The sequence below is a fragment of the Pistacia vera genome, unplaced genomic scaffold, assembly GCF_008641045.1.
Source record: "Pistacia vera cultivar Batoury unplaced genomic scaffold, PisVer_v2 Contig278, whole genome shotgun sequence".
NCBI lineage: Eukaryota > Viridiplantae > Streptophyta > Magnoliopsida > Sapindales > Anacardiaceae > Pistacia > Pistacia vera.
In genome coordinates this window covers 141,905-213,993 of record NW_022196088.1, presented here as the reverse complement: position 1 = coordinate 213,993, position 72,089 = coordinate 141,905, and the positions used below count along the sequence as shown (strand labels likewise).

At 35.1% G+C, this 72,089-nt stretch overlaps 1 protein-coding gene and 1 non-coding gene across 2 annotated transcripts; one reads left to right on the top strand and one right to left on the bottom strand.

Annotated features, from left to right (window-relative positions):
- The first annotated feature begins 27,244 nt into the window (after window positions 1–27,244).
- LOC116133980 lies at window positions 27,245–27,351 on the top strand. Its single transcript, XR_004128632.1, has one exon. It is a non-coding gene; the product is annotated as a small nucleolar RNA R71 (small nucleolar RNA).
- Window positions 27,352–27,390: 39 nt separating this feature from the next.
- On the bottom strand, window positions 27,391–37,794 carry LOC116133973 (glycosyltransferase BC10-like). The gene is given in 10 exon segments (XM_031419634.1): window positions 27,391–27,840; window positions 35,100–35,138; window positions 35,221–35,343; window positions 35,424–35,483; window positions 35,596–35,676; window positions 35,860–35,950; window positions 36,057–36,128; window positions 36,217–36,317; window positions 36,994–37,092; window positions 37,477–37,794. Coding segments are annotated over 10 exon segments (1,434 nt in total).
- Between the last annotated feature and the right edge of the window lie 34,295 nt (window positions 37,795–72,089).

The window sequence follows — 72,089 nt, the reverse complement described above, 5'->3', positions numbered from 1 at the left end:
ATTAAAATCCCTACTACTATGTCGGTGTCTCTGTTTGCCATTTTTGTTGATTCCATTGTTGTTTGCACCCACTTAACACTACCATTGGCATCATCTTCACCTCCACGACAAAACCCATACCATGTCAGGCCAAGTACACCCACAGATTGTTGATCATCGATTGTTGTCCACCTGCTGGTTCACACGATTGCCTGTCTTCAATCCTATTTTTGACCGCTGCTTTCTACAATCACTCCGCCTGACACCACCATCAGCACCACCTCCTTCTCCACACAAAACCCCTTTCATCACGGCTTGAGTTTGCTTGCTGACCACCTTCAATTGCTTATTGCACCGATCGACTACGTGACACTTTGTTCCTTCTCAACTACGCGGGAACATGCCTTTTCATCTTCCCCGAGCCATCATCTCGTCGCACTATCGTTCCCAAGTTGATGCTAATTGAATTTGGTTATGTTTTTTATTGATTTTCTAATTGATTGATCATGGATCTATTTTGATTCTAAAGTGGAGTTTGATGTCGCACGTAAGGGTTGTGTTTGCTGGATTTTAAACCTGTAAGGGCTGATGAAATTTCGTAGGGGTACATTTGTTAAGTTCCATATTAGGGCTTTATGCTGATGTCATCGATCCAACCCGCTGGTCAAACCGCCCAACCAAGGAACCGGCCCCTTGACCGAGTTAGGCTCGGGTCGGGTTTAAAAACATTGGTTTTTTGGGAAGACCTATCACTCTAGGCTACGTATGGTTAAGGCCCTAAGAAGATTACTTCGGTAATTTATCTTTAATCCAATCTACATACACACACACACACAAATATAAATAAATAAATAAATATATATATATATATATAGACACACACAAGTCTGTTGTCCTATAGTTTCTCTTGTGATGTCAATTGTGTATGTATTCCATTTTTGAAATTGAATTCTAGAGATTTTATTAATAAATGATTCTTCGGTTTCTTCAATAATTTGTAATTCTGATTTTGAGGTTGATGGTTGTCCTATAGTTTCTTTAGATGTTTTTAAACATAATAAATTTGTCTTAATTTCAAAATTATCTTTTTGTAATTCTTTAACTTGATTTTTTAGACTATTGATTTCTTCTTGCAAGTCATTTAAGAGTAACTTGTATGGGTTTGTCAAATCTTTTTAATATGTCTTTTAAATTATAAGAATCTATATCTTCTTTTTTTCTTCAGATAAAATTAATTCCTTAAGTTTTAATAAATATTCTCTTTTAATATCTTCATCCTGAATTTTATCAATAATATCTAATAGAATTTCTTTTGATTTAGTGATAACATTTATTGACTTAGGTCTAGAGGTTGATATCATATTTATTGATTTCATTGCACAGTAGCAAGGCCTACACGGATCACTACTATCACAGTTTTGTAGAGATTTACTCTTAATAGCTAGAGAGTTTTCTACGAATGAATTATTGAATTCCTTATCAAAATTATCTTGAATTATGCTTAATGATTGTCGGGTAATAGGTTGTTTTTGTTTTTTAGTTGGACACATGAGAGCATTATGTCCTTCTTTTTTGCATTTTCAGCATTTTATTCGTTTATTTTTATTATTGTAATAAGAACGTTTTCTTTTCCTATAATTTTGTTCTTTATTTGGGGTTAGTTTTGCAAGGACATTAATGTTTGATTTTGAAGGTGCTAATTCATTAAGTTTTTTACTAATAGTGTCTAAAATAGTATTGTGATTATTAAATTTAACAATTTCTTCTTTTGGTATATCAAAGGGTTCAAAAAATGGTTTTACATATTTTTGTGAATAAAGAGGTGTTGAATTAGATGTTGAATTTCCTACAGTACAAAGCCAAGATTGACATTTGAGTTGAGATAATGGAACAGTTCACTTACCTACCTCTACCTACCCTCAAAGAGAAAGTGGATAATTAAGCTTTGGCAAATGTCTATCATTTTCTTTTCATTAACTATCGGAACATGCTTATATAATCTGAAATAAAAATTCCAGATCAGGAGAGAATCCTGACCATTTGAATTGACATATTGATTGTGTTATTTGTTTTTCGTGTGTCAAATGACGTAAACATTTGTTAGTAAACAAGACAACAAAAGCCACAAAAACAACTGGATTCAGGTTGAAACCTGAGAAATTAAAGCTGTAGACATTCACTCCCTACAATGAATTGGAGGCACCAGACTTAACGCCACTTATTGCTATGTTCTCATTAAAGTTAAAAACCACAAAAACTTAGTAAACATTTATAACTTCCAAAAAAACGAAGAAAATACTAAAATCAAAATAAATGTTAAGAGGTTTGCTAGGCAGATTAGTGACGAAGATTTAAAGGAGTTAATGACAATTATCACCAATTGTGCTGTCCTCCAACGTTGCCAAATTGGGCCAATTTGGCCAGAAACGACGGTGGCGCTAGCGGTTGCAAGGGCGGAGGGAAAACGGCGGATTAAGACAGAAATTTCGTTGATTGGTGCTGAACAAAGGATTACAGCAAGCAAAGGAAGAATTTCATGTCAAGATTTGCAAAAGTCCGCAAGAAACAACCAAAATGGCGGCAAAGGCTGGGGCGGGTGATGATTATTTCAAGCAGATGGAGAAGTGAAAGAATTATTTAAGTGGAGAAGAAAGAGAGAGTTGGATGTTGACAGAGAGATAAGAAAGGAAAGGAAGAGGAGGTTGAGAATGAGACTGAAAAGAAGATGGAGATTAAGATTGATGGTCGGTGAGAAGTGGCTGGCGGCTGGTGAGGGGATTAAAATGGTGATAAGTAAGATTAAGAATTACGGTAATTTTTTTTTTTTTTGCTACGGGTACGCGGGTATTGGCCCCTAAATAACGTGAGCGGGTACGAAATTTAAAGGTACTTGGTATTTTTTTTGTTCGGACGGTACGGGTCTTGTGGGTGAGACTATTAAACATAGGTAATATACTTACAAAGGGTATGACAAGTAATTAACCTTAAAACGTACTCTTCTTTTTCTTTTCATTCTTTCAGGGTTTGGATGACTTTATATGCCTTTTGTAGCTAGGATTATTAAAACATAATGGAAAATAGGATTATCACTAACTGGCTTAGTTAGAGCTGTGACATTAGAGGTCTTGTTACAACAACTATAAATGTTATAGACGACTTGGACATAAATTCACGTACATATAGTTACGTACTGTACTGGAATGACATTTCAATACTAAACAGAAGATAATATTTAGAAGTATATACTCTGGAGTTTTCCCAGTGAATTTAAAGTACATGCCGCCAACTCATTGACATTTTCTTTCAGCATGTCAAACTCGGATTGAATTGTATTTAGGACATTCGCTCCACATATTTCATCTTCAGTTGGCATTCAAAATGAACAGTACATGCACACTCGATTTGCGTAGAGAAAAAAAAAAAAAAAAACAAACATTGTTGTTACACTTTTGCCTTCCTTCCGCACCTATAAACTCTGTTTCGAAACTTTATAAATCCACCATTAACAAGAAATTCTAAAGTAGACATTGCTTATTTAGGGACTATTGGAAATGATAGTTTTTCACTTCTTCAATAATAGGGAAAACAAATTGTACGAAGAAATAGACTGCAAGTAGTGTAAATTTTGGCATGAATTTGTATAACTGGCTGTTTATATAGTAATTTGAAAAGCTTGCAATCTTTCTTAAGATTTAGCTTCCAACGGTCAAAAATCAAATTCTTTTTAAAAGTTAAAAAAGTGACATGACTATTGGTTTACTTTAGGCATAGAGACATTTTGCCCTTCTGTCCATTTTCTCGTTAGGAAACGGAATGGAAGCAGTAGTGTGAGAAATTGGGAGGTTTGGGGATTTTTTATACCTTAGGGAGTTTTTTGCAATATTTGAAAACTGACGGAACGGAGGACCGATTCACCAGTCTGATCGTCTGATCACGCCCTCTCCGTCTAGGGACACACTAAACCCAGTTTCAGCATTAACGGAATTGACCAGCATTGAACAAGTAGAACAATGTCAAACTTTCGTTCACGACCGGTGGCTAAATCGGGTTACTAACATCCCTAAAATTAAAATCCTACATACATGTCGGTGTCCTGTTGCCATTTTTGTTGATTCCATGTTGTTTGCACCCACTAAACTACCATTGGCATCAACTTCACCTCCACGACAAAACCCATACATGCAGGCCAAGTACACCAACGATTGTGATCATCGATTGTTGTCCACCTGTGTTCACACGATTGCTGTCTTCAAAGCCATTTTGACGCTGAACAATCACTCCCCTGACACCACCATCAGCACCACCTCCTTCTCCACACAAAACCCCTTTCATCAGGTGAGTTTGCTGACCCCTCATGCTTATTGCACCGATCGACTACGTGACACTTGTTCCTCTCAATGCGACGAACATGCCTTTCATCTTCCCGAGCCATCATCTCGCACTATGTGTCCCAAGTTGATGATTGAATTTGGTTATGTTTTATTGATTTCTAATTGATTGATCATGGATCTATTTTGATTATAGTGGAGTTTATGTCCACGTAAGGGTTGTGTTTGCTGGATTTAAACCTGTAAGGGGCTGATGAAATTTCCTAGGGGTACATTGTTAAGTTTCATATAGGGTTTATGCTGACATCGATCCAACCGCTGGTCAAACCGCCCAACCAGGAACCGGCCCCTTACCGAGTTAGCTCGGGTCGGGTTTAAAAACATTGGTTTTTTGGGAAGACCTATCACTCTAGAGCATATGGTTAAGGCCCTAGAAGATTAATTCGGAATTTATCTTTATCGATCATTTACCTTTTGATTATAGTAATAAAAACTATCTGGTAATATTTTATTACTCAGGTAATATGAAAGTGACATAAGGGTGTGGTTTTGGAATGTTGATTATTGTGAATGTTATATTAATGGAAAGATGGATTTTGGGAAATGTTAGGAAAACAGTGTTGATTGGAAGGAATAAATTGGTGGGTATGTTATATAAATTAGTAAATTGTCCCCTTTTTAAATATTAATAAATATATGTTTTTATTATTATATTTGAATCATTTTATTTAACCCCTAATTTGAAATTTTGCTAAAACACCCCAGCTTATATAAAACTTATTTGTAACAAAATCCCAAGCCACTGTCGACTGCCAGCCACCACCACTGGCCATATCCGACAGTTGCCAAAATGGCACACTGACCAACCGGATATGGAAGGTCGTGCGCCGATATATGAACGTTTCCGACCATATCAATGGCCAGAAACGGCCATATGGTCGTGGATCTGGCCAAAAACAGCCAGATATATTCCGACATCCCAGGCCATGGATCTGGCGTTAATGGCTAGATCTACGGCCATATGGCACCACGATGGCGACTTCCGATGACTCGATGATGGCTAGTAAAGGTGGTTGACGAGCGACAGTGATTCTAGGTGGCCTGCAATTGTTTTAAATATAAGGGACATTATTGTCCAAAAAATAAATTAAATAGGGTAAAAATTGTAATGACAGAGATATATATATATGTGTGTGTGTGTGTGTGTGTGGTATATATATACATACACATATGTGTGTATATATAATATATAGAAATATATAACTAATACATATATATAAAGATATATATATATACATTATATAAAATTATAATTACATCTTATATATCATATAGTATACATATATATATATATAATATAACTTATATATATTATATATACTATATATATATATATATAATATTAATATAATATATATAATATGTATTACTATATATATATATATATATGATATACAATATATATAAACTAATGATACATACTACTATATATACACATATATAACTACATAAATATATATATATATATTATATAATGTATGATAATGGTATGTATATATATGTTATATATATGTATCATATATATTTATATATTATATATAATAATTATATAGATGTGTAGGTATGTATACAACACACACACACACCACCGCACAACATACAACAACATACATACATACATACAATATTATACATACACACACAAGTCTGGTGTCTATAATTTCGGTGTGTGTAAATGTGTATGTATTCCATTTTTTAAATTGAATTTAGAGATTGATAATAATGATTCTTCGGTTTCTTCAATAATTTGTAATTTAAATTTGAGTGATGGTGGTTTTCCCACCCTGTTTTTTTTATATTTTTATTTATTATTTTTTGGATTTATATTTATATTATTTATTATTTTTTATTGTTTTTTTTTATTCATCCTAGTTTCTTAGAATACATACATACATACATACATACTACAATCGCGCAAATAATATATAATGATAAATAAAGTATCTCTCCCACGAGGAAAGTAGCCTATTAAGCACTGAATTGTCTAGTTTAACATTAATTGAAGGACCAAATATTGAATGGTTGAATGCTAAAAATATAAATTAAATACTAACAAACCTTAAGGACCTAATAACACTTAAAAAAAACTGAGAATTTGAATTGAATTAATCAAAAGAACAACACTAGAGCATCCGATTTCACCTAGTTATTTCAATACAACTTATGAGCTTTATTACTCTAATTCTATTACCTTGATTGACAACCGAATTCCCTAAATTGTTCGATACTCCTTCTCAGGTTATATTGCTCCACCCTTTCCTATTAACCTTTCGAACCAAGAAATTGAAGTTTTATGAGTCTAGGTCTATTAAACTGTATGCAATTCTTTCCTAGATCATATAAATTGCGTTTATCTATCTCTAGTTTTCGCTCAATCTATGATATTTATCACAAGAGGCTAACTTCATAAATTACTTCTCAGCCTCACTATAAACAACATGTCAATCAAATGGTCATCAAACATTCAATAGCATTATGCACAATAATAAATACTCAGTCAAGAAAAATATAACACAAAATAACTCAATTTAAACAAATCGTATCTTCATAACATAGGCTACATCGTAGCCCTAGCAAAGTGAATTACTTCATGATAGATAATTTAACAAACATAAAAGAATCTGAAATCATCTTGAACAAAAACAACAAAGGAAGCAAAAATCTTCTCTAGTCGAATTGGTTGATTTGCTCTCCAAGTAATGGCTTCCAAGAATGTGTTTTTCAAAACCCTAAGAACTCCCTTTTTTCTCCTAATTTATACTCCCTTTTTTACAATCACGAAGCCCTAGCCAAATAAATGCCAAGTCAACAAAAATTTATGCAACTTTATATTTTGCCATAACCGTGCCGTCAGCGAAGCTCAAGTGCCCAAAATTTTAGAGAGCACTTCGCCATGGCAGAGTTTCTTCTTTGCCGTGGAAAAGACTCTTTGCCTTCAGTCAACTCTTCTTCTTCTTCATGAAACACCTAGCTACATTTTCACCATCTTCCCAGCATAATAAAGCCAAGTCCTCAAGACTAAAGTTGTAGCTCTAGTTCTTAGCTTTTTGTAGCTTCCAAATTCAAGTCACTCTGAGTTGTCCAGATCAAGTTATGCTATTTACGCTCAAAACAACTATTTAAACCTACAAAACAAAATCAATCCATAAGATAGCATATCCGAACCAAATTGAATGAAAATTATCCTAAATTCTATAAAAATCCATGTAAAAACTAGACCTAACAAAACGCTCGGATGGGTCGGGTCCAAACGGGTATAGACCCAAAACGGGTCGATCTAAATGGGTCTAAAATATTGGACCTGCACCCTATCCTATGCGGGTATGGGTGGACCCGTAGTTTTCAATTCTTACAATTACACCCCCAAAAATTTTGCAATTTTAATATTTTACAGTTACATCCCCACAATCCAATACTCAAAATTCAATTAAATTCACCACAAAAATTCACAACCAACTCAATTTCTCATCAATCTAAACTACTACCCAATTCTAATTCAATCTTTATAATTTAAGGGATAGATTAATTTATTCATTGCATTTATACTATAATGTAAAAAATTAAATGCATAATTTATAAATAACCCAAGAATAAAATTGAACATCATGGTTGGAACACCTGCCTTTCCTCACCGTGTTATTGTTGAGTTAGGTAAAATACATACTTAAAAAACCAGCCTGGAATTATTTATTATCCGGTATGCATTCAATATAGACACCGATTTAAACATATGTCAAAGTCAAAGTCAAACATTATAAACAACAAAAGAAATATGTATATACATATATTTTTTTAATTTCAATAAATCTAAAGACAGATTAGCAAATGAAGGCCTAGCAGATTTCTAAATCAACCATTATCTTTTCTCTGGGTGTGAAATATTCAACAAACTTGAATAGCAAAGTATAGGGGTGAGCGGTTCCGGGTACCCTACATTTTTTGGGGGAATCGGAATCGGAACCGCATAGTGCAGGTTCCCAGAAAAAGGAACCGGAACCGGAACCGCACAGTGTAGGTTCTTCAATTCAAGGAACCGAAACCTAAAATGCAGGTTTCGGTTCCTTTCCGGGGTACCCTATAAAAAATCAATTACCCCCCTATTAGTTTAAAAAATAACAAAAACACCTTATAAGTTTACAAAGACACCCCTACAAATTTTCATTATCATTCATTTGTGTCCAATGTAACTCATAACCTGTAATCTCTAAGCAACACGAATTGTTAATCATTTAATTAAGTATTGTAATATTGTTTATAATAGAATGTATAATAATTAAATAATCATATCATAAATTATTAATATAGTGTATAATATTTGATTAAGTAGTGTAAATTAGTAAATTACTAATGTTTAATATAATGTCATATCAATTAAGTAATCATAATTATGTAATGTATATTAATTATATGATTATAATAATAGTATAATGTAATGTTTAATGAATTAAGTAATCATACTATAAATCTATAATTAAATATTATAATTAATTAAATTTCAAATCATTTAATTAATATATTAATGTTTAAATGGAATATTATAATTGATTAAGTCATATTACAAATATATAAAGTAATGTTATAATTAATTAAATTTTAATCGTTTAATTAAATAATGTAATAGTATAGTAAATTACACTAATGTTTATAATGTATGTTATAAATTCATAATATTAAGTAATTAGCAATCATTTAACTATATAATGCATAATAGTAAGGTGACAATATATAATGTAAAATAAAATATTATTAATTGAGTAATTATTTAACTATAATGTAATAATTAATAATATTTATAATGATGTTATAGGTAATGTTATATAATTAATTTTTATTTAATAAATATTGTACAATGTTTATAAAGTAAATTAGTAATTAAATATTTAAAACATAATATCATAACTCATAATCAATTAAGTAATCATTTAATTATGTAATGTTTTATTATTATATGATCACTTAATATAGTATAATGTATTATAATGAATTAATAATCATATTAAATCTAATTTAATTTTAATTAATAAATTTCTAAATCATTGATTAATATCTAATGTTTAAATAGAATGTTATAAATGATAAGTAATATATTATAATATATAAAGGTAATGTATAATAATTAAATTTTAATCGTTTAATTAAGTAATGTAATAATATAGTAATTAGTAAATTACTAATGGTTATAAGTAATGTATTAAATCATAACTAATATGTAATTAGTAATCATTAAGTGTAATGCTATAATTAAGTAAGTGATCATAATATATAATGTAATATAATAATATTTATTTAATTGTATATATTTAACTATAATGTATTGCTAATTAATGTTATAAGTAATGTTATATTAATAATTTTTACTTTAATTAAAAGTGTGCTAATTTATGTAGTAAATTAGTAATTACTAATGTTTAAACATAATATCAAACTCATAATCAATTAGTACATTTATTATGTAGTTATACTAATTTTATGATCATACAATAGTATAAGTTAATGTTTAATGAATTAAGTAATCATACTATAAATCTATAATTAATATTACAATTAATTAAATTTCAAATCATTGATTAAATACTAAGTTATTATAGAATGTTATATTGATAAGTTTAATTTTTAACTATAATCTATAAGGTAATGTTATAATTATATTAAATTTTAATCGTTAATAAGTAATGTAATAATATAGTAAATTAGTAAATTAAAGGTATAATGTAATGTTATAAATTCAAACTAATATGTAATTATGTAATCTTTAATTTAACTATGTAATGCTATTAATAGTAAGTGATCATAATATATAATGAATAAATTATTATAATTAATTGAGTAATTATTTAACTAATGAATGGCTTAATTAATGTGTTTAAAGGTAAGTGTATAATTAATTAATTTCTTATCATTTAATATAGTACTGTTGATAATGGTTATGTAGTAAATTAGTTAATACTAATGTTAAAATAATATCATAACTATTATTTAATTAAGTATCATTAAATGTAATGTTATTTAATATATCGATTTTACTTTTTATCTATATAATTGAAATTAATTTGTAATCATAATTATAAAATATATTAAAGTTATAATATTATAATATCAAAATATTTGATAATTATTTTGTCTTTTATATTAATGTTTATAATGGAAATGTTAATTGATTAAGTATTTATTTATAAATATAAGGAATTTATAATTAATTAATTTTAATCGTTTAATAAGGAGTGTATAATATGTAAATTACTTAATTGTTTAGATTGTAATGATAAATTCATAATTAATAAGTAATGTAATCATTTAACTATGTAATGTGTATTAATTAAGAAGTGAATATTAATGATATAATGTAATATTAATGTAATATTTAATTTAATTTTGTCATTATTATTAAGTATAATGTAATGTTTCTATTACTATGTTTTAAATGTGTAAATGTTTATAAGGTAATGTTATAATTAATTAAATATTTGTATCATTTAATTAAAATATTGTGCTAAGTTATGTAGTAAATTAGAATTACTAATGTTTTAAACATAATCATAATCATAAATCAATTAATATTATTAATTGTAATGTATATTAATATTGATCATTACTTATATAGTATAATGTAATGTTATAATGAAATGTTTAAAAGGTAATGTTAGATTAATTAAATTTCTTATCATTTAATTAAGTATATGATAATATATGTAGTAAATTAGTAATTGCTAATATTATAATATAATGACATAAATAAAGTAATTATTTAATATGTAATGTTATAATTAATTATATAATCTACTAAATGTAATGTTATAATGAATTAACTATTAAGTAATCATACTATAAATTTTTAATAATATAATAATTAATAATTATTTTTAATATTTACATTAAGATTGTATAATGTTTATAATAAATATTGTAATGATTAAGAATTATACTATAAATCTATAACGTAATGCTATAATTAATTAAATTTCTAATTATAGTCAATTAATTAACATTCATATGTATAACTTATAAGTCAATTAATTAATAGTAATCAATAATATAATGCTATAATTATATTATATATAAATAATTAGTAATGTTATAAAATTAATTAATTAAGTAATCATTTAACTATAATATAATGTATAATTGATTAAGAATGATATTTACATAGTAATTAAATTTATTTAATGTGTTATCAATTTTCATATATAATATTAATTACTAATATTATAGATATACTTAGAACTTGATAATTGAAAGAAATAACTAAAATATTGATTACTCAATCAAATATATATTTTATTCAAAAAATAACTTTTTAACGTTAAAAATGTAAAACACTTTTAATTGGATCATATTTCAATTATTCACTTAATTGATCAAAACTTAATTATTATTGTATTTAATATATTAAAGCTTTATATGGTGTAATTTGTATGTAATAAGTATAATTGTATTTAATTTATTAATAGGTTATCTAAAAATTTAACTTTTTCTATTTTAAATTTTTTTATATGTAAAATAATAGAAACTCCCCCATATTTACATTTCACAAATATTTCATTATAGTCCGGTTCCAAAATAGGTTTAAACAGGTTCTAAAAAACAGGTTCCAAAACAGGTTCCAAAGCAGGTTCCACATAGGTTCCAAAACAGGTTCCAAACAGGTTTCAAAACAGGTTCCAAATAGGTTCCAAAAGCAGGTTCCAAAACAGGTTCCAAATAGGTTCCGAAATAGGTTCCAAAACAGGTTCCAAAACAGGTTCCAAACCGGGTACCCCTACAGGTTCCAAACAGGGTACCCTTTTTACAGGTTCCGGTTCCTCCACATGCAAGAACCGGAACCGGAACGCACAGTAGCGGTTCTAAAAAATTGGAACCGGAACCTACCCGCACAGTGCAGGTTCTGGGTAGGTTCTGGTTCGGTTCGGTTCTTACCTCGGTTCCGGTTCTACCCGCTACCCGTGCTCACCCCTAGCAAAGTACAGTACAAAGCCAGAATTGACATTTGAGTTGAATAATGGAAACAGTTCACTTACCTACCCTCAAAGAGAAGTGGATACATATAAGCTTTGGAAATGTCTATCATTTTCTTTTCATAACTATCGGACACATGCTTATATAATCTGAAATAAAAATTCCAGATCAGGAGAGAATCCTGACCCATTTGAATTGACATATTGATTGTGGTATTTGTTTTCTGTAGTCAAATGACGTAAACATTTGTGAGTAAACAAGACAACAAACGCCACAAAAACAACTCTGGATTCAGGTTGAAACCTGAGAAATTAAAGCTGTAGACATTCACTCCTACAATGAATTGGAGATGAACCCAGGACTTAACGCCACTTTATTGCTATGTTCTCATTAAAGTTAAAACACCCAAAAACTTAGTAAACATTTATAACTTCCAAAAAAAACGAAGAAAATACTAAAATCAAAATAAATGTTAAGAGGTTTGCTAGGCAGATTAGTTGACGAAGATTTAAAGGAGTTAATGACAATTATCACCCAATTGTGCTGTCCTCCAACGTTGCCGAAATTGGGCCAATTTGGCCAGAAACGACGGTGGCGCTAGCGGTTGCAAGGCGGAGGAAAACGGCGGATTAAGACAGAAATTTCGTTGATTGGTGCTGAACAAAGGATTACAGCAAGCAAAGGAAGAATTTCATGTCAAGATTTGCAAAAGTCCGTCAAGAAATCAACCAAAATGGCCGGCAATGGCTGGCGGGGGTGATGATTATTTCAAGCAGATGGAGAAGTGAAAGAATTATTTAAAGTGGGAGAAGAAAGAGAGAGTTGGGATGTGACAGAGAGATAAGAAAGGAGAAGGAGAGAGGTTGAGAATGAGACTGAAAAAGAAGATGGAGATTAAGATTGATGGTCGGGTGAGAAGTGGTGGCGGCTGGTGATGGGAATTACAAATGGTGATAGAATATAAGATTTAAGATTACGGTAATTTTTTTTTTTTTTTTCCTACGGGGGTACCCGCGGGTGTGCTTGGCCCACCCATAAATAAACGGGTGAGGCTGGGTACGAATAAAATTAAAACGTTCCTATATTCTTTGGATGGGCACGGGTCCACTGCGGCTATAGACTGGTTTTGCCAGATCTAGTTAAAAACATAATGGAAAATAGGATTATCACTTAACTGGCATTAGAGGTCTTGTTCAACAAATATATTGTTATAGACGACTTGTTAATAATTCAACAGTACATATAGTTACGTACTGTACTGGAATGACATATATCAATACTAAACAGAAGATAATATTTAGAAGTATAGTACTCTTGGATGTTTTCCTCAGTGAATTTAAAGTACATGCCGCCAAACTATTGACATTTTCTTTCAGCATGAAACTCGGATTGAATTGTATTTAGGACATTCGCCTCACATATTTCATCTTCAGTGGCATTCAAAATGAACAGTACATGCACACTCGATTGTGGCGTTAGAGAAAAAAAAAAAAAAAAAAAAAAAAACTTGTTACACTTTTGCCTTCCTTCCGCACCTATAAACTCTGTTTCGAAAATTTATAAATCCACCATTAACGAAATTCTAAAGTAGACATTGCTTATTTAGGGACTATTGGAAATGATAGTTTTTCACTTCTTAATAATGGGAAAACAAAATGTACGAAGAAATAGACTGCAAGTAGTGTAAATTTTGGCATGAAGTATGTATAACCGGCTGTTATATAGTAATTTGAAAAGCTTGCAATCTTTCTTAAGACTGTTAGCTTCCAACGGTCAAAAATCAATCTTTTTAAAAGTTAAAAAAAGTGACATGACTATTGGTTTACTTTAGGCATTAGAGACATTTTGCCCTTCTGTCCAATTTCTCGTTAGAAAACGGAATGGAGCGAGGTAGTTGAGATTAATTGATATCAAGGAGGTTTAGGGGGATTTTTATACCTTAGGGAGTTTTTTGCAATATTTTGAAACTGGAAGGACCGACACGATTCAACCAGTCTGATCGTCGATCACGCCCATCTCCGGTCTAGGGACACACTAAACCCAGTTTCAGCCATTAACCGGATTGACCAGCATTTGAACAAGTAGAACAATGTCCAACTTCGGTTCAATCGACCTGGTGGCTAAATAGGGTTACTAACATCCCTAAAATTAAAATCCCTACTACTATGTCGGTGTCGCTGTTGGCCATTTTTGTTGATTCCAATGTTGTTTGCACCCCACCTAACACTACCATTGGCATCAACTTCACCTCCACGACAAAACCCATACATGCCAGGCCAAGTACACCCACAGATTGTTGATCATCGATTTGTCCACCTGCTGGTTCACCGATTGCCTGTCTTCAAACCGATTTTGACCGCTGCCTACACAATCACTCCGCCTGACACCACCATCAGCACCACCTCCTTCTCCACACAAAACCCTTTCATCACGGCTTGAGTTTGCTTGCTGACCACCTTCAATTGCTTATTGCACCGATCGACTACGTGACACTTGTTCCTTCTCAACTACGCGGGAACATGCCTTTTATCTCCCCGAGCCATCATCTCGTCGCACTATCGTTCCCAAGTTGATGCTAATTGAATTTGGTTATGTTTTTTATTGATTTTCTAAGATTGATCATGGATCTATTTGATTCTAAAGTGGAGTTTGATGTCGCACGTAAGGGTTGTGTTTGCTGGATTTTAAACCTGTAAGGGCTGATGAAATTTCGTAGGGGGACATTTGTAAGTTCCATATTAGGGCTTTATGCTGATGTCATCGATCCAACCCGCTGGTCAAAACGCCCAACCAAGGAACCGGCCCTTGACCGAGTTAGGCTCGGGTGGGTTTAAAAAACATTGGTTTTTGGGAAGACCTATCACTCTAGGAAGTATGGTTAAGGCCCTAAGAAGATTACTTCGGTAATTTATCTTTAATCCAATACTACACACACACACACAAATATAAATAAATAAATAAATATATATATATATATATAGACACACACAAGTCTGTTGTCCTATAGTTTCTCTTGTGATGTCAATTGTGTATGTATTCCATTTTTGAAATTGAAATAGAGATTTTATAATAAATGATTCTTCGGTTTCTTCAATAATTTGTAAATCTGATTTTGAGGTTGTGGTTGTCATAGTTTCTTTAGATGTTTTTAAAAATAATAAATTTGTCTTAATTTCAAAAATATCTTTTTGTAATTCTTAACTTGATTTTTAGACTATGATTCTCTTGCAAGTCATTTAGAGTAACTTGTATGGGTTTGTCAAATCTTTTTAATATGTCTTTAATTATAAGAATCTATATCTCTTTTTTCTTCAGATAAAATTAATTCCTTAAGTTTTAATAAATATTCTCTTTTAATATCTTCATCCTGAATTTTTCAATAATCTAATAGAATTTCTTTTGATTTAGTGATAACATTTATTGACTTAGGTCTAGAGGTTGATATCATATTTATTGATTTCATTGCACAGTAGCAAGGCCTACACGGATCACTACTATCACAGTTTTGTAGGATTTACTCTTAATAGCTAGAGATTTCTACGAATGAATTATTGAATTCCTTATCAAAATATCTTGAATTATGCTAATGATGTCGGGTAATAGGTTTGTTTGTTTTTTAGTTGGACACATGAGAGCATTATGTCCTTCTTTTTTGCATTTTCAGCATTTTATTCGTTTTTTTATTATTGTAATAAGAACGTTTTCTTTTCCTATAATTTTGTTCTTTATTTGGGGTTAGTTTTGCAAGGACATTAATGTTTGTTTGAAGGTGTAATTCATTAAGTTTTTACTAATAGTGTCTAAAATAGTATTGTGATTATTAAATTTAACAATTTCTTCTTTTGGTATATCAAAGGGTTCAAAAAATGGTTTTACACTATTTTGTGAGATAAAGAGGTGTTGAATTAGATGTTGAATTTCCTATTCTATTATCTCCTCCGGGGACTTTTGAAATTTTTGTGATTATGTGTGTAGTATTATCTCTATCTATTCATGTGTGACTAATAGTGGGAGAATTTGATGAGTAATTGTTTTGATGTTGAATATTTTTAATGTCTCTTAAAGTGGGTTGTTTTTATCATCATCAATTTCATTAATTTTTTTAAAGGGTGATGCTATTATTTCTAATTGTTGATGTTCTATTTTAATTTCTTCTAAAGGTGGATGTACAGATGTAATAGTTTTATTTGTTGATGGTGCCAAATTTTGTTGTATATGTTTAAAAATAATTTTCTTCTCACTAAATTTTGATAAATATTTCATTTTTCTAACCAATTGAAGAATAAATTTTTGTTTCAATTTTTCTTGGTATGTGACCATCAGATCTAAGGGATTTTGTTCTTCTGGGTTAAATGTTTGAAGAAAATTTGTCTTTTTTCTTATTATAGTTTTGCAAGAATTCTTGTTTAATAATCTTTGTTAATTTCAAAGGGTTTAGTTATTGTGTAATTTGACTATAATTTCCTAATACTTCTGATTGTGTTGGTGAACTAGGTGGAATGATGTGTTCATATGCAGGTTTGGACAAGAGGGGAGTAATTTACTCTACTAATTTACTTGTTGAACTTGCTGATGAAGGCTAGGTGTAGTAATTTCTTCAATCCTAGGGTTGTGATGATTTTGTTAGTAATTATGGGTGTATTCTGTTAAGGAGTTTCTTTAAATTTTAATCTTATTGTACATTAATGCTTGTAATTGTTGTATTTCAATTCATTTTGATCATGTAAAGGTTTTGGAGGGCATAATTTTTCTAATTTCCAATCTGTTTGTTAATAATTTCATCCCAAGCTAATCTTTGGTGTAAAAGTTTTTGTGTTTTTATCGGCTTCCATTAATACTGTGTGTCCGGTGGGGACATCCTAATGGCTCTTGGACTAATTGTGAATTCATAACTTTGTAATAAATCCTATATATTAATGCTACTGGTTGGGCTTTATCTTGATAAGTAAGATTAGAAGCTTTTAAGTTAATTGTTAATGTAGACAGTATTATTGGATCATATAATCCTACGGTGAAGTTTGGATAACAATCAAAATAAATTGGAGCACTTTCCAAATTAGAATTTAATACTGCTAATAAAGAATTATTGAAGTTTAAATTTCTTGCATCTCTGAACATTACTAATATTGGAATATTTTGTCCTAATCTAAATAATGGTTTTACTGCTACTTGTACTAATCCTATGTGTAAAAATTTATAATTGTTTTGTTTGTGTTTATGTATTGCTTCTTCAGAAAGAAGTTGAATTTCTTCAACCCTTTCTTTGGTTATCATTATTGTGTCTTTTGTTGTTTTAATAGAGTAATCTGACATAAATTCAAAATTACCTATTTGATATATTGTGTCTTTTTTAACTGGTGGTATGTTCCAATTATGTAAGTGTTGATCAATTTTTACCATATTAATTTCTTGAGTGTTAATAGATTTCATTAATTCTTGATTATTGTTTGTATTTTAGTGTTTATTGTTAATTCTAATAGCGTTACTACTACTACTATTATCTCGCCTGCTGATACTTCCTAATCTCATTAAGAAATTAGACATTTCTAAAACAATTCTAGCCCAAAAATTCCAGTTTCTCTCCTAGATCACGAGACCTCTAAGGTACGGGACCACCTTCGGGACCACCTAACACGGCTGACCAACGTTACAGGCTGACCAAGCGCAGCCTCTAGGCTAACCAAGCGCAACCTAGAATCAATTCTAGAGTTCTTCTAGATTAAAACTTTCTAGATTTATCTAACCCTTAATTCAACCAAGAAGTGAACACGGCTACGGATGAACAACAATGAACAGTAAACTGCTACAGTAATGGTGAACAGTGATGAATAGTGACTATGAACCGTAATTTTGAACAGTGTTGCTACAGTACTACGGTAATGGATGTTAATCTATGCAGTTTTTAGTTCCTAATTCCTCTCTTCTAATGACTCTTGTTAGCTCTGATACCATATGAAGCAAGATTGTTAAAATCTTGAGGGATGTAATATAAATCAAGTATTTTTAAAGTCAATGAAAGATATATATTGACAATGAATAGTAAATGCTTTTTGAAATAATAAATGTGAATAGAAATGTAATAATGTAAAAGACTGAAAAGAAATCAAATAATGAATGATAACTTACAGGAAGAAATTTGATGAAGAAAGAAACGTGTTATTGTTTGATGACTTTTGTGCAAAGTAATTTCAAAGGACACTAAAATTTTGCTCTCTCACTTTTGAACTCTTGTTTTCTCTCTATTTTTGCATTCTATTTTTCATTCTAAGTGATGCATATTTATACTAGAAAAGAGCGGCTTTCAAATACATTTGAATCCGTCTTCATTATTACAATACATAATCAAAGATAAAGTAGTTGATAAGTTGATGAGCTGTCTTGGATACATGTCTTGAATTATTGAGGATTTGTCTTGATATTGGCTAACAAAATGATTTTGTTGATAAAGGAATCTTGAAAATCTTGATTTCTGCAGAAGGTATGTGATAAAGTAAATAAAGGGAATCTTGAAAATCTTGAATTCTACCAAAAGTTTTGAACATCTGGTAAAGTTGGTGCTGAGTCATTGTCCTTTATTGAAATCATAATTGATTTGATTTTGGAACATCGCAAAATAGTCATCCTCGTCCTGATCACTGGTGTCTCGGTATTGTTCGAATTTGCTTTTTGAGATGAGGAAGATCCAATGGCCATAATTATTTTGTCCATATCTTGAGGGGTTTGGCATTGAGCCAACTCAGCCAAAAGTTTTGATTTTTACGTCAGAAATGTTGATTGTTTTTGAGGTTGACATAAATGAGGGTGTTGAGAAATCCATATCTGCACGGCTGGTGGGCTAACATTTTGGATGGAAAAGCTAGGCCACCATTTAATAAAGAATTTTCTTTGTAACTCTCTGAATTTTGGAGGAGGAGGTGTAGTGATATAAAATTGCCAACTCATTATCTAAGCAATTAAGAAATTGCTAGAAAATGCTAGCAATGTTTCTTCACTGTTATTGAAATTTTTGGCGAATAATTGATAACCTTCCCAAACCGAAGGTGAGAGAATTTTTTCATTTAAACCGTAAAAATTGAACCATTGTTGAAACCATTTTGGAAAAGTTTTTGGACAAGTTTTGTCAAATATAAAAATCCAAGAATGTGCTATATGTGATAAGCAGAAAGCATGAAACCAGACTTTTTGATAATCTTTATATGAAAATTCTTGAGGAATAAAGGTTTGAGAAAATGGGCGTTTTCTATAAATGCCAATACGCTAATCTTGTGGTCTCAAAACTTTTTTGATTTTGCATTTTGAAAAAGCAATTTTATTAGGATCATTTTTATTTGGATTATGGGTAATTTCAATTGAATCGGTATCAACTAAAATAAATTCATAGAAGGTTCTTGTTTTTAATAGATTATCAAGAATAAAATAAAAATCTGGAAGGAAATTTTTTGATAAGGTTTCTTGAAAAGTTTGTCCCTAGAATTTGGGTTCAATAATACAAATTGATTGGGTTGTTTCTTTTTCAATGTATTGAAAGGTTCGATTAATGCTAATTGGTTTCGATGGAGAAAGTGAATAAGATGTTGGTATTATAAGGGCTTGTTGGTAATTTTTTGATGGTGATGAAGAAACAGATTCTTCATCTAGAAGAGTGAACCAATTTGATTGGGTAATAATGATTTTCTGTTTACCAGGTTTTGAAGGCTTTGATTGCGGGGTAATAGGTTGTTGAGGTGGTAGCATTGCATACGATGCTTTTGATTTTGGATTATTTTGGGGTTTGATGGGAGTGCCCATCTTTTCCTCACTTTCTCTCAAAAAATTCTTTGTCCTGAAAGTTATTATGAGAGAGACTATTATAATAAAAAAAATTTGACTCTTGCATTTCATTGAAAACATGATTTTGAAAAGTTTTAAATTTTAATGCAAAAAGTTTAAAACACGTTTTTGTAATGCAAGCATTCAAGATTTTTCTAGTATCAAGCCATTCTCTTGTAGGAACAATTTCTAGACTCTCTAGTTTAGCAATAGCATTTATCCTAGATATTGAAATATTTTTTAAATTACTAATGTCTTTTAATAATGGCGGATTAAAAAATTCAAATGTTACATCTTGTCCTAAAATATTATTTGTAATTCCTTTATTGTTTACTGTAAAAGGGTAAATTTGAGTAATAAAGGGGGTACCTAATATAACATTGATGCTTGTTTTCGTAAACATGCAAATGTGTAGCAAGTGCACTAGTCGCAACAAGTAATAGAATGATGAGTAAAGTATCATTCCCACAAGGATTGCGTGTCAAGTATTAATTTTCCTAATTTGTATCAAGTTAGAGAAAACGTAAAATGGTTGGATTTGTGGGAGACAATAAAGCTGAAGTTAAAATAAAATCAACAACGTAATTTAAAATATAACTAATTAAGGCAATATCGATTCAAGAAAATATCAATTCAAGACAAAGAGGTTAGGGTTTTGACTTCACTAGGATTTTCTGGTTTAGTCTACGATTTTTGTTGCTTCTCAGTTCACATGCAATGATTATAAATCAGAGACACCCTAATATGTAGAATATACCTTCTCAGGCTATATTCTGCTACTTATCTCTACTAAGCAATATTCTGCTACTTATCCCTACTAAGCTTTCGCACCCTACAAATTGAAGGTTAACAGTTCCAAGTCCATTAAGCTAAGTGAAATCCTAAATTGATTTCATGGATCTCCAAACCTATCTCTAGCATTCAATCAATCAATGGTATTTACTCTAAGAGGCCAATACATGAATCACTTCTCAGTCTCATCATGCTCAACAATTAATTGCAATTAGAACAAGAATAAATACATAATCCAAGCAATAAAATGTGAAAGCAACATCAATTTATAGATTAGACATTAAAATCCCAATTACATCAAAACCCTAACCCAAAAGTGAGTTAGTTCATACTCAAAATAAAGCAAATCATAAGAAAAATTGTAAAAACAGAGTTCAACATGCTGGAAAAACGGAAAAAGATTAAAATCTTCCTTATTTGATGAACCCAAAGGCTTCCAATCTCCAATTTCTCTCTTCTCCCCTCCAAACAGTGTTGAACCCCTTTTAAAATGAACAATTCACTCTTAAATAGTCAACCACAAAACCCTTAGATTCATCCAATACAATTAAAACACACAGTTTTAACAAACTGAAAAATTGCAGTTTTCGCCGCGGTGAAGAATAAACTTCGCCGCGGCATCGAGTTGGATTTTATTGAACTTTCTCACCGTGGCAAATTTTCTGAACTTTTTTAAAATTACGAAACTGCCCTCCGCTTGCTTCTTTGCTTGAATCTTCAATCTTAGTGATCCCCAATAGGAACAACTTCATAGTGCTTCCAATTCAAATCGGGATCAGAATTTTCCCGATTCCTAAAATTTGCTTGATTCTGGGTCCACAAACTCAATTTCACTCGGTTTTGCTCTAACTGCATGTTTTGGCTTGAAATGTAAAATATATGAAATTAAGTTGCAATTCAGGCACAAATTTAAGAAGAAGTATTCAAAATCTAGCTAAAAAGCATAGATAAAATAGTATAATCCTAGGATTATCAAATATCCCCAAACTTAAGGTATGCTTATCCTTGATCATCAGGCACAAGATTCGACTAAAGAAGAACAACTAACAAACAGGAAAAAAAAAAAAAAAAAAAAAAACAAATTGAAAATGATAAAGGAAAATTTAGAATCAAAATCAAACACAAAGATATGCCTAGAATTGATGCAAGTCTCAAAAATTGTTGAAACATTATTACGAGAAAATGCTTAACGCTCCAAGAAGTTATAAGTTGATTGACTATCTTTTCTATCGGCCCCCTAAGTAGGTGATCCCCACTTCAATCTACTTTCCGACTTCCCGGATTATTTTATGTAGAAATGTGAAGTTCATCAAATGGTGGTAGACTCCATAAGCCTAAGTATCGAACTACTCTCCACTAATGAGGACTAGACATCACTAAGGATCAAAAGGTCTTTGTTGGCTTGTAACGTTAGGCTTGAGTGAGTGGCAAGAAAGAAAGGATAGGAAAAGCAAAGTAAGAGAGCTTCGTTTTCTCATGTAAACACAAAGAGCAAAATCCACACCACATTCATTTAATTATCCAAACAAACTTCAACAATCCTTTTTTTTTTTTTTTTTGACAACCCCCAGACTTATGCATTTCTTATTTTTGTGCCAGAAATGCAGAAGGAAATCAGCAATTTTAATGACAATTATATAAATAGTTTTTTTTTTTTATGAACTTTTTAATTCAACACTTCTTCACACGCCTCTCAACACAAAACACACCACATACTAAACAAATAACAATTAAAGAACTTAAAATAAGAAGAAACACATAAACAAACTAAACACAAAATTTTTCAAATTTTCCTACCCCCAAACTTAAAATGACATTGTCCCCAATGTCACATCATGCACATCTCAAGAATAGAAAAACAGAAGTAAAGAGTACAATATACTCCCCTGATTAATCCGTGAAGGTTGATTTTCGTTCAACATTCGGATATTCGTTACTTGGCTTCCTCCTCCTCATCATCATCATCATCATCATCATCTGTAAAACAAATGAAAATCTATGGTGCCATTGTGTTAGATATCTTCACTGATTAATACGAAAAACTTACAACCTGATCTCAACCTTATCAAACTAAACCAGAAAATCCAAGCAACAACAATTAACGATCTAACAAAAGAAACTCGGTTCTGATTTACAAAACAAAAAGAAATGAAAACAGAAACTACAAATAAAAGTGTTTCAGGCTTCATTTGTCATCTTCCTCTTCCTCTTAGATGTCATCATCTTCTTCCATGGCATCATCTTCTCCCTCCTCTTGCCAATCTTGCCATTGGAAATTTGACACATCAATGCCTAGATTGGTGCAGTAGTTGTATTGCATCTCATACAGCATTCGGGTTTGACCTGCCATCCAATCTTGACATTGTTCCATTCTGTTCACTTTTTCCAAGATTTGTTGCAACAGCTTCCTTGTCGTGGATGTTGAAATAGGTGTGGTGGTTGTTGTTGTGGTTCTTGGTCTTTTCGAGCTGAAGCTAGTTCCTCCACTGGCAGGACGCTCTAGGAGCTTGAAATAATAGGCTTGGTCTAGGACTGAGGCAGGATGAAGAAGTGGTCATCTGCCTTCTTGACTCCATCTTTAATGCAAATCTCAGTGATGAGATATGGGAAGGCAAAACTCGCTCTCCCTGGTTTGGCTGCATGCCTTATATTCTCCATTATGATATTCCCCACAACCATCTTCTTTTCAGTGGCAATGGCATAAAGTAAGAGTGCTCACTCAAAAGCCACTAAACTATAGTGTGTTTCTGGAACCATCCTCGCACAGACAAAGTATTACCAAATTCTAGCCATGGGGATCAAATTAGTCCCTTTTATGCTTCTCCTTCCCTTCTTCAAAATTTCCCAAGAGGTGTCCGGCTTTGCAATAACCTTAAGAATCTCATCATAGTTAATCTCCTTAGCGTTGAATTCTACATACTTATCACGGTTAGTTGGATCAATTTGGTAGTATTCATTGATGATTTCTGCACTAAACGGCACCTTAATACCCCTCACATATACATGCCTGGGCTCACACTCAGAGAAGTTCGCATAAAACTCTCTTACAATTGGCTCTATGGCTAAATGCTTCGATTCATGCAGAAAGATGTCCCAACCTCTCCCTTCGCTCTTCGTGTTTGCATTGACAGTGGTCAATCCTCTCTCGGCAATAAAACCTTTGTCTTTTCTTCGAATTGCTACTTCATAACGCTGCCTAGCATTCTCATTCACAAATCTATTATCGACCTGTTTGCCCTTACCCTTGAGCACAACTTTGAGTGGCATTTCGTTTTTCAATAATGTTCACTAAAATCTAACCCCAAACTCAGCGATTCAATTAAAAAATTCAACACTAATGCACAATTTCTACAACCCAAAATCGCTTCCTCACTTCACCCTAAGTTTTCAAAATTGACACTTACACCCCAAAATCACCAATCTTCCAAACGCAATCCACTAACTTCAAAATTACAAACCGATACTTCCTCAACACACACAACTCAAACTCCACAATTTTCAACCCAAATTCACCTCACAATTCGCACAAATTCAAACTCAAGCACTTCAATCAATTCTTAAATATAAAGCAAGTACAAACTGAAATTGATTGAATATCAAAGCTAGATACACCAATTCGTACCTTGTCCACCTCGGATTCACCTTCGAATTCGTCAATTTCTGCCCAAATTGAAAGATCCCCAAATTTTACTCAACCTAGGGTTTCCGCAAATTCTTGCACAATCCTTGAAAAATTGAGATGATTTAGTGTTTAGAGGGTTAAGGAGTGGAGTAGTGGGAAGAATTTTTACTGGAAACGATCCGGATTGAAGGTGGAAGTGTTTAGTTCTTGGAGTCTTTTTGCTTGCTTGTGAAAAAAAATGGGAGAGTAATGTGAGTTTATATAGAATTTGGACTTTGCCGCGGTGAAGTTCTCGATTTTGCTTGATGCCGCGACGAAGTTTTTTTCTCGTCGCGGCAAAATCTAGAAAATTTTAAAACTTCGATCATCAAGAGTTTATTGCCGCAGCGAAAGCTTGAGAACTCAAAATACAAATATGGCAGTGAGTTTATAGCCATGGCAAAGTTTTTTTCTCGCCGCAGCAAAATCTAGGAAAATTTTGCTTCAATCCAATTTTTGATCAGACACTTGAAACACAAAAGGAAAATGAAATTAAGCTATTTCCTAAGTCAATTAATCATAAAAACAAATGAAAAACACTAAAAATCAGAATGCTTGGGTTGCCTCCCAAGAAGCGCTTGTTTATAGTCGGAAGCTCGACTTTCTCAAGTCCTTCGTCAATCTAGACTATCCAGATGCATCTCTTCCCAAACAGTTTCCCTGGACTGAGGCTTCAATTGTTGATGATTCTTGTCACATCGGGTCTTTGTTGAGAGCTTAACCACCCATTTCCATCCCTTGGTCGTTCCTTTTAGGATTCGAGCATTCTCATCGACAACTTTCCAATTTTTTAACTTTCCATCAGCATTCTTGAACTGAGAAGTTCATCCCTTGTGAAGACATTTTCTCGATTGTGGCCCATTTAGGTATGTTGTGTAAACTTCTGGTTTATGGCCTTCATCTTCGATTTGCCTTGACTTGACCATGCATCCCTTAATTGGCGATTTAGGATCATCAATCTTGGAAGTTTTAATTGCTGATTGATCCACCAAGTCAATTTCAAAACATGAATCTTGCTTCAATGGAACTTTTAGAGTCTCAAGGACATTGAATGTCACTTCTTCCTCTTACACCCTCATGATCAACTTCCTCTCTTATACATCAATTAAGGCTCTTCCGGTAGCAAGAAATGGTCGTCCCAAGATGAGAGGAATCTCCTTGTCTTCTTCCATATCCAACACAAAAAAGTCTGCCAAAAAAATGAATTTATCCACCTTAACTAGTACATCTTCAATAATGCCCCTTGGATGCTTGATGGATCTATCTGCAAGCTGCAAGGATATGGTTATAGGCTTCACTTCACCAATCCTTATTTCCTAAAAGCGGAAAAAGGCATTAGATTTATACTTGCACCCAGGTCACACAAAATTTTATTAAATGTAATATCTCCTATGATACAAGAGATAGTGAAACTCCCTGAATCTTTGACTTTTGGTGGTAGCTTCTTCTATAGAATGGCATTGCACTCCTCGGTAAGCATCACTATTTCCTCCTCTTCCAACTTTCTTTTGTTTGCTAGAATTTCCTTGAGGAACTTGGCATAGCTCAGCATTTGCAAAAGGAATGTTAATGTGCAGTTTTTTAAATACATCAAGGAATTTCGTGAACTGCTTATCATAATTTTGCTTTTTGAGCCTTTAAGGAAAAGGCACAGGACGGGTATGATGTGCTAACTCTAGTGGTATCTCAAGAAATGACAATTTTTCCTTCTTTTGCTTTGGCCTCTCTTCCCTCTTTGGTTCTTCTTCTCTGGGAATCGTTGGCTTCTCTTCAACCATGACTTCTTCCTCGATTTCTTCATCGGATTCTTCCTTAGCTTTACTTGGTGGGTTCTTATCCTTCCCTTTTTGTTCAACATCTTCCAAGACTGTTCCACTTCTTAAAGTTATTGCATTTACTTGTTCATGTGGATTTGTCACCGTGTTACTTGGTAGGGAACCTTGAGGTCGCTCATTCAATTTTTCGGCTATTTGACCCATCTATACTTCCAAGTTTCGAATGGACGCCCCTTAGTTTCTGAAATTTTCCATCGTCTCACTCATGAAACTTGTGGTCTCTTGCATGAACTTCCTGAACATATCCTCTAATTTCAATAATCTTTGATCCCCTGGTTGATGGTTCACCCCAACTTGATTGTTTGGTGCATTTCTTTGGTTCAATTAATTATTCTGATTGCCCCAAGATAGATTTGGATGATTTCTCTAACCAAGATTGTACGTGTTGGAGAAAGGATTGTTCTGTTGTCTCTGATTCCCTGCCAAATATTTGACTTGTTCTAATGATGATGAAGTTGAAGCAAAGGTGTTCCCCACTTGGCATTCATTGCTCGCATGGTTACCTACACAAAAATCACATGTCATTTGAGGTGTTTGAATAGAATTTACCTACATACCTCCTAATTGCCTTTGAAGTGCTATAAGTTGGGCTGAAATGGCCATGTAAGCATCATGAATAAGCATCAACTTCATGAATACCCATAGACTTCTTTGGATGCATTCTCTCATTCGGTCTCTGATAGTTGTTATTTGCCAGGACTTCAAGTAACTCATAAGCTTCTTTAGGTGTCTTGTTTTGCAATCCTCTTCCAGATGTTGCATCCACCATTGTTTGCACATCTATCATCAACCCATTATAGAAAGTTTAGACTTGCATCCAAACCGGTAAACCATGGTGTGGACACTTTCTTAGCAGTTCCTTATATATTTCCCAAGCTTCATAAAGTGACTCATTCTCTTCCTGCAGAAATGATGTGATGTCGTTTCTCATCCTCGCAGATTTTGCTGGTGGGAAATATTTAGTTAGGAACCTTTATGCCAATTCATTCCAGGTGGTGATTGTTCCTGCTGGTAATGCCATTAACCATCCATTTGCTTTATCTCTTAATGAGAATGGAAACAGTCTTAACCTGATGGCATCATCCGACACTACATTTGCCTTAAATGTGTCGCAAATCTCTAAGAAGTTCGTAATGTGTGAATTTGGGTCTTGCTTTGGATCTCCCCCAAATTGTACTAACTGTTGGATCATTTGGATGATTGCTGGCTTTATTTCAAAGTGTTTGGCTTGCACCGGTGGCCTAGTTATACTTGGATCACTACCATCAACCGAGGGCATTGAGAATTCCCTCAATGTTCTGTTTTTTGCCATCTTAATGACTATCGCCTCTCGTTCTCTTCTCTCTCTGTTAAGTTTTCTTGCGATTCTTTCAATCTCTAGATCAATAGGAACCACTGGATGACGTCTACCTCTTCGCATAAACTACACAGACAGAAAGAGAGCGTGAGATCACAAGCAAATAGAAAAGAAACAACAAAATTAAACTAGAAAATAATTAAAACTAAAATTAAACTCCAATCTAGCTAAAACCAAAAAAATTCAATATTAACACAAAATCAATCCCCGACAATGATGCCAAAAACTTGATGCTTGTTTTCGTAAACATGCAAATATGTAGCAAGTGCACTAGTCGCAACAAGCAATAGAATGATGGGTAAAGTATCGTTCCCATGAGGGTTGCATGTCAAGTACTAATTTTCCTAGTTTGTATCAAGTTGGAGTAAATGTAAAATGGTTGGATTTGTGGGAGACAATAAAGCTGAAGTTAAAACAAAATCAACAACATAATTTAAAATATAACTAATGAAGGCAATATCGATTCAAGAACTTCACTAGGATTTTCTGGTTTAGTCTACGATTTCTGTTGCTTCTAAGTTCACATGCAAGGATTATAAATCGGAGACACCCTAATCTGCAAAATATACCTTCTCAGGCTATATTCTGCTACTTATCCCTACTAAGCTTCCGCACCCTACAAATTGAAGGTTAATAGTTCTAAGTCTATTAAGCTAAGTGGAATCCTAAATTGATTTCATGGATCTCCGAACCTATCTCTAGCATTCAATCAATCAATGCTATTTACTCTAAGAGGCCAATACATGAATCACTTCTCAGTCTCATCATGCTCAACAATTAATTGCAATTAGAACAAGAATAAATACATAATCCAAGCAATAAAATATGAAAGCAACATCAATTTATAGATTAGACATTAAAATCCCAATTACATCAAAATCCTAACCCAAAAGTGAGTTAGTTCATACTCAAAATAAAGCAAATCATAAGAAAAACTGTAAAAATAGAGTTCAACATGCTGAAAAAAGGGAAAAAGAATAAAATCTTCCCTATTTGATGAACTCAAAGGCTTCTAATCTCCAATTTCTCTCTTCTCCCCTCCAAATAGTGTCGAACCCCTTTTAAAATGAACAAGTCGCTCTTAGATAGTCGACCCCAAAACCCACAGACTCATCCAATATAATTAAAACGCACAGTTTTAACACACTGAAAGATTGCAGTTTTTGCCGCGGCGAAGAATAAACTTTGCCGCGACATCGAGTTGGGTTTTATTAAATTATCTGACCCGAGACTTTCTCGCTGTCGCAAGGAATAAACTTCACCGCGGGGAACTTTTATGAAATTATGAAACTGCCCTCTGCTTGCTTCTTTGCTTGAATCTTCAATCTTAGTGATCCACAATAAGAACAAGTTTCATAGTGCTTCTAATTCAAATCAGAATTTTCCCGATTCTTGAAATTCGCTTGATTCTGGGTCCAGAAACTCAATTTTGCTCAGTTTTTCTCTAACTACATGTTTTGGCCTAAAACGTAAAATATATGAAATTAAGTTGCAATTCAAGCACAAATTTAAGAAGTATCGAAAATCCAGCTAAAAAGCATAAATAAAACAGTATAATCCTAGGATTATCAATCATCTTGATCTAAATCTTTTGATAGAATAAAAGTATTTTTAATACAAAAAATTTGTATACATACATGAGCATTAGATAATTTATAATTAATGTTTAATTGTTGACCATTAGCTCCATGTAATCTTTCTTTTGTTTTTTCATAATATTTTGTTGGAATTAATCTTTCTCTCATACAATTTTGATTTGCTCCTGTGTCTACTAAGGCTTGTGTAATAATATCTAATTCATGATTAATATTAATCCTAATATAAACATGCCATTTTTGAAATTGAATTCTAGAGATTTCATTAATAAAAGATTCTTCAGTTTCTTCAACAATTTTTAATTCTAATTTTGATGTTGATGGTTGTCCTATAGTTTCTTTAAAGGCTTTTAAGCATAATAAATCTATCTTATTTTCAAAATTATCTTTTTGTAATTCCTTAACTTGATTTTTTAGAATATTGATTTCTTCTTGCAAGACACTTAGAGTAACTTGTGTGGGTTTGTCAAATCTTTTTAATATGTCTTTTAAATTATAAGAATCTATATTTAGATAAAATTAATTCTTTAGGTTTTAATAAATATTCTCTTTTAATATATTCATCCTGAATTTTATCAATAATATCTAATAAAAATTCTTTTAATTTAGTGATAACATTTATCGACTTAGGTCTAGAAGTTGATATCATATTTATTGATTTCATTGCACAATAGCAAGGCCCCATGCACTTACAGTCATCAGAGTCTTGTGAAGACTCACTCATTGTTTCAAAAGAGTTTTCTTGAATTTGATAAATCATATCTTCAATATATGTATTATAACTAGATTCTTCTTCAAAGTTTGTTTAAATAATATTTAATAATTGTTGTTTTAATTCTGACTCTATTTCTAATTTTTTAATTTGATTTTTCATAGGACACTTAGTTGCATAATGACCTTGTTGTTTACATTTCTAACATGTGGTAGGTTTTTTAGATATTTTAGAAGATTTTTTCTTTTTATAAGGCTTATCGTAAGATTTTTTTTTCATATTTATAATCTTTTTTGTAATAAGGTTTTCTATGTTGTTTTTGTTTTTTATCTTTTTTTTGTACTTAAAAGAGAGACGTAATATTTTTTCATAACCATATTGACTACAAAATCTACTTAATTCTGTCTTCTTATGTTTTAATTTATTTTTGTAATTTAGCTTTTAATTTTAAATCAGTGCGAATTATTAAAGCTTCATTGTTAATAAAACTAATCAAATCTCCATATGTTAATTCTTCATAAGGTATATTTCCATCATATTTTCCATATAATGCATTTTTAAAAGTTTGACTAAATAATCTAGGTAGACCGTCTAGGAACCTTTCTTTCCAATAAGGTTTCCTACAGTTTGTTCTTGTGAATATTTTTTGTAAAAACATATCCTTATACCATCTAAAATCTGCCATGGTTGGATATCTTAATTTTGAAAATATTTCTTGTGATCTTTTTTGAAAACTTGTTGGGTCTCCTACAAACCTTTTAGTTATTGCATAGATTAATGTAGAGACTGCATCTTCTTCTTCTTGTTCACACTCCATTTGACTAGTACCTTATGTTTTAATTTTTCTAATTTTTTTGTTACATGTAATATTAATTTTCGATGAGCTTCTGTTAAATCATTATCCCACCAAATTTTTAGCATTCTTATGAATCCTGAAACTAATATTTTTGCTATTTGGTGATCAATGTTTTCGTGGATTTTATGGGCTAATGCTAGCATTGTCATTTCTTGTAAAACGTTTAATATTTGGTGTTTAGCTAATCCATCTATATTCCATTCATCTATTCCTGTTCCATTATAGGTAGATCTTGATAATTGAGTTACATCTTCGAATTGTATATCGGGAAAGGAAGGTCTTGGGTAATAATTTCGAGTTTTAGGATATTTCATATTGTTTCTCATTTTATTAATAGATAAGTTTTGAAAGTTTTGATTTAATTCTTCTATAGAGTCGGATTCTGCAAGAACATTAGTGTTTGATTTTGAAGGTGCTAATTCATTAAGTTTTTTGCTAATTTTTTCTAGAATAGTATTGTGATTATTGAATTTTATTATTTCTTCTTTTGGTATATCAAAGGATTCAAAAAATGGTTTAACATATTTTTGTGCATAAAGAGGTGTTGAATTTCTTAGAGGTGTTGAATTTTCTATATCTATTATCTCCTTCCCGGGGTTTTTGAAAATTTTGTGATTATATGTGTAGTATTATTATCTTCTATCCTATTCATTTGTTGACTAATAGTGTGGAGAATTTGATTAGAGTAATTGTTTTGATGTTGAATATTTTTAATGTCTCTTAAAGTTGGTTGTTCTTTGTCTTCATCAATTTTATTAATTTTTTTAAAGGGTGATGCTATTATTTCTGCTTGTTGATGTTCTATTTTAATTTCTTCTAAAGGTGGATGTATATATCTAATAGTTTTGTTTCTTGATGTCTGCCAATTTTTTTTTTTTGTATTAGTAGTTACAAAAATAGTTTTCTTTTCACTTAAATTTTGATAATATTTTCTATTTTCTAACCAATTAAAGAAATAAATATTTTGTTTTAATTTTTCTTGTGTATTATACAATTCAGATCTAAGGGTATTCTGTTCTTCTGGTTTAAATGTTGTAAAGAAAATTTGTCTTTTTTCTTTATTATAGTTTTGTAGGAATTCTTGTTTTAATAATTCTTTGTTAATTTCAAAGGGTTTAGTTATTGTGTTAATTTGACTATAATTTCCTAATACTTCTAATTGTGTTGGTAAACTATGTGGACTTTATGTGTTTTCATATGCTGGTTTTGGTATAGGAGGGGAGTAATTTACTCCTACTAATTTACTTGTTGAACTTGCTGATGAGGGCCTCGGTGTAGTAATTTCTTCAATCCTAGGGTTGTGATGATTTTTATTAGTAATTATGGGTTGATTTTATTCTAAAGGAGTTTCTCTAAATTTTAATCTTATTGTACCATCTGGTTCTTCTATTATTTGTTGTATTTCAGATTCATTTTGATCATGTAAAGGTTTTGGAAGGCATACTTTTTCTAATTTCCAATCTGTTTGTTTAATAATTTCATCCCAAGCTAATCTTTTTGGTGTAAAAGTTTTTATGTTTTGTTTTATCTGCTTCCATAATAACTGTATGTCTTGGTGGGGACATCCTAATGGCTCTTGGACTAATTGTGGTATTCATAACTTTGTAATAAATCCTATATATTAATGCTATTGGTTGGGCTTTATCTTGATAAGTAAGATTAGAAGCTTTTAAGTTAATAGTTAATGCATACAGTATTGTTGGATCATATAATCTTACCATAAAGTTTAGATAACAATCAAAATATACTGGACCATTTTCTAAATTAGACTTTAATACTGCTAATAAAGAGTTATTGAAGTTTAAATTTCTTGCATCTCTTAACATTACTATTATTGGAATGTTTTGTCCTAATCTAAATAATGGTTTTACTGTTATTTGTACTAATCTTATGTGTAAAAATTTATAATTGTTTTGTCGGTGTTTATGTATTGCTTCTTCGGAGAAAAGTTGAATTTCTTCAACCTTTTCTTTGGTTATCATTATTGTGTCTTCTGTTGTTTTAATAGAGTAATCTGACATAAATTCAAAACTACATTTTTGATACATTGTGTCTTTTTTAACTGGTGGTATGTTCCAGTTATGTAAATGTTGATCGATTTTTGCTATATTAATCTCTTGAGTATTAATAGATTTCATTAATTCTTGGTTATTGTTTATGTTTTGGTGTTGATTATTAATTCTAATAGCGTTACTGCTACTATTATCATCTCATCTACTGCTACTTCCTAATCTCCTTAAGAAATTAGACATCTCTAAAATAATTATAACCTAAAAGTTCCAATTTCTCTCTTAGACCACGGGACCACCTAACAGGGATGACCAAGTGCACCCTCCAGGCTGACCAAGCGCGACCTAGAATCAATTCTAGAGTTCTTCAAGATTAAAGCCTTCTAGATTTATCTAACCCCTAATTTAACTAAGAAATGAACAATGCTACAGATGAACAATAGACTGTAAACAGTAACAGTGAACAGTGATGAACAGTGTTTTGCTACCGTAACTACGTTAATGGATGTTAATTTGTGAAGTTGTAATAAAATCACGTTTCTTCCTGTAAGTTATCATTCAATATTTTCATTTCTTACATCTTCATTTTGTACTTTTCATATTTATTAAATCATACACATTATATATATATAAATTAATTATACAACCCACACGAACCAAACATAATAATAATTTATACCTATTAATCTTCAAGGTTATCTATCTCACTAGTAATCCTATTTTTTTTGATAATAAAACATTGTCGAAATCAAGCGCCTCCTAAAAGAATTCATAATTCTTATATGGTAAATTTATCCCTCTCACTCATACTTCACTCAAGTGGTTCACAGAATTATTTGTATCTTATGCTTAAATTCTAAAAGTTAAAAGTTACCAACACCACACAAAGCAATAAAATAACAGTGGATGTAGGCTTTATTTGTTCTCACGACCGAACCACTTTAAAAATGTCTAGTTTATCTCTCATCTACTAGGAGATTCATCACCAGTTTGAGCTCCACCGCATGCGACATGGGTCACTAACGCTGGTTCCCAAGAATCATGCACCCATCTTACTCGGTTCTCCTAGAAGTCAACCGAGTATCTCTGGTTGGCGAGTGTTGATGTCTCGGTGATTTAACGGTTACAAAAATTCACATCAACAAAGTGGAAACCATGGTTGAAGAACAAGAAATTCAAGTTGAAGACAAACATGTTAAAGTCGAATATTTGAACGAGAAGGTACAATTAGGAGCTAAAGCAAAGCAAATTGTTGAAGAAGAAGTTTTTGTTCAAGAGGTCGAGTATGTTGAAATTGAAATGAAGCAAGAAGCAACTATCGAAGGCAAAAACGTTAAAGTATTTACTATCTTAGTTCGTATTTTACAAGGCAATGTTTTTAGCTAATGGTGGAAGAAAGATAAAGAAGAATGGATATTTTCGAGTTTCAAGCAAGATTGATGATAAGGGTTACGTGTTTGCTACTTTGGAGGACATAATGGTTTATCAACCGAAAACCCGAACTCGAGGACGAGTTCTTCCTTACAAATAAGTAACATCCTCGTCTCTTTCCATTCCATTGACAAGATTGAATTTGCACTTCCTTTTTAAATAGTTAAAAGAAAATTGATTAATTAATTATCTTCGCAAATTAACCAATAATCAGTCTCAATCTTGAATTATTAACTCAAAACACTAGCATGGACGGAGGCACTAAGAGCTCAGCAGGGGCTCATGCCCCCACTGACCCTAGAAAACTTTGTTAATATCCTTCTAATTGTATTCTTAACAGTAAAAACCCTTTATTTTATTTCATGAAGCAGTCTCAATACATATAACCACCACTTTTCTTTTTTCTCTCAAACCTTCACAATATTTTAAACTTACTCTTTCTTTTTTTTCCTTATAATTGAATACAGACTATAGTGTACATAAGCAAAATAACCAATATACTTATAATTCCAAACCAAAGTTACTTTTTTTTTTTTTTTCTCTGACCAAATTATCTTCGCCTATTTAAAATAGTAATATTAACCAATGTCTCATGTTTTTGATATATATGGGGTCGATTTTTTTATTTCTAATCTACAATTTGTTTTATTTTTATTTTTTTACCCCCACTTAAACAAAATCCTAGCTCCGTCACTAAATACCAGATTGTTTAAAATGTTTACCTGTTTATCACTGTTAAAGTGCCCACTTCGATTAATTGACTGCATTTAAAAATAATAACATCAAATAATAATAATAATAATAATTAATAGAAGAAAGAAATCAAACATCCAAAGTTTATACCGTAGTATTCTTAATAAGCTCGTAACTAACATCCTGAGACTTGTATGTTTTGGGATGCCATTTATTCTCAGACAAATCTACATATGTAACTGCACGATTTGCAATTCCACCAGGATCAACCATCTGAAAAGGTATAGAAATTATCATAAATCAATGCTGTGGTACTAATTAAATTAAAGTATTGAAGAAATTAAAATGCTTACATGGAGGAAAGTTGGCAAGTAATGTTCATCAGAGACGCAATATTTCGCCTCCGAAGTTAGCTTTAACAATCAATAACATTCTTGTCAAACAATTAATTCAGTCTATGGCTTACTTTAGAGATTAACAAATAATTGCATGAAACGGACCATATATTTAAAATAAAATGATCACCTTGCAATGATATCTGAATTTTGAATACTAAAGATTGTCAGCCACAGTTATCAGTGCGTGTTGCCTTTTCATTGAGAACCACTTCAGTAATTCACCATAGACGATGCATGAAGAGGGAAAAGAGTGAAAATATAATATAGTAATTTAAAATACATGAATTTAAATATTACTAATATTAAAACTATATACTAATTAATATAAATTCAAGTTTGAAAATGATTCGAGAGAAGAATACACAATTCTCTCAGGTTGCAAGATACATACCTGTGATCCCTTTCTGAAATATTTCTTCTGAATTTCAGGTAATAGGCGTGGTGAATACCTTCCATTTCCAAATCTACCAGGCTCCTCAAAGCTGAAGGACCATGCATTTCATAAAGGCAAAATAAACTCAGTAAAGTAATTAATTAACATGATCGTATATAAGGACATATTTGTAGCATATATATAATTATACTTACTTTTCAACGAAGCTAGTATTTGCATACATCAAGTAATTGTAAATATAGTCAAAACTATGCAATGGTACAGAGCTGCAATCCCACAAATATGAAAATAAATGATTGAGAAATTGAAGCCAAAATGAAGAAAGATAAATAATATGAATAAATATTATCTCACCTATCAGAGAGTAACACAAAGTTCTGGTTTTGAGGGTCTTGAAATGCATTTGCCAATAATCGTCTCTCTGCATCAACCATTGAAATTCCTTCCCAAACCACCTGCACATAATATTACGCACTCAATGACATGTTAGTTTGTTGGCAAAATTTGTCACATTTGAGGGAGCAAACTAATTTAGAACAATAACATCACATATCTACGTAAAAATCTAACCTTAAAAGATTTTTTTATGGAAGTGTTTAAACACACGAAAACTTGAATTTGAAAGCACAATTTTTCAATCGCTTTTTTTATTCAATGTAGAGGTAACTTTTATCGAAAATGATAGAGCCACCGAAGGTTGCGCATCGAATGACGTGACAAAATCCTAACCGTTGATTAATATTAACTGATAATGAATCAACGGTCAGGATTTTGTCACGTTATTTGGTGCACAAATTCGGTGTGCAACCTTCGATGGCTGTAGCATTACTCAACTTTTATTCAAACAAATACAAAGTAGAAAAGATTAAATTTGAAAAGCCCATAATAAGACGGTAAAGCAAAACAAAACGAAATGAGTAAATCAAATATAAATTATACTTTATCAATAGTTTATTGGTTCTATTAAATTTCTCTTCTAAGTATAAAAACCTAAAACAAAGTACATATATATTACTTATTCTTCGACATCAGTGAATCATAAATTTGACGAAGATAACATGTTAGAAGGATTAGAGGAATAACAAAAAAACAAGAGTATTAAATCCACAATGAGTTGAAGAACGTAAATACCTTGGCACTCCTTATTTCCCGATTAACAAAGCGACGACTCACAGGCACTGGTCTTTCATTTGATGCATGGACATAAACAGAGAACATTCCGTCGTGATCCTGCCAATTAATAAAATTATAAACTCAAGATGATCATAAATTTGATGAAGCAATAGGAACAAGGAATATGATAACATGTGAGCATTTCTAAATCTATACTTGTTTTAAAGGAAAAGTGAATAATCCTGATATTGAGTACTCTCAGGATTTTCATGCGAAAATTGATGAAAACAAACATTGAGACAATTATATACAATTTTTGGTATAAAAAATTTTGATTGAATTTTTGTCTTTCAATATTTAAAAACGGTGGCAAATCATCTAGTACTGCTAAAAAATGATGTCCACATTTTAAAAGAATGTATAGACGTAATGCAGACTTCTGCAATGTATAATTCATTTAGTATACAAAACATTTAAAAAGAAAACCCTAAACGTACGTACGTGGAAAAACTTATCCCAAAGCAATTGAAAAGGCAATGGACCAGGAGTCAAGAACAAAAATGCACTTTTCGAGTTGTTGGATTGAACAGGAGGGGCATTCAAAATAATCGTATTCACAACACGAGAAACCAATACTTCATCTATATAAATCCTCGAAGGTTCACTAACTGGTGGAAGCCATTTAGAAAACGATTTGCAACCTTTTGAATAATAATCAAATATGTAACGGGCAGTACCTTTGTCATAAGCACAAACTAGAAGCAGGCTTATTATTGAAAATAAGATCAGTAGCCATTTAGAAAATTTTATCTCAACCATGTTTTTTTTTTTTTTTTTTTTTTAGTTATTATGTAGGTGGTGCCAATTGGTTTTGTTAATGATTTGAATAATCTGAAATTGGAAAGAACTGAATCAATTAATGCTTTAAATCTATCAAGTTTATTTGCGCCGGACATATAAGGGAGAAGTATTATATTACACTAAGAATAATACAATGTATATATTAAAAATATTTCGACAAATTATTCAATAAAATTGAACTCATTCAAATATATTAACTATTTTTTATTATAAATAATATATTTTCTTTCTAAAAAAAAAATTCTTTTCTTTTAAATAACTTCACTTTTCAGACTATTGGAAATCCAGTTCAATTGAAATTTTTTTTTAGATTGAATTTACATTGTATACACTATAGTATGAACATGGACCTAGTCAAAGAATTCCATTAGGGACCAAATCAAAGAATAATGAAATTTATTTTCGAAAGAATCGATAATAAATGAAAAATTAAGATAATGTCATGCTGATACTCATTTATATGGTAGTTTATTTAATAGCCGAATTCTCTTTTGATCCCCATCTATAGGAAAGAAAAACCTCCCCAATTGGTTATGGAAACACAAAACGTCACCCCTAACGTTAGTCTCTGTCCATTTAAATTCTAAGTTGATCATTGAAATACCAATTTACTTTTATAAATTTATAACAAAAGAATAATCAATTGGGAAAGTTACTGTTAACTCCTAAGCGTTTGAATCATATAATGTTTTATTACCGGGGATATTATATTAACGGAATAAAATATCACTTTGAAGATTATTGGGAATGTTTAGAAAATTTGTTTGATTGGGTCAAATAAATTGGTGAATAATATGTTTGGTTGAGAGGATAAATAGGTGGGTATGTTATATAGATTACTAAATTGCCCTCCTTTTTAAATATTAATAGAACAGTATTTTTTATTATTATTTTTTTGAATAATTCTTTTAACCCCCTACTTTTCAGATTTAGCAAAAACACCCTTGCAACCAAAAACGTTTTAAACTTAACAAAAACACCCCTACCCACCCCAAGCCACTACTGGTAGCCAGCCAGCCACCACCGCTGGCAGTGCCATAGATCTAGTTGTGACGCCGGTAGTGCCACGATTTGTTCGTGACGCCGGTAGTGCCACAGATCTGGTCATTTCATGGCCAAAGACCTGGCCGTTTCACAGCTAGATCTGGCCTTCTCTGACCATAGATTTGTGATCCATGGTCAGAAAAAGCCTCACCAGCGCACGGCCTCGGTCGTACGCCATTATGGCGACTTTTGGCAGCCTTCGACAGCAGTCAAAGGTGGTGGCTAGTTTTGGGTATAATGACATTTTTGTAAATAATGATAATAACAAGGGCAATGTCATCTGAAAAATTTAAAAAGCGAGGAAAAAAGTATATGCATGAGTGAATTGGGTGTTTTGTAAATGTTAACAAATATAAGACTAATTTGGACCAAATGGTCTATTGTTTAGGGGCAACATAGGAAACAAAATTGTATTACCAATGTAAGTTTTAATAAAAGCACACCCCCCCCCCCCCCCCCCCCCCCCCCCCCCCCCCCCCCCCCCCCCCCCCCCCCCCCCCCCCCCCCACCCCAAAAAAAAACATCGTTATCTGCTCAATTTAAAAAAAATTAACCCTGTTATCTAATATTAATCCCATCCAAACGGCCGCTAAATAATAAAATTTCATAAACAAATCCTAATCAAAATCTTGTCTACCATCCGCTTCAAACTCATTCCACCTCATCAAAATACCCAAATTTCTTTCTGATGACACAGACTATGATTTCAGAGAACTGCATCTAGAATAAGCATAAACACATAAAATAAAATTAAAAAAAAAAAAAAAAAGAGGAAAAAGAAGAGTTATCATGCATTAATCTTTATTCATAATGATTAATTAATTATGTAATGGACTAATGATTTTAGGATTAATCACTAATGTCAATGCAGACAAATTCTGCAAAGCATAAAAAAATATTTACAAATTAAATTAATCACCGGGATTAACTTTGGGTTTTTGGGAGTGAATATATATGTTAAATGTTACCAAAATGTGATACCATGTAAAAGGGCTTAGGAGATATGCTTATAGGAAAATCTAGAAGTCCATATGATAAATTAATATGACCTTATATAAGGGTCACTATATGCGTAAAAAATCATATTGGAGAATAGCATTATAATCATTATACGGTCCAGTGCCTTGGCCCAAATCCGGTTGGCCCACGTCTCAATTATAGCCCGATGCCTTGGTTCAACATTGGTTGCTCTTAAAAAATACTCGCAACCTAAATCTGGTTGGTCTTGCATTGAAGTCCTTTTCTAAGAAGGTTCGCTACACGAGTTGATCCAATCTACAAGTCGGTCTCTTCTACGAGCCTATCCACACTCCATGAGTTGGGCTACTCTACAAAGCCACTTCACGATCTGGGTCACTCAACGAGTTGCATCTCTCTGACAAGTTGGGCACAAATGCAAGGTGAGTTGGCCAAGGGTCCCAAGCTCATCTACCTTCAAAATCCATAAGGATCATGACTCCTTAAGAGCTCTAAGTTCCATGAAATACTAGCTCGCAAAAGACTTCTAACTCTACAAAGAGTCTAGCTATCTAAGACTTCTAGTCTTAGAAGAACTCGTACCTTAAGGAGTCCTAAAGTCCCATACAGACTCTAACACCCACGAACTTCTAGTCCTATCAGGAGTCCCATAAATCCTGGCAATTTTAAGTCTTAGAATGGTTTTCTTCCTCAAGTATTCTAGTTTCACCTAAACTAGTATTCCTAAACAAAAAGGCCATAGAACTCCTAGTTCTACTACGACTGAAACCTTTATAACTTGCTATAAAAATAGAGGTTTGCCCTCTCGGATATCATTCATGATCCTTTACTCTCTCTACATACTTATTCAGCCGATAAGTCTAGAATCCACGCATTCTAAACGCAAACCTCATGTAATTCCCCCACTTATAGCCATCTTTTGCCGTAGAATCGAGTTCCAACCCTTCTACAGTGAAATCAGCTTGCCTAGCCCTAAAACACAGTAACGTACCTTACCTTTATGTTCACTCAGTTTTCCATCACAATCTTGCTGACTTGAGTGTTGGACTGCCTATGGCAGACACCACAACGGGTCCCCAAGTGCTTCACATTTTCTTTCCATGTCTCTCTGTAGGATTTCATGATTGTTGGTGGCTCAACATCCTACCAATAATTCAGGGTAGATTTTATCATCTATAGTCACTATTTTCCCTACAATATATAAATTCTAAGAATACGAGAGTTTAATGTAGTAATCATTTCACCCTATATATATATAATATATATTGAAACAAACCTATTGATGTAGCGTTTTGCACTATTGGACAGTGCTTAAAACCTAGATCCTGGGGTACATTTGCAAGATTAGAAAGTTACAGGACTGTATGTGTTAACTTGGTTTGGGTTAAATTGTGAAGAATAAGAAGTTGTGTAAAGCACACCGTTTTGTGTTTTAAGAAACTATATAGTTGTAATTGTATTCTCTTCCAAAATCAATTAATAAAACACCTAAATTTTCTGCATTTCTTCTTTCTCTTCTTCGAGCATTTTGTTTACTTGATTTTCTTGAAATCACTTTCATGGTATTAGAGCCAAGACAAACGTCCATGGCTAATTCGAGTCTTGAAATGTTAAATTCTGGTTCGAAATCTGAAGATGAACAAGCTGGTTTTGCAAATGCAACAAGCTCAACTACTCACTCATCCCTTCCAACACTTAATGTAAAATAAGTAAAGAAGAAATACACAAATTGGCGCTCACAAATTTTACCAGCTCTTGCCTCTTATGAGCTTGATGGATTCATTACAGTTGGGTCCACTTGTCGTCCTATTGATGCGTGTTTCTTACAACATGCAAAATGTAGCAAGTATACTAGTCGCACAAAGTAATAAAATGATAAGTAGAGTATCGTTCCCACGAGGATTGTTAGCAAAGCACTGAGTTTCCTAATGTTATCAAGTTGAAGCAATCGATAAATTTGGATTGATGGGAGCTAATTCTAATTAAACTAAAAAATGAACTTTAAACTAAAATTCTAATTAAGAAAGCAATATGCAAACGCAGAATATCAATTCAAGAAAAGCGGGTAGGGTTTTGACTTCATTTGGATTTTATGGGTTAAACCTAAAAATTACACTAAATTCACATTCATATGCAATGGTTGTAAATCGAACTCACTAAGGTGTTAAACATACCCTCTCGGGCTATGTTTTCCTATTCATCCTTATTAACCTTCTGCACCCAACAAATTGAAAATTAACAATTCCAAACTCATTAAGCAAAAGAATCCTACAATGATTTCATTAATTCTTGAATCTATCTCTAGCATCCAATACTATAATGGTGTTTACCCATGAAGCCTAACATGAATTATTTCTCAATCTCATCATGTTCATCAAATACAGCATTAAAATTCAGAGTAAACACACAACCAAGGTAGATTCATATGAAAATAAACAATCAAACACTTAACCCATTAAAATCCAATCTACAATCAAAACCCTAACCCATAAAAGATTAGTTCATAGCTAAATCAATAATACAAAAACGAAAAACGAAAATAATCAAGTTCAACATAATGAAAATGAGAAATAAGATAAGAAATCTCCCCAAAAGATGAATCCTTTAAATAGAATCGAATCTTCTCTCTTTAACAACCCAAAATGCTCAAAGTTTTACTAACAAAAATGTAAAAGCGGCTAACCCTAAAAAGATGAAGACCCCTCAGCAAAAGGTTAAGTTTTTCTTTTATACTTAGTCCAAATAACCCAGCCAAAACACGCACAAAACGAAACTGTGCGTTTAACAAAACTAGAAAAATTGACTGTCGCCGTGGCGAAGAATGAGGCAGACATGCTGGTCCCTGGCTTACTTCGCCGCGGCGAAGACAATTTCTTCGCTGGGGCGACGCTTCTTGAAAAGTTCTGAAATTACAGAACTGCCACTCTGCTTGCTTCTTCGTTTGATTCTTTGATTTTCGGTGCTCCCCCTTGGGAACAAGCTTCATCGTGCTTTATCCTGCTCCGGAACTCTCCTATCTTCTGAGATCCGCTAATTTCTAAGTCAAAAATATCCAATTTTGTCCTTATTTGCTCAAAATGTCCATTTTAACCTACAACACGAAAAGTAGAGAATTAAGCAACAATTCAGGTCAAAATGCACTAGAAAGTACCTGAAATCCGACAAAAATGTCTAATGAAAACTGTATAATCCACGGATTATCACCTATGTTTCAATTGGAAAAGTCGACAGATTTTGAGCAGCTAATGAAGAAACCAAACCCTCGGTACCTTAGTTGGAAACGAACTGACCAATTTCTTGTGAGATGGTTAATTTCATCAATTTTAGAATCTATGTTTAGGCATGTAGCCAAGTGTACGAGTCTGTATGAGATATGGAACACATTAGAGCTACATTTTCAATCCTTTTCAAAAGCAAGGACTTTGCATTTCAGGAATTTGTTACAGACAACAAAGAAAGAGTCTCTAACTATTAATGACTATGTTTTGCAAATGAAAGATTTAGGTGATGAATTGGTAACAAGTGGTGTACAAATTGGAGATGAGGAATTGCACTTATACATACTTGATGGTCTAAGACCAGAGTATGATGCAATAGTAGCTAATATGACCTATAATAACAGTCATGCGACTCTCTAGGAAGCTCAATTTGTTCTTCATAAACAAGAGATGCGCCTTGAACGACAAAACAATGTTCTATCAACCTTCCATAATCACTTGACTTCTACGCTAATAGCATCTAAGAAAAGTTCTTTTGATAATTCATTTCAGTCAGTGAACTCTTCTGGAGTTATGTTTCAGAGTTCTCATCCTATAGCTCAACCAGGAGTGTCTAAATATCACCAAACTGGGTCTTATCCTCAAAACACCTTGCCTGGTGGTGCCTCTGATGGTATGGTTCCTCATTTCACTTCAAGAGCTCCTGATATTGGAAGTTCAGGGAATTTAGGAAGTAATGTTAGATCCCCACACATAGTTGCCTCTCAGTGCTCATGTGTTTAACACTAATATGATGAAAGGTGGAAGTAACGGAAGAGGCTATTTTAGACCAAAGCTAATTTGTCAAGTTTATGGGAAGACAAGCCATTCAGCCTTGTAGTGCTATCATTGTTTTGATCATAAGTATCAAGGCTTCACTAGTCTTACCTATAATTGATAATCCGAGGATTATACTATTTTATTTAGGCTTTTAGGTCGCATTTTAGATACTTCTTAGTTCTTTTATGCCTGAATTGTTACTTAATTCTTTACATTTCGTGTTTCAGGCTAAAATGGACATTTTGAGCAAATAATGAGCTAATTGGAGTTTCTGGACTCAGAAGTAAGCGGATCTCAAAATTTGGGAGAGTTTTGAAGCAAAGTGAAGCACTATGAAGCTTGTTCCCATGGGAGAGCATCGAAGATCGAAGATTCAAGCAAAGAAGCAAGCGGAGGGTAATTCTATAATTTCATAATTCTTCATGGAGGTTCGCCACTGCGAAATGAGTCACACACGAGAATCCATTTCACTTCGTCATCGTGGCGAAGTTTGCAAATCCCAGTTTTTGTAAAACGCACAGTTTCATTTTTAGGCTAAGTTTTAGGTTTTCGGGGGAGGTATAAAAGCGAAACTTTACCATTTTGAGAGGGAGTCGTGTTTTACTTACTCTAGAGCAGCTTTTTCATCTTCTTAGTTTTAGATTTGACGAATTTGTGTTGAAAACTGAGAAGATTTGGGATTAACTCCGGTGGATTCTGCAACTAGGGGAGATCTCTTGTCTTTTCTCTCATTTTATCATGTTGAACTTTGTGTTTATTGTTTTTCTTGCTTATTGTATTGATTTAGCTATGAACTAACCCATTTTGGGTTAGGGTTTTGATGTAGTTCGGATTCTCATGGATTGAGCAATTGATTTTTATTACTTTCATATGCTAGTTCAAAGATTGTGTGATTATTCTAGATTTATTGTTTTTAATTGATGAACATGATGAGATTGAGAAATGAGTCATGTTAAGCTTCTTGGGTAATCACCATTGTAGTATTAAATGCTAGAGATAGATTTAAGAATCAATGAAATCAATCTAGGATTCTAGGTGCTTAATGAGCTTAGAACTATTAATCTTCAATTTATTGGGTGCGGAAGTTTAATAGGGAAAAGTAGGAAAACATAGCCTGAGAAGGTATGTTTACAATTTAGAGAATTCGATTTACAATCAATGCATGTGAATATGGAAATAGCATAATCTTTAGGTTTAATCCATAGAGTTTGAATGAAATCAAAACCCTACTCGTTGTTTTAAATTGATATTACCTTGTTTTAATCTCGCTTTCATAATTTAGTTTTGAATATTTAGAATTTTCTGTTTTAGTTTTAAGCTTAATTTTCTCCCATTAATCTAAACAATTTTGATTGCTTCAACTTAAAAACAGTAGAAAACTTAGTGCTTAGCAACCAATCCTCGTGGGAACAATACTCACTCATCACTTTATTGCTTTGTGCGACTAGTGCACTTGCTATTTTTGCATGTTGTAGTAACAACGCATTAATAATCCCTCAGTTCCTATATCAACCTACGGTCCCTTAAGTCCAACCACAAATGAATATGCACATGCACTGTTTGTTGTTAATGTTGCACATTTTTTACCTTCTTAGCAGTCATATGTTGGTTTTCAAGACCTCTCAGCTCTTGTTGTCTCAAGTTAATTTAACAACCTACCAACAATACCTATGTACAGTCTAAGGTGCCTCACAATTATCTCAATTCTCAATCACCATCTATACATGCTAGTCAGGCTGATAATTCATCTGTGTCTGGTACATCTCATGTTCTTGCTTCATTGGCTTTCCCCTGCTCCACTGTAGCCACTCCACAAACAATGAATGATCAGTCGTGGTATATGGATTTAGGAGCATTGAATCACATGACAGCTAATACAAACAATATGCAATCAAAGAGTAGTTATCAAGGTGTTTCTGTAGTGTAGGTTGGAAATGGACAATATGTTCCTGTTACCTATATAGGTATGGCTTTACTGCCTTCTTATGATTCTCGTCGAATTTTGCATCTTAGGAATATATTGTGTGTACCTGATATTGCAAAAAAAATTATTGAGTATTTCTCAAATAACAAGAGTCAATAATGTGATTGTTGAATTTCACTTTGATCATTATCTGATAAAGGACAAACATAGCAAAGTTGTTCTTCTCCGAGGGACAGTGAAGGATGGTCTTTATCAATTGGATCTTCCAAGCTTTACTCCTATAACAGTTGGAGCTTCTGTTGCCTCTAGTGCTTCTGACTCAATTCAAGCTTCTCACTCTAAACTGAATTTAGCAGCCTCTCCTATGTCTACTATATTAGGAATCTCTAATAATTCTAAGACTTGTACCACTGCTATATCTAGTACTTTAGATAATTGTACTAAGAATATTGAGCCATTTGATCTTGTGTTGTTGTGGCATGCTAGATTAGGCCACCCAAATATTAAAACTTTACATGATGTATTGAATAAATTGAATGTAAAACATTCTGGTGCAAGCAAAAAAAAAAAAAAAAAATTTATGTGAAGCATGTTAGTTTGGTAAGATGCAGTAGTGTAGTTTTCCTACTTCTCATTCTAGAATTAAAGCTCCTCTTGAGTTTGTGCACTCTGATCTTTGGGGTCCAGCACCTCTTTTATCAACTAAAGGGTATAGATATTATATTATCTTTGTGGATGACTTTAGTAGATACACTTGGATATACCCTTTAAAGTGTAAATCTGAGGCTTATAGTGCCTTTACCTAGTTCCATTGCTTTGTAGAAAAATAGCTAGGAGCAAAAATTAAATGTTTGCAAACTAATTGGGGAGAAGAATTTTGGTCCTTTACCAACTATCTTTAGCATAATGAAATTCTATTTAGGCAATCTTGTCTTTATCTTCATCAACAAAATGGTAGGGTAGAAAGGAAACATAGAACCATAACAGAATTTGGATTATCTCTCTTAGCCTATGCTAGATTTTTTCTTTTAAATTTTGGTGGGCAACCTTTAGTACAACCACATACCTTCTAAATAGACTACCCTTAGTACCTGTAGACTTTGATTCTTCATTTCACATATTGTTTTACTAAGAACCAAACTATTCTAAGTTGAGAATTTTTGGATGTAGATGTTATCCCTACATAAGACCCTATCAAAATCACAAATTGTCATATCACACAAAGAAATTTGTTTTTCTTAGACACGGTCTTGTAAATAAAGGTTATAAATGTATGTTAGCCTCTAGAAAGCTATACATTGTCAAACAAGTGAAGTTTAATGAGAATGACTTTCCTTTCAAGTCTGGATTTTCTAATTTAACCTCCCCAGATCTGTCACAACTGATAGTTTTATGGTTTCTGAAATAAACAAGTCTTGGAAAATTCCAAAGTATCCTCCAGTCTCTAGTTCTACTAGTTCAGGTTCATACCCAGCTACTGAAACACATCATTGTTCGTCAGATTCAGCTTCATCAGACTCATCCTTCTCTGAAGCCAAATTGTGCAATTCATCCACACAACCTACCTCTGATAATGATACTTCACCGATTACATACCAGCCTAGTTACAAAGAGCACAAAAGATTTTGTTGGCATTCAATTGGGGGGCCGTTTGGATCGGTTTGATATTATATAACGGGGGTAATATATTTTAAATTGGGTAGATAACCATGTTTGGTTATTTTGTAAAAAAACATTTCCGGAAAAAAAAAATGTCAAACAGTGCCAAATTAGGGGTAAATCACCGGGAATAATATTACCTGGGGGGAGAGTGGCATTAAAATATTACTTCGGTAACCCAAATTTCTGTCCAATTTTGCCCCAAATAGTGGACAATGTGAACGAAAATATCCTAGGCTTTGTTAATAATTACAAAACACCCAATTTGCACAAGAAGATGGATTTGTCCTCAGTTTTTTAATTTTTCAGACAAAATTGCCCTACTTATTATCAATATTTTCATAAATTCCATGAAATATTTCTGTGCCCATATTATCCTTACATATTTTCATATTGTGACCAAAACACCCCCACCCACCACAATGTCAGATTCCGGCCACCACCGCCGGAATCTAGTCAGAATCTACCGTTACAACTCAGACTGGTCAAATCTGACCAGTGGTGTGTTGATCTGGCCTTTTCTAACCAGATCCGTGAAAAGGCCAAATCTATGGCCAGATTTGGCCATCGGCGGCCGCAAAATGCCAGATCTGGCCGTCAGAGACGGCCATTTCTTTGGTAGTCGCTGACAGCCAAATCGGTGAATAAACGGCCATTTTCAGTCGTTTTTAGGCCGTTGTGACAGATTCCGACCACCATTGACGGTGGTTGCCGGAATCTAGCAACTATGTGTGGCTGGGGTTGTTTTTATTAATTTTTAAACTTTTTTTCTGGGGGTGTTTAATTAAGTTAATAAACTTAAAGAGACTAAAAGTAATTAAAAAAATGAATAGTGTTTCCCAAATAATTAAACAAACAAGTATTTTGGGAATAGGGTTTGAAATAATAAAACAAACAAGCCCTTAATTATTTATATCTTGTAATCATCTAAAGGACATTTAGTAAAATGTAATCAAGACATTTAGTAAAATGTAATCAAGACATTTGCTCCTATAGCGAACCAAACAGATTAATTAGTAATACAAGTAATCATCCCAAGGGCATTATAGTAAAAGGGTATTTCAGGACATATGTTATTACTATCAACCAAACACATTAATTATTAATACATCCCAATTGAACCAAGTACAATAATAATTTAAACCCGGTAATCTACAATGTAATCTTTCTTTCCGTAATCTTATTACTAAGATAAAAAAACATTATATGATCCAAACGCCCCCTGGAAGTAGTACTTCCCTTGGTGCAACCTTTTAGCTTATCTTTAGCTCCTACCTCAGCTACAAATGTGCATCCTATGATTACCAAATCAAAACATGCTTTGTCTAACTGTAGAATACAAGCACTTATGTCCGCTCAATTGATTTTACGAGAACTCAAAACTATTACAAAAGCTTTGAATATACCTGAATGGAAGGCTTCCATAACAGCAAAATATCAAGCTTCAGTGAATACTAACACCTAGGAATTAGTACCTTATGAAGATGGTATGAATGTAATGGGTAGTAAATGGGTTTTCAAAACTAAGTTAAACTCAAATGGTTCCCTTTTCAAGTATAAGGCCAGGTTAGTTGCCAAAGGGTTTCGGCAGACCCTAGGACTAGATTACTTTGACACTTTCTCACCAATCATTAAGGCAACAACCATTAGAATCATGTTATCTCTAGTTGTCCATCATAATTGGGAAATCCAACAAATTGATGTTTTTAATGCTTTCTTGAATGGAAAGTTATCAGAACAAGTATTTATGCTATCTCTTGAAGGATTTTCAATATGTTCTCAACCAAAACAGGTGTGTAAACTGCATAAGGCCTTGTATGGTCTTAAACAATCTCCAAGAGCTTGGTTTGATAAGCTGAAGAATGCTTTATTAAATTGAGGTTTTGTGAATTCAACTTCTGATGTTAGTTTGTTTTTTTTACAAACAAGGATCTCAAGTGGTGTATCTTCTAGTAAATGTAGATGATATCTTGATAATAGGAGATAATCCTCAGATTATATCACAAGTAGTAAAAGATCTTAACAAGCAGTTTGCTTTAAAGACCTTAGGAGAAGTTCAATACTTCCTTGGTTTTGAGGTGACTAGGAACTCCTCAAGTTTGTTATTGACTCAAACCAAATATGCTCAAGACTTACTACAAAAAGCCAATATGGAAGATTGCAATCCTTGTACAAAACCTATGGCTACTAGAGCTAAACTAAGAAAAGAAGATGATGATTTGTTTGATCAGCCAATTTTATATAGGAGTATTATTGGAGGTTTGGAGTATCTCACTCTGTCCAAACCAGATTTAAGTTTTGCTGTGAACAAGTTAAGTCAATTTCTTCAAGTTCGTACTGCAGCTCATTGGACTGCATGTAAAAGGGTTTTAAGATATGTTAACGTGACTCTCAAACATGGGATCTTGTTTACAAAAAGGGAACATTTTTCTATTGAAGCCTATGTTGATTCAGATTGGGTAGGTGATGTGAATAATACGAAGTCAACCAGTGGTATTATGTTTGTCTTGGAAGAAATCTGGTTCAATGGAGTTCAAAGAAGCAGAAGGTGGTTTCTCTATCATCTATAGAAGCAGAATACATATCCTTGAGTCAAACTGCCACTGAACTTGTGTGGATTCATCATCTATTTGAAGAACTTGGGATTGAGATGAATAACACCCCTATGATTTGATGTGATAACATGAGTGTTGGAGCCTTATCATCCAATCATGTATTCCATGCTAGAACTAAGCATATAGAAATTGATGTCCATTATGTTAGAGAATTGGTTACCAAGAAGACTTTAAGTGTTTCAATATGTGGCTTCTGAGTATCAAACAGCTAATATTCTCACCAAGGCACTTCCTGGAAATAGATTTGTCATGTTAAGGAACAAGTTAAATGTTGTTTCTGTTCTTCCTGAGTAATGGCATGCTGATATGGTAATCTAATCTGATCATAGATCATTTTGTTTGTAAGTACTGTGTGTAGGAAATTAAAGACAAATACATGCTGTTAGTGTGGCTACAGTAGGAGGAATGTTGGTATGGTACTGAACTGAGTATGATGAGAGTATTTTTGTGCTTTTGTGATAATTGCAAATGTGTTTTCCATTTTTAAGGTATTGTGGAGTTGTACAAATCTTGAAGTGCTGTGTGTTGTGAAGTTGTTCAATTTTTTGAATTGTTGTGTAAACTTTATTGCTAGCAATAGGATTACTGAATACTGATTAATGTAATGTTTGTGTAAGTCTGAAAGAGGTGTTTGTCTCTGATTACACTTGGAGCAACAGTGGTAATGATGTAGTATTGATATATTAAGGTGTTTGAGTATTGTGGAGTTGTGCATACTTTATTGCTTGCAGCGGGAGTGGTAATAATGTGGGTCTAAAGAAGTGACATTCTGGTGATTGTTTTAACACCAAATACTGATCTACAGAGATGTTTAGCTTAAAGAGGAATATTGGTCAGAGCAGGAATTGCTGATCCGAAGAGATGTTTAGTTTAAGGGGGAATATTGGACTGTGATTTAACCTAGATCTTGGGGTACATTTGCAAGATTAGAAAGTTAAAGGACTGTTTGTGTTAACCTAGTTTGGGTTAAATTGTCAAGAATAAAAAGTTGTGTAAAGCACACTATTTTGTATTTTAAGAAACTATATAGTTCTAATTGTATTCTCTTCAAAATCAGTTAATAAAATACCCAAATTTTCTGCATTTTTCTTTCTCCTCTTCAAGCATTATGTTTTCTTGATTTTCTCGAAATTACTTTCATGCACCAACGAGAAGTATGTAAGATTCGAGGTGAATCTATGTAGGGTCGGGTTTGTACTAAACCCGACGGTTTGATGATGGATCAACAAATGTAACGAAAACAAAGTGATAACACAAGCCAAATAGCTTTTAAAGTGGTTTGGATGCTTGAATGCAAACCTTACATCCATTGTTTTTGCTAAGTAGTGATTTGCTTACAATGTTATGCTAGTGAGTTTTTTGTGACCTAGTTTTGTTGTCCCCCAAAACTGATTATAATAGGGTTTATATAGGGTCCATTACATGTTTGAATTGGAAATAAACACTGAGTCCTTAAAATAGGAAAACAACTTGATCTTTGACTTTGATTCGGGAGTCCATATCGTCAGATATCTCTTTACCAAAATGGGAATTATCCTTCCTTGATTTGTTGCACAATGAATTGGAAATAAAATTAAACTCAATAAATCAGGAAGGCGGCGTGATCTTTGGCCTTGAATCTAGAAAGATATCTTTATGCCAAACTGGGATTTGTCCTCTTTGGATTTTTCGCATAACACTAAATAGCTTGACACATGGCACATATCTGTGCTCCATGATTTGATGCACAACAAAACCATAACATAAAATACTTGAAGAATAGGGTTAGGAATTAGTGTTTGCCTCAAAATCCTAATCCTAAGGAGTTGAAGATTTGGTGTAATATTTCCTATTTTTCCTTTCTAATTTGATTAAGATTGTATTTCCATATCAAGTTGTGATAGAATAGGAATAAAATGATAAGAAGGGAAGTGAATTTATACTTTTATGTGCAATAAGAAGGTATGTTATAGTAGGAAAGCTACTACTCAAGAACCTATATAAAGGAGTTTTCATATGAGAGAAGATTCTGGCTCTCGATGTGAAAGAGAGTTTCCAGCAAGCTTTGTGAGAGGAAGTTTCAAAGGAGGCTCATCGGCAGCAAGTTTTAAAAGGTGAGCTAGTTGAGAGGCAATTTTGAGATGCAACTCTGGGGAGTTATGATAGCGAGCTTAAGGAGTTCATGAGACACACCAAGCTCAACTTCGAAGGCAAGCTGAGGAAGACGGAAGCTCTAGAGGTGAGTTTGTTAGCGCAAAAACACAAAGGGATTTAATCATGGGGATTAGGTTCTAGGATCCAGTCATGGGGATTATGATCCAGGAGAGATTAAAGAGTATCTTCATCATATGACAGAAGAGTGTAAGGGAAATCATGTATAACCATGTCAAATACTCTTAGGGTTAGATTTCTTTAATCTCATCTCTATTGTATGTATTGTGAGGATGTGTGTATTATGTTCTTGAGTGGTTGTACAATCTCCTTAATAGTGCATAGCTGAGCATTTGTGGAAAGTTCACGTGGACGAATGGTTAGTTAACACCCGAACCACGGTTAAATCTTTCTTGTTCTCTATTGTGCTGATTTATTGCTTTAGTATGTGTTGAATCATGGTTAATCAAGACAAGTATGTTAGTAGACATACGCTTCCTCATAACAGGGATATCAGAGTTATCACTTCCACACTCAACAAAATGATAAATGAAAAATAACAACATAAACTCATATATAAAGCTTTTGGTAAAACCTTGTAAGTAAGGCATGCATGTAGAAATGAAAGAAAAAATCAATATAATCTGCATCTTTTACCGACTATATGAAGAAACCAAAGAAAACAATCATTCACAATACACTCAAACCAAAATCATTTTTATTTTTCTAACATTTTCTCAACAATCAAATATACAGTAGAAAAGTAGAAGTGAAAACTTTGGATGCATTCAAAAAACAAATATATTTCTTATGTATATACATTTTGAATCAAGTTTTACAAACTAATCCTTGAATCAAGTTTCACAAACCAATCATCATCCATTATTTAGTTTTTTTTTTTTTAAAAAAAAAAAAACCAATATCATGTGAACATGATCCTTTGCCAAAAAAAAAAAAACCAATATCATGTGAACATGATCCTTTGCCAGCAGAACATAGTAGTACTCAGCAAACAAGATACAGGTCACCAAGTCAATAAACCTATAGCTCGCAATACATACATCAGTAGTATGTATGCAAGTATAGCCGCAAAATAGGTTAGACGATTTGAATATCAATAATGGAGTTGTCTTTCTGGCGCCATGGGTTATTATCATCATCATCTCCTCTTCTTCTTAGCCTACCAGTGCTTATGGTCCTATAACTTGCATGGTGGCTAGTCCATTTGTTCCTGTAACCACCGTTTCTCTAAAAAATAATTTAAAAAATAGGTTAGCTATCATATACATAGTCATACTCTATAACATGTTACTGTGCTTAGAGACCAAATATCTAATGATTCAAATGAAATAGGGTGCTGAACAGATGAATAAGCAAATGACACATATCAACAAGGCCTTCTTCAACATAGTTACCAACATATGTATATAAAAAGTAAAATCATAATCTATCAAGAACCTTCTTGTCTCATAAATTGTTCAACAAACTTCAACAAAGACCATTAGTTACACCATCACATAATCTAGTGGCGTCAAATAGATCAAGTTAGTTGATATAGTATCAAATTATATGGTTGAATATATCATATATTAAATAATATTATTTTTCAAAGTAACAAAACAATAGTACAACGTACGCACAAAATATGCACAACATAAATTAAGTTTCTATTGACCATTGAAAATGTGACAAAACAACCCATTTGACAACTATACTTCAATCAATTATTATGTTTTGAATCACACCCTCGCCTTTAATTATTAAATTGTGTTGCATTTACATTTTTTAATATTAATTATAATTTATTTATTTTTTTACATTGTATTTTAGTCTATTTCTTTCATTTATATATTAAATTGAATAGATCCTACCTCACATTTTTTTATTTTTTTTCCATATTAATTAACCTAACCACCATCTAAATTATTTATCTATAAAATTTTCATAAATACCATTAATTTCTTTGTCTATATTATATGTCTTAATGATTAAATTTGATGTGCATTTTTTTATTATAATATTGTTAATCGATGATTTTGTAATTTATAATTCTCCTTATATTATCTTCTATCTTGTATTTTACTTGTAAAATTTTTTATTTTTCTCATGAAAGGATTGAGTTATGTAAATGATTGATAATTGCATAGGTTTCAATCTAATCGGAATGTACTAAAATTATTTACTGTGGTGAATTAATGTCACCTTACATCTTTTTAGTTTTTGCTATAATAATTGTCCTAACCACTAATTAAATCATTTTCCTATAACAATTTTTCTAGATACCATTTAATTTCTTTTCTTATACAAAATTTCCTAATGACTAAATTTGACGTACCTCTTTAATGGCAATGTTAGCTAGTCAACCGAATTCTGCGATTTTAAAGTGCCTTTTTTTGCACAACAATTATGGGTGTGTTTGTTATATTATTTTGAGTAAGATTTTTGAAAAAGTTGAGTTGGGTTGTTATTAAGAGGTAAGATTTGAAAATTAAAAAAAATAACCCCTAGATTTGTTTATTTAGCTAAACACCTCCTATAATAAAAAGTTTAAAAATTGACAAAAACACTCACACCCACCTACATTTGCCAGATTCTGCCCACCACCATCGGAAAGTGGCCGAAATCTGGCATAATGGCACACAACCGACTAGATCTAACTGGTCGTGAGCCAATATGCCCTTTTTTGGACAAATCTAGTCATCAACGATGGCCAAAGATATGGCCATCGTTGATTGTCAAAGATGGCCATATTTTGGCCGTTGTTGACGACCAGATCTAGTCAAAGATGGTCAATGGCCAGATCTTTAGCCGTAGATTTGGCCTTTTTTGAAAAATGCTAGATCGGCACACTACCAACCAGATCCAAACGGTAATGCATCATTACGTCAGATTCCGGCCACCTTCCAACTGTGGTGGTCAGAATCTGACAAATGTGGATGGGTGGGGGTATTTTGTCAATTTCTAATTTTTTTTTTTTTTTTTTGTCGGGGGTGTTTAGTTAAATTAATAAACCTAGGGGGGTTAAAATAGTTGAATAGAATAAGATTGAATTTTCATAATAAGGAAACAAATATGTATTTTGGGTAGGATTTCAAAAATCCTACTCAAAATAGAGAAACAAACACACCTATGTTTTCAAACTTTACTATATAGACTCAACCAAGCACAATATGAAACAATACACTCTGAAATTTCATATCTTTCCAAGCAAAAAGCATTCAAACAATCTTTTAGAGCTTTCACTTGCAATTTTCATATTTCAGCACATACCCATTGCCACACCATTTGCTTATATCTTTGTAGATTGGGTTATCTTAGACTAAACACTTTCTTATACATTCTATTCAGAGAGTTTTGCTATTGTATTAAATCAATCTAGAATTTTAGAAGAGTTGTTTCACTCTTGAGGGTTTTGGGTTAGAGGTGTGCAAGAATTTGGGGTAGAACCGGAACTAGCAAGTACTTAGGATTTCGGTTCCAGTTTTTGGCTAGAATCGACCCTCCGATTCTCAAAATTTGAAACCAAAACTGTGCGATTCTGGTTTCGATTCTCAAAAATTGGAATCGGTACTGTGTGATTTCAATTTTGATTTCGATTCCAGCACTTCAGGAATCAAAACCAGAACCGAGACACAAGGGTCGGTTGGTGGGGTTTGGAGGAAGGATGTTGGTGGGTCAGTTGGTCGTGTTAGGGGTGATTTCTAGCCAGGATCAACTGGAGTTAGGCTGGGAAAGTGCGACAATAGCGCAAAACCCTAAAGGGGTGGCGGTGGCGGTGGCGATCGGTGGGCTGTTGTGGGAGGCGAGGTTGGAGGTTTTGGTGGGGGGACGTTGGTGAGTTGATTGGTGTGGTCGAAGGCGATTTTTGGAGCTTTAATCAATCAAAAAAGCTTGAAATGCATGGACCAAAACAGTGGGCAATGGCTGGCAATTGGTGGTACAATCAGGTAAGGGGTGATAAGGTTGAGTGAAGTGTGTTGGTGGTGTTGGGGACGACTAACAATGTTAGAATCAGGCCGAATTGGCCTAAAATAGCAATCACTATAGGATGTATTTGTAATTTCTGTAAACAAATGGAGGTGTATTTGTAATATTCATAAGTTTATTTATTATTTTTGTGAATAATATAGGTGTATTGTAATTTTCTTGGGTACCCAAAACTAGTTCCAGCTATTTAGGAACCGAAACTGGCCGATTTCCTAATCCCAAGGATCAGTCAGTTTCAGTTCCATGGGATTTGGGCAAGCACGCGGACCCACTCACCCCTATTTTGGGTGAAAGAAAGTAAGTCATAGTGTGTGTGAAAGGTTTAAATTGTACCTTATTAAAGAAATTGTGTGTAAAGGTTTAATAGGCCCTAAAAGGAAGTTATTTATGTTGGATTGTTTGGTTAGATGATCAACCAATGGAGATAGTGAAATATTCCAAGGGGGATAGCTTGAAGGAGTTGACGCAGGTCGGGTGGAGTTCGAACCACTGTATACGTCGTGTTTTCTTTTCTCTTCCATTTATCTCTTTACATTTCTGCAATTTATTTTGTGTTTTAAGTATTTTTAATTGTTGTCATTTGCCATATTCTTAAAGTAGATTAGAAAAAGACGTTAAGTCACTAATAGTTTTAATTTGAGCATATAGTGAAAAAAAGTGACTTTAGGAGGTTTAAAAACCCTAATTTAAAAACACAAACCAACCCCCCATCCCCCCAACCCAACCCCTCTCTCTCTCTCTCAGGCCATTCAATCATTCATTCATTTCATCCTCATACCACCAACCCAACTACAACCAATCGCCTCCACAAAGCAATGAACAACTTTCAATGAATACACCACCATTAACAATAGAAACAATCAGTTTCAAACAAATCATCGCCATCAACAATACAAACACCTACTTTAATTCACTTCACCATCTTCAACAACATATACAACAACTAATGTCAACCGAAATTAAAAGCACAAAATTGATCTCTTCCCTTCTCGTCTTCTCATCCATGCCATAACCCAAATTTAGTCAAATTGACTCCACTAAAAATATGTGAGATCAATCAATCCATTACCATTAACAACACAAACATAATGAAAAAGAAATTTGTTGAACTAATCTTTCTTATACAACAGAAACATCATATCCATTACCACAAGCAAAAAAAAAAAGAAAAAAATCAAAACTAATAAATCAAAACTCAGAATGATTCAAAAACTAAATCAAAACCCAAAAATATGTATATTCCATAATAAACGGAGATCGCCATTACTTAAGCCTACCACAGCAAGTGCTTCCGTGCCAACTTAGATAGAAGAACAGCGGGTTGAACAAGATAGTACATTGACAAGAGAAGCCTAACATAGATGTTGATTAAACAAAGGAGCTGAAATTGGCACAAGAAATTAAAAGAGGGATGGAATTTAAGATTAAATAGATGTCGACCCCACAACAAGATGAAAATAGAATTGCAAATTCCATTATCTGTTGATGTGGGATTTTGCACCAACAAAACGCACGTGCGAAATGTTGCAGGGGCCCTGAAATCACACGTGAAAGTAATGGATGAGAGATAGTAAATGCAATGGAGACAGTTTTTAAAGTGGTTCGGATGCTAAGGTAGCAAGTCCTACGTCCACTGATGCTTATATTGATGATAGGGGTCAGGTCGCTCTTAGCTAACTGACTTTATAATGATATTACAAGGTATCAATTGCTAAGAAAAGAGAGAGTAATTAATCAAGTGAAAAATGTGCGAATCCTTTAATGAGAGATGAATTCCTAATTTATATTCAGATGCCTTGAGGCAATCATCACTAAATCTGCAAGTTAGTGGGATTATCCGTGCAAATCCTTCTTTATGTCACATTGCCCACCTTCCAGAGTGATTTGCGTGATTTAGAGTAAGGATTGGACACGTGGGAGCACCACAGCCTCCTGACTAGCCTGACGCGCACCCACTATCCTGACAGACGCAGACGGTGGCTGTTCCAATGATCTGACTTTTGCGGGCTAAAGGGTCCTGACGTCAGCCCTTATATCTTTAGGCATATAACAGAAGCCCCCTCGTTTTTAAGGTTTGAGGATTGAACTTTGGAAACTACAGGTCGTGCCACGGTTAGATGATTTCTGAAAACTTTAATCTGTTCAAAAGAAGGTCGGAGCGGCATTTGCACGAGCCCGACCTCGCATGCTCAAGGAAGAGCGACCTGGTTTCGTCTGACGTCACCCGTTTGTTCTGGTAACAGGAAGGCATTTAATGAAGCCATCCCTGCGCTGACAGGTGTGCCCCTTCCGTGGCGAATGCCAGCCAATCACATTTAATGCCTTGCATGCTGAAACAGTGCGCTTTATCAAGACATTAAATGCAATATGCGTTGAAACGGTGCACCTTACCAGAGCATTAAATGAAGATTTGAGGCGCAATTAATGCTCTGAGAGAGATATGGCCATCATTTAAGCTTTTTAACTGGAAAGGTGAAAGTTTGACTTCATCCAGTCGTTTCGCTCACCCTTCCTCGCTGATGATTGACACGTGGCCAAGATCAACGGTACGAAACCTTTACCGCTTGAACGTCGTTTCAATTCCGGGAAATCCAAACACCGATCCTTGCGCTATAAAAACCACAAATCGTTCTCAGGCAATGTTACCAAAGCCTTTTTCACAGAGAACAAAAGATTTTCATAGGCCAAGAACCTTTGTCTTCCAGACTTGCATTTTTCCGGCATCTGAAGCAGACACCATCGTCGTACTTCGAGAGGTAAGAGTTTTCTTGCCATCATCTCATTTTTTCCATGAGTTAATGGCGTCGGTCTTCCGGTAACCCATCGGAGACTAGTCGTCTGCTTCGGATTCGAGCTGCCATTTGCTAGGGTATTTATTTAGGATTTAAGGGAGTTTATTTCCTCCCATGTCATCGTACAATATAGCGTACGGAGACCAAATAATCCCTCTGCTTGTCGCTTTTGTAGACTGGCAACATGGACCCCTCAGATACCAGACCTGAGCAGGGAACCAGCTCGTCCCCGCATGGTGCTCCTAGCATCCCTCTTGAGGTTTTCTCGGTACTCACCGAGGAAGAACCTGAGAGGGTAATAAGCCAATTCGGCATCGAAGTGGACGTATTCCACGACTTGACGCACTCGTCGCGATACCCATCAAAAGGCTTGGCCGTGATCTCCGAGGAGATTATCAAAAGTGGAGGACTTATCCCCCTGCACCCTTTCATTAGGTCGTTTTTGGACCACTTTGGGGTCGCACCGATGTAGCTGACCCCAAACGTGTATGTCATTGCTGTTGCAATGTAGATCACGTGCCGGGAAAACGGACTGGGTGAACTGACAGCCTTAGAGCTCGGCTGCCTGTATTATCTGAAGAAGAGCAAGGACAAGGATTCGTATTACTTGTCCAGGCGACCTACCATTGCCGACGGGATACATAGTTATCCCAGCAACGCGGAGGCCTACGAAACAAAGTTTTTCTTCTTTCGTTACGATGGCCATTGTCGCTTCCAGGATCCGAGTAGGCTTCTTTCTCTTTGTTTGTATTTCTGTTTCGTTTTTGGTAAATTCATTACGCTCGAAGCGTGTTCGCTCTAACGACCTGATTTTTCTTTCTTGACGGTTAACAAGACAACTGAAATAGGACTGCTCCACGACAAAAGAAGAATCTTGTAGTTCAGCTCCCTTCCTGAGGACAAGCGCGACGTGAGGACAGTTGTGACAACCGCGAATTTGTAGAAGTATGGTTTCTTTAACGCCAGCGCGTCGTTAGAGCCTCCACAATTTAAGTTTGCCTAACTGATTCTTTTCCTGGTCGTGGAATAGAATATCTTCACTAACCTCGCCTCGCATGCAGCAACAAGCATGCCATCGAAGAAACCAGAGCAACCTCGTCAAAGGCCCATCAACTTTCCTCGGACGAAGAAAGCTAAGGCAAAGCTGCACGAACAGTCCCCCAGGCTGAGGGCGCGACCCCGAGCCAACCGGCGCGACCTTTCAGAATGTCCCAGCCACAGCCGATAGAGGACACTTCAACGCGAACCATGAAGGTCACCCAACCGTCGCCTGCTCGGCCAAGGATGAAAACCATGGCTCAGCGAAAAAAGAGGAAGCAGATTCAGGCTGAGGAATCAGAGACTGAATCTGAAGGCAAGTAGCCAAAGAGGTCACGATCTGACACAAGCAAGTCAGGCAAGGCGCCCATGGATGACATGACGGCTGCTGAGGCTGCGAAGAAGGGTCCATCAGTATTGGATTCGCTGGAGAACCTGCCAGAGTACTTGCAACCAGTGGTGTATGCCCTGCTGGAATGAGGACTTTCAAAATCTTTCGAGCAGTTCGCAAGTTCCAGCGACGTGGACCTAATGTCCACATTGATCCAGCATATAAGTAAGGTGAGCGAACTGTCCTCGGTGAGGACTTAACTTCTTTTGATTATTTAACTCTTTCTTCTTTTGTTCACAGGCTCTTCTTTCCATGAGAATGTCCATGGAAAAGATACAACTAGAAACTGCGAAGGGAGGTGCTACCTTGAAGGAAGAGAACGCAGTGCTTAAGCGAAACTTGGAAGCTGTCGAAGCAGAGAGAAACCTGTCCCTCGAATCAACGAACAGTTATTTGAATGAAAGAAACGCGGCTCTTCACGCGGTGGATTTCCAAAAAGCGCAGCTCAAGAAGCAGGGAGAGGAGATAAATGAGCTGCAAAGGACCATAGCCAGACTCTCCGACAGGCCGGGGAGAAGGACCAGGAGCTGAAAGCAACCTCCTTGCAGGTCGCACGAGCAGAAAAGGAGAGAGAGGCCTCTGAGAAGCTAAGGCAGGCTCTTGAAGTTGAACTTCAAGAGAGTCAAGGGAAAGTTGCTTCCTTGACAGAGGAGGTCGAGGGGAAGGCTGCCGAATGGGCAATCGACTCTATTTATGCCTTGCGACCAAAGAATCCTCTTCTTGACATGTCTGACCTCCCGGTAGACTGGCATGAAACACTCATGTCTATGGCATGGGAGGACGATGAAGCGGCGGCCTTCCGACTAGAAGGTTCAGGACATGCAGTGGACAAACCCTCAGCTGACCAACCCTAGGACGAGGAGGTCGGCCCCGTAAGGGCTAGATTAGGTCTTGTAATCATATCTTCTTTCCTGCTGTACTCCATAGTAATGAAATACATTTTTGCCTTTACAATTTTCTGTTCGCTTTATCATACATGAGTTCTTTTTGATCATTTACATTCATTGAGTCAAAGATAACATAACTTATTCGCACGAAATGGATTATACATAGAGATCGTTTACAAACGCTCAAGATAAAAACTTTACAAAGAAATGACTTACAAAAATCAGAAATTAATTTACAAGGAAAGATGAGTTTGGAATTACTGATAGTATGGCCGAAGATGTTCAGCATTCCAGGCCCGAGGTACCTTGGAACCGTTTAGCCTTTTGAGATGATAAGTCCCAGTCTGATTACTTTATCAATGCGGTACGAACCTTCCCAGTTCGGCCCTAAAACTCCCGCACTTGGTTCTCTGGTTCCAAGGAGAACTTCTTTTAACACCAGGTCACCGACCTGGAAGTCTTTTCGCCTGACCTTTGAATCGAAGAACTTCTTCATGCATTACTGATAGGCTGCTATCCTTAGCGAAGCCTTGCTACGATGTTCTTCAATAAGGTCCAAGCTCGCCCTTATGAGTGCTTCGTTATCGGCCTCATTGTACAAGTCTCTCCGAAGTGAACCAGTTCCTACCTTGACGGGGATCATTGCTTCGCACCCGTATGCCAATGAAAAGGGTGTTTCTGAGGTGGAGGTCCTTGGAGTGGTTCGGTATGCCCATAGGACTTCGGGGAGGTCGTCGGCCCAATTCCCCTTAGTTGCACCAAGTTTTGCCTTCAGAGTGTGCTTGATGGTTTTGTTGACAGCTTCAACTTGGCCATTTGCTTGTGGTCTTGCCACAGAGGTGAATTTCTTATGGATGCCCAGCTCATCACAAAACTGTTTGAATTCCTCATTGTCGAACTGTTTTCCATTATCTAAAATGAGGGTATGAGGAATTCCAAAACGGTACACAATATTCCTAAAAACGAAGTCCTTCAGCTTTCTGGTCATGATCGCGGCTAGCGATTCGGCTTCTACCCATTTGGTGAAGTAATCTACCGCGATCACGGCATATTTGACTCCCCCTTTTCCAACTGGCAAGGGGCCAATGAGATGATCCCCCACATGGAAAAAGGTCAGGGGCTAGTCATAGTTATCAGTTCGTGGGAGGGAGCTCACGGTATGCTTGCGAACCGCTGACACTTATCACATCTCTTGACAAAGTCGTAAGCGTCGTCTTGAATTTGGGGCCAATAGTACCCTTGACGAACAACCTTATTTGCAAGAGATTGTGCGGCGGTGTGATTACCGTAGATCCCTTCATGAATTTCCCTCATAATGTAGTCCGCTTCTTCGCTGGTTACACATCGAATGAGAGGGGCACTAAATCCTCTCCTATACAGCTGGTCCCTGATAAGGGTATAGCGAGCAGATCTTGTTCGCAGGACCCTCGCCTCGACCTCTCGTCCGACAAGATCCCATTCTTGAGGTACAGAAAAATGGGAGTCATCCAGGAATCAGAATGAGTCGCATTCACGGCCTGTTCGATCGGGCTGATACTTAGGGTTTCGATGAGCCGAACGGGAATGCTATCTGGTGCTTCTGAGTCCAACGTCGAGGCTATCCTTGCCAGGGCGTCCGCCATAGAGTTGTTGTCTTTGGGAATCTGAGTGATTTCAAAATGTTTGAACGGCTCGAGTGCGGCCTTGGCTTCTTTCAGATAACGGACCATGTTCTTTTCCTTGGCTTGATATTCCCCCAAAATTTGGTTGACGACCAGCATGGAATCGCTGTACACACTAATCGCGGTTGTGCCCATTTCTTTGGACAACCGCAACCCGGCGAGCAAAGCTTCATACTCAGCCTCGTTGTTGGTCGCTTTAAATCCGAACCGAAGAATGCCATGAATGCGAGCCCCTTCGGGGCTCAAAAGAAGGAGACCGACACCGACCCTTTTTCTGTTCGATGATCTGTCGACGTAGAGGCTCCAGGTCGACAGGTTCTGAATATCTTCCTGAATGGCTTCGCCAGGCTGTTGTTCGCTCGGAAGATAGGAAAATTCTGAGATGAAGTCAGCAACTGCCTGCCTTTTTATAGTCGATCTCGGCTTATACTTAAGATCGAACTGACTTAATTCCATGGCCCATTTAAGTAATTTACTCAATGCTTCTGGCTATTGAAGGACTTGTCTGAGCGGGTAATTAGTCATCACATGGATAGTATGGGCGTGGAAGTAAGGTCGCAGCTTTTTGGAGGCAATCAGTGGGGCATAGCCTAATTGCTCCATTTCTGGATACCACATCTCGGCATCCGTCAGGCGCTTGCTCGTATAGTACACTGGCCACTGTGCCTTTTCCTCTTCCCGAATCAAAGCTGCACTGGCCGCAAACTGAAAAACGGACAGGTACAGAAGTAAGATTTCTTGTGGAAAAGGCTTGGACAAGAGAGGTGGTTTCCCGAGGTGTTATTTTATGCTTTATAACACCTGTTCGCACTCGGGTGTCCACTCGAACTTCTTGTTGGCCTTTAGGACATTGAAGAATGGCAAGCAGCGATCTGTTAATCTTGATATGAAGCGACTAAGTGTCGCTATTCGCCCGTTAAGGCACATGACCTGCTTTTTGTTGGTCGGGCTCTCCATGTCGAGTAGAGCTTGAAACTTCTTGGGGTTTATTTCTATCCCCCGCTGGTTAACCATGTGCCCCAGGAACTTCCCTGATGATACCCCGAATGAACACTTGAAAGGATTCAGTTTCATCCTATACAGCCAGAGGATATCAAACATCTCAGCGAGATACGCAATGTGCTCTGAGGCGACCTGGGATTTGACTAGCATGTCGTCCACATAGACCTCCAGTGTTCTTCCAATCTAGTCAGAGAACATTCGGTTAACCAATCGCTGGTAGGTCGCACCAGCGTTCTTGAGGCCAAAAGGCATAACTTTGTAACAATACAGCCCTCGGTCTGTAATGAAGGATGTATGCTCCTCGTCCAGCCCATACATCGAAATTTGATTGTATCCCGAGTATGCATCCATAAAACTAAGCAGCTCGTGCCCCAAGGTGGCATCCACGAGCTGGTCAATTCTTGGTAGGGGGAAGTTGTCTTTAGGGCAAGCCTTATTGAGGTCGCTGAAGTCGACGTAGGTTTGCCACTTGCCATTTGGCTTCTTTACCAAAACCGGGTTGGCAACCCAAGTCGGGTAGAGTGCCTCTCAGATGGACCCATTTCGGAGGAGGTTGTCCGCTTCTAATTTCAAGGCGGTATACCACTTCAGATCCATTACTCTTCTTTTCTGGCGAACTGGCTTGGCTTCACTGTCGATGTTTAACGCATGGCAAATGATGTCCGGGCTAATCCCGACCATATATACATGCGACTAGGCAAACACATCGATGTTTTTAATCAGGAAGCTTATCAGCTCGGACGCGACCTAAGGGTTGAGACAGCTTCCAATTCTTAACACTTGGCTAGGTTCTTTTGGATCAACCGAAACCTCGGACAGATCCTCAACCGGGCCACTGGGAGGGATTTCCTAAATTCGAGGATCTATATTATCCTCTGCTGGGCCAGGCTGTGGCTCGATCTTTTTGATCGTCATAGCCTGGTAGGGCACACATCGCAAAATGCCCTTTCCTTTACACGCCATCTGCACTGCTTTTATGTAGCAGTCGCGAGATGCGCTTTGCGATCCGCTCACTTCCCCTATCCCTATTGGAGTTGGGAACTTCATCTTGAGATGGTATATGGAAGTGACTGCCTTGAAGCTTCTCAACAGAGGTCGCCCCAAGATTTTATTGAAGGCCGATGGGCAATCCACGACCAAGAATTCAATAACCCTAGTCACCTCGTCGTAGTCACAAAGCATGACTGGGAGCTGGATTGTTCCTTTGGGGATCAGGTGGTCCCCTGTAAAGCCGTAAATAGGGATCGAAGCGGGTTTCAGATCGGCCTTGTCCAAGTTCATTCTTTCGAAAGCGGTCTGGAACAGGATGTTCACAGCGCTTCCGTTGTCCACGAGCATTATGCGAATATTACGGCTCCCTATTAGAGGCGTGATCACAAGGGCATCGTCGTAAGGATGATGCAAACGAGCTACCTCCTTCTCGTAAAAGGCAATCGGCTCCTCCTTTTGAGCCTTTTGTGGTCGCTGCGATGTGCTCATCACCCTGATTGAGTCGTGATGGGCTTCGCGAGCGTACCTTTCCTGTGCACCTCCGTGTTTCCTGCGAGGTGCGGTCCTCCGAAGGTTATGTTAACGCTGCTATACCTACTGCGATCACGACGTTTTCTTCCTTGTTCCTCTTGGTTCTTCTCTTTTGCAGGAGCAGAGTCATCAATATACTCCTTGAAGTGCCCTTTCTTGATGAGCTCTTCGATTGCTTGCTTTAGAGCTCGGCATTCATCTGTATGATGCCCGTTGTCCCGATGGAAGCGACAGTATTTTTTATTATTTTTGGCTGTCACGGGAGTTTTCATGGGTTCTGGCTCACCGAGCAGACTGGCCTCCTCGGATTTATTAAGAATGGCCGATACAGACACATTCAGTGGAGTATAATGAACTCTGTCGTGGTCGCAACGAGGAACAGGAGCATAGGATTTCTTGTGCTCGTAGCGTTCCTTTTCGCTGATCGTCAGCATCCCCTCTGCGATCAGCTCTTCTACTTTCCCCCCGACCAGACATACTGCTTAATTCGCCGGGGTCACGATGGCGTAGTGCCGCCAACGAATTTTCTATTCGGAGGTATTTCTCCGCGTGGTTGTAGAATCCTGTAAGGGAGACATCGTCATCAGCTTGTAATTCCTTCCACAGGTCGGTTTGTGGGTGAACCCCGACTATAATGAGAGTTCGAACAGACTCTTTGGGGGTATGAGCCACCTTGTTGAGTTCCCTGTGGAAACGGTCAATGTAAGACTGGAGGGATTCATCCCTTTCTTGCTTTATGTTGCTAAGGTAGGTCAAAGGCATTGAAAACTTCCGATTCGCTTGAAAATGCCTTAGGAACGTCGTGCTCATCTGAGGCCACAAACTGACCGACCCTGCTGGGAGCGACCTGAACCATCGTTTGGTATGGGAGGTCAATGTTACTGCTAGATAGCAGCATTTTGCCAAGTCTGAAACCTGGTGAATCTCCATCAGGTCGTTAAATTCATACAGATGATCCTGCGGATCGAAGTTTCCATCAAACACCTGCATGTCGAGCATCCTGAATCCTGGCGGGAGTGGAGCGGCTAACACCTCGGGAGAGAAGGGGGACACAGATGTGACCTGTCCCTGCTCATTTTGCTGGGCCTTTAGCCTGTCTAGAGCTCGCTGCAGCTCTTCAATTTACGGCAACGGAGCCGCTTGGGGATTGCTTTCACCAACGCGAGTTCGATTCTTCCAGTTATGATTGAGGAATTTTCGGAGGTCGGGCTCTTCTTCACCTCGACTAGTGGTTCCAGCCACTCTCGACACACGCTGACTAGAGGCATACGATAGCGATGAGAGGTGCGGGGTATTCTCACGACCCTCACGGTGGTAAGAACCGCCCCGCGAAGTGTGGTCCCTCTCGCATGGTGGCGACCAGGATTGGCTTTCTGACGGTGATAAGAATCGACCCGTCCAGCACTTTTATGGGTACGTACCTGCGACATGGCATGGGACAGCTCAGGCTACGTCTTTTCACCGAGTCTCAGCGAGACTGGTATTCTGCTTGGGATGCGGTCAGTGTTTGCTGGCCCTTTGGAGCCCGTAGGCTTGCTTTTTCCACTTGCTTACCCTTTCGCCTTCACGCTACAATGCTCGCGGCACGGGCTATTTCCCTTTGCCGCGCTTTCACACGACCTGCAGGCGTTTTTGGTGGTTGTACTGCCGCAGCTGACTTGGATGGCGCGCCTTGGTCCAAACAGTCCAACCTTTGGTTAACCGTCTAGAGAGTATTGTCAAACCTCTCCAGGTAGCTTCTTATAGCGGGGTCAAGCTGTGAGCTTGACGGGATATCTCCCATAGCATTCTGCGGGGCTGAAGGTTTTTTGGAAGAGGTATCCCCCTGAACTTGGGGGGACCCCTAAGTGCCCTGGTTGGTTTGGTCATGTTCTGGTTGGTGGGCCATTCGTTGATGTAGGACCAGTAGGTTGGAGACTCTCCTGATGAAGGATGAACACTAAATCAGGCCCTCCTTCTAGCGCCAAACTGTTGATGCGGGATTTTGCACCAACGAAACGTACATGCGAAATGTTGCAGAGGCCCCGAAATCACACTTGAAAGTAATGGATGAGAGATAGTAAATGCAATGGAGACAGTTTTTAAAGTGGTTCGGATGCTAAGGTAGCAAGTCCTACGTCCACTGATGCTTATATTGATGATAGGGGTCAGGTCGCTCTTAGTTGACTGACTTTACAATGATATTACAAGGTATCAATTGCTAAGAAAAGAGAGAGTAATTAATCAAGTGAAAAATGTGTGAATCCCTTTAATGAGAGATGAATTCCTAATTTATATTCAGATGCCTTGAGGCAATCATCACTAAATCTGCAATTTGGTGGGATTATCCATGCAAATCCTTCTTTATGTCACATTGCCCACCTTCCAGAGTGATTTGCGCGATTTAGAGCAGGGATTGGACACGTGGGAGCACCACAGCCTCCTGACTAGCCTGACACGCGCCCACTATCCTGATAGACGCAGACGGTGGCTGTTCGATTGATCTGACTTTTACGGGCTAAAGGGTCCTGACGTCAGCCCTTATATCTTTAGGCATAACATTATCTAACAGGAATTTAAGGTATTTCTTTAAGAAGTCAAAGCCTAGAGGGAGTAATTCCATCAGTCCAACGCAAAAAAATTTCTATTCGGTTTTATTTTGTAAGAAAAAAAAAATGAACTAATCTTGGAGTTTCTCATTTCGTGAAAAAAAATATATATATTTTAATAAAATTTAAAAGTATGTTTAAATTCCAACTATCTTTTATATTTTAAAATTTTTAATTAATGTTCAAATATCATTTATGCTCTCCTCTCCTCAATTTCACCTTAACATCTATTAGTTGAACGATGATTTTGAAAGTAAATAATTAATATGTCATTGATTTAATACACCAAAACCTTAGGACTAAAATGTAATTAACTTATTTTAGTTTTATATTTTATCAATATTAATAATTATAATTTTTCAGGGAAATTTACTTTCTTAATCTCTTTTTCGTTAAAACTAACAACAATATACTAACAATAGAGAGTTTGTAGTCAATACTTATCGTAAAGAGGGTTTATTGGTTCTTGTTGTAACTAATTAACAAAAACACACAAACCACAAGAAAATCAAGAACAACCACAACACAGATTTACCGTGGTTCACTTATCCAAATTGGATAAGCTACGTCGATGTTGAGCTCCGGAAATGGGAGAGCTCGTTGCACTACTTATTAGATCAAGATCCAAACAAGAACTACAAACCCGATCAAACACTTAATGATTACAAGAAATCCACACCATAATTCATCCTAGAGACACTCACTAGGAATCCCTAAGAACAAGAGCAAAGAGCCCTCTTGGACTTACAAATTACCCAATCAACCCAAGTTACAAAGATTTCCCCAAATCAATTGAAACCCTAATTGAGAGAAAAATGAGAATGTAATGTTCTTCAACAGAGACAAAACGCATGAGTGAATAATGATTGTACATTGCCCTTTTATATCATTGACTCAATGAAGCATCTCAACCGTCAAATTAGAGTTGGATCAACAACTAGGATCTAACACAGATTAATACCAAAAATGCAACGTTTCATTAATCTCCAAAACTGCATCGTTTCAGTCTTCACTTCAACAATCTCCACCTAGAAGACTTGAAACCCAAGCAGTGCAGCTCACTCTAAACCATATCCCTCATAGCTACAAGCCACTTCTGATTACTCCACTGACAGCAACTTCAAGCAGTGCTTGAAGTTTGCTGGTGTAATGATTTTTGTCCCCAAATCTATTGGATTTTCTTTAGTGGCTACCTTCTTCAATTCAACTACTCTTTGGGCAATCAAGTCTCTCACAAAATGAAATGAGACGTCTACATATTTGGTTCTTTCGTGACAGATTGGGTTTTTGTTGAGATGAATCACACTCTGACTATCATAGTAGATTGTGACCTTCCCATCAGATTAGTTTGCTTATGATAACATTCCCTGCAACCATACAACATCCTTAAACACATCAGCTACGGCTATGTACTCGGCCTTAGTTGATGACAGTGCTACAATGGGCTGCAACTATGATTTCCAGCTTATGCAGTTTCCACCAGGTGTGAAATAGTAGGCTGTTATGGATTTTCTGGTGTCTTTATTACCTGTAAAATCAGAATCTACGAACCCCACCACATTAAGCATAGTAGTTCTTTTATAGTATTTTAAACTAACACTTAATGAACTATTAATATATCTAACAACCCACTTCAGGGTAGTCCAATGATCACTCCCAGGGTTGGACATAAATCGACTAAGCAAAGATATAGCAAATGATAGGTCAGGTCTAGTACTTATCATTACATATATAATAGAGTCAATCACACTAGCATAAGGGACAGCATTTATTTTTATCATTTCAGCTTCAGTTTTTGGACATTGGTTTTTACTTAGCATAAAATGGTTTGCTAAAGGCATAGAGACAGGTCTTGAGTTAGCCATTCAAAACCTATTCACCAATTTTTCTAGGTAAGCCTTCTGTTCAAGTTCTAACTCATTTCTCCTCTTGTCCCTATATATAAGCATGCCTAAAATTTTCTTTGCACTCCCTAAGTCCTTCCTATCAAATTTTGAACTAAGTTTCTTCTTTAATTCTTGTATTTTGGACTTACATCTACTGATTAGTAACATATCATCAACGTACAACAAGAGATATAAAGACAGGTCCTCATCTAAATCAAAATAGAAGCAGCTGTCATATCTGCTTCTTTTAAAACCCAAGCCCACTATGAAAGTATCGAATCCTTTTTACCATTGCCTAGGGGCCTATTTGGGGCCGTACAAAGACTTATGTAACAAGCATATATGATTTGGCACCCTATAGTTAATGAAACCTATAGGCTGACACATATAAATCTGTTCATCTAAGCTGCCATGTAGGAATGCAATGGTGACATCAAGCTATTCCAATTCTAGATTTTGGTGGGCAACAATGGAGAGCATAAGTCTAATGGTTTTATGTTTAACAACTGGGGAAAAGACTTCATTGAAGTCTATTCCCTCTCTTTGGGTATAGCCTTTGGCTACCATCCTGGCTTTATACCTAGGGGAATCAGAGGCTATAATTCCATCTTTTATCTTATAAAGTCATTCATATTGTATAAGTTTCTTATCTTTGGATTTAGGTACCAAGGACCAAGTTTTGTTTACCTCTAATGAGTGCATCTCTTCCCGTATTGTTGCTTTCTACTTGTCTTTGTCTTTAGACTTCATGCCTCTTCATATGTTTCAGGGTTATATCCTTTGGACTTCTATACTTGCAAGAAAAACTGTAAAGATTAAATCTACATAAGAATATCGTGCAGGTGGCCTTACCTCTCTTTTGGTTCTGTCTCTTGCTAGTTGGTACTGTTGTAAATCAACTATTTGAGGTTCTGAGATTTCTTTTACAGCTTTTTCTTCTAGCTGTTTAGGTTCTAGTTGATCTATTTCTCTTTCAGTTTGAGGTCAAAATCCGGTTGGATGGGGTTAGGTTGGTGTATGGTAGGCTCCACCTCAATTTGTGTACTTTCAATGGGGATGGATGATGTCTCAGTATTTCTAGGTGTTCCTTGGTCAGTGGCAATGGCTTTACAAGGGAATTCACTCTTATTAAACACCACATCTCGCCTGACTATAATTTTTACCCCTAGAGTTTCCCTATCCCACAATCTATATCCCTTTGTGCCTTCTTGATATCCTAGGACTATGCATTTGGTGGATCTAAGTATGCATAAGCTGCACACCCAAAAATTCTTAGGTGGCTTAAGTCCAATTTCCTTCCAAACCAGATTTTTTCAGGACACTTCCCATTAATGGCAGTGGATGGGCTTCTTTTTACTAAGTAGGTTGTAGTGGCTAAAGCTTCCCCCCAAAATGTGTTTAGTAGTCCTGAGGTGAACAGTAGGCACCTAACCTTTTCAAGTAAAGTTATATTCATTCTTTCTGCCACCCTATTCTGTTGAGGGGTCCTAGCAATAGTTCTATGCCTTAAAATACCATGCTTTCTACAGAAATTATCAAACTTAGCATTACAGAACTCTAACCCATTATCTATTCTTAGGGCTTTTACTTTCTTACCTAGCTGGTTCTCAACTAACACTTTCCACTCCTTAAACTTGGCTAAGGCTTGATCTTTGGTTTTCAGGAGAAAGGTCCAGACTTTTCTACTATAGTCATCTACTATTGATAGAAATTAATTGTTCCCACCATGGGATTTGACTTTTTCAAGCCTCCAAAGATTAGAATGTAGGTATTCAAGGCAGTTTGTCGCTAGGTGAGTTCCCTTTGAGAAACTCAGTCTATGTTGTTTTCCTAACACACAGTTTTCACAGAATTCTAGGTTTAAGATTGAATCCTTACCTAATACCCCCTTACTGTTAAGGATATTCATACCCTTTTGACTCATATGCCCTAACCTAGGGTTCCATTTTTTAGTTATAGACATTTTGTTAGAAAGCAGGGTAGCATTAAAACATTCAGGATCAACATCACCACATAGAATGTAAAGACCATTTCTCTTTTCCCCTTTAAGAATCAGGTTCTAGTTTTTATACACATTCAAACAACCATTACTTGCCTTATATGTACATCCAGC